Source organism: Phasianus colchicus, chromosome 3 (genome assembly GCF_987193195.1).
Source record: "Phasianus colchicus chromosome 3, bPhaCol1.hap1.1, whole genome shotgun sequence".
NCBI classification, from domain to species: domain Eukaryota; kingdom Metazoa; phylum Chordata; class Aves; order Galliformes; family Phasianidae; genus Phasianus; species Phasianus colchicus.
The window spans coordinates 21,608,195-21,680,283 of record NC_143438.1 but is presented as its reverse complement, the minus strand read 5'-3'; the positions used below and the strand labels follow the sequence as shown (position 1 = coordinate 21,680,283).

The following is a 72,089-nucleotide window of genomic DNA, read 5'->3' as shown; positions in this document are numbered from 1 at the left end:
TTTAAATTACTAATTAAGTTTCACTCTGTATGTATCTCATATGAAGCAATTACTGATTATTCATCTCTGAGATAAATACTTTGAAAGGAAACAGAAGAAGGCATATGATTTCCATCTTAAATGATATGCATTCAGAGCTGGCCCTGCTTTTATTTTTCAGCTCCTGGTAAGAGCGTGTAAGGGCAGGAATGATTTTTCAATAAAATAATTATTTGTATTAAATCTGCACCTATACTCAAAAAACATAAGTAACCTGGTTTTTGGTAAATTGCTTAACATTGCTTGGTGTTTTGTTTTGCTTTTTTTATTTTTGCTTTTTTTTCTTTCAAAAATTTTCAGAATGTTATCTCCGAATCTATGTAGGTTGCTCCAAAAGTAATGCCTCCTATTTATTTCCAAGGAAAGTAACACAGCTGCATGATGAAATGCTTTAAGGTAAATGAGACCAAAACTGTGGTATAAGTACTAATTAATTAGATCTTCAGAGAGTGACAGTGATGATTGAAAGTGGATTTTTTTCATCATTTTCATTATACAGTTCAATAAATTCTATTTCATTTTTGTTTGAATTGTATACAAAGCAGTTTTCAAGTTGAATGATCTGAATTTTGAGGGTGTGTTGGTGCTGCTTAACTTAGTACTGCAACACCTGAGCAAAGGCTCAACTTTGCTTTCATGCATAGAAACCTAGTATGTCACATCAGATATTTTTACAAACATATATGCAAACTGCCATCAAGAATTATGGTGCTTTAAATCTTAACAATGCTGGATCCAGAACACATGGTTTCATAAATACAGCCATGGAAATGAGAAGAAACTAAGAACATTACATCAGAACTCATCTCATCGTGTGATAGAGGCTATTGAGAGCAGTTATAGTGTGAAGGATCCAGAAAATTCTTGATCCAGCTTTGCTACTGACTGCAGTGATCTTGAAAAATTTACTACATTATTACGCTGCTAACATTGCCTGTTGTACTTCAGAGGGCACTGAGAATTTTCTCAGTTCAGCTGCATCATCTTTGACTGTGTTAAACTAATTGGAAATAAAATTCATTGTATTTTATTTCAACATAAGGATCAGAAGGCTTTCAGAATTTGTATGTAAATACTTTTACTTGCTATGGACACAAACGAAATGTTATCTCCTGCCTAAGGAGTAGTGCTCCTGATGGTGCTTTAAAAATTTATGCAGTTCTTGGGTTGATGCTTTCTTGTATCTTGACAAGATTGTGCCTCCAGCAAGGCAAGAGCATGTCTACTGGTAGAAAAAAAAAGAATGCACACACAAAATAAGGAGTTATTAATTTTTTAATAGTAGGGTCTTGCTGTGGAATTTATATTTACTTTTTTTCAAATATCATAGGAAAGCAAAGGATACAGTGCTTTCATACTCAGATAAATGTTAGATAATTGATTATTAGACAATTACTGTTACTGGTGAAAACAAATCTCCTGTCAGATGCAGACAAACTCAGAGGGGTCCACAGGTCAGCCATAAAACAAAGCATGAATCCCATTGCAAGCAACAGCAACAAACAGTTTCATTGGGCTACAAACCTACACCTCCTTTTTGCTCTGATGCGTAAATCTCTCCTCAGAAATTTTACTTTCAGTTTTATTTTTCCACTCATTCACCATCTGCTGCATTTTGTGTCTTGCCTATCCTTACTTCATTCCTTTCCCTAAATCTCTGTTCCTCCTAGCTCCCAGGTCTGGTATACCTGTGGACGAATCTTCTCTGCCTTTCAAATCTCCTGGTTGGGATGGGGTGCAATGCTGGATGTAGGGACAGTGCTCTTGCTGTTTGCCTCTGCCTGGACTCTGGACAGGATGAGACTTTTCTGCAGTTTCAGCAGTTTTCTAAAGCTCTAGTTAATGAACAGTAAGAGTTGTTGGATAACAGGTTTCATTCATTCTATTAGAATTCATTATTTCTCTTTGCTTAATTTTGAAGGAAATTCACTATGGTGTAAATTGAGAATTAAGTTTACATATAAACTTTTTTTTTTTTTCTTCCCTGGACAGAAATCTTTGACCCTGGTATTACTAATAAAATTTAAAAATATAAATAGTCTATCCAAAATGTGTTTATTTTAGATGTTGGCTCACAGCAGAAACCCTATCTGGTTCTAATCCTCCAGTGAGGAGTATACCTGAAGGTTTGAAAATGTTGCAGACTGTAGAAGTAAATTTGAGGATTTTATATTCTTTAGATCGTTTCTAAGAGAGTCTCATTTTAGTGACTGCCAGAACTTAAAAACTTCAGATCAGATAACGTTCTAATAGTTCAGATACTTTTGTCACACAAAAAATTTGAATCTCCTGAGCCTTCAAAGAGGAAGAAAAAAAGAAAAGAAAAGAAATATTAAGAATATTTTATTTTGTTTTATTTTTGTGGCATGGAACAATTATGCATAGAGCTCGAAGACTAAACTATTCCTAACTCATCTTTTAAGAGACTTCAATGTAGAATGACTTTTAGAATGATGAAGTGATTATCTCTCAGTTCTAATAAATAAATATGGGCATACACATACACAACTTGGAGAAAGAGCAAGGCAACCTACTGAGAGTTTCTCCCTTTTTTTTTCCTGTAATTGAATTTTGGGCAACATAGGAGGTTGTTCTAACTATATCTGAATAGCTCATTCCTGTGTGAATGAACAGCTTTCATTCTCTACTCCCTTAGGGCATTAGGTGATATACATAGGTTTCTCCCAAAGTAATGCCTCCTATTTATTTCCTGGAAATGACAACAGATACAAAGAGCACAATAACGCTATTTGATAGAGCAAATTCTCAGCTGCAAAGTACTATTTTTCAACATAGTTATCCCAATTAGCTCTGCATTTTCACCAGCAATGAGTAAGAGCCTGCATGCTGCACTTGTAAATATCTGCATGGGCACCTGGAACATGGTTTTTCTTTCATGTCTCTGTTGCCACTGCTGAAATGCCTCACCCACTGCCTCACTGTGCTCATATTTGCTGCTTAGTCTCCCTAAACATTCAGCAGTGAATGTCAATGGGTGCTGTTTTTTTCTGCATGGAGGAATTCAGTTCCACACCTTTCCTTAATCTATACTTCTATATCAGACGCCGTTCTGTCAGACTGCACCTCTGCTGCCATCTGTCACACGTCAAAAAACATGTAAGGAGATATTGGTAGGAAGGTCTAACCTCTGCTACCATACCACCACCCCACCATCTGCCTTTGATGGTGTGGACCAACATAATAAAACAGGAGGCATTGATTTAGGATCAGCCCTCATTATATTGAAAGACTTGAAAATTCTGATTCTGATCTTTTTATTTTCATTACTCATGATATGTAGCTCTACTTTTAGTCAAATAATGCTGAATTTGCAATGTTATAATCTATATTTACTTCAGTTCTGTGAATTCTTTGACAGATCTATATGTGTATATATGGGTGTATATATGAGTGTGTGGATTCCACCATGCCTCAATCAAAAAACAGCTTTTCAGTATTCTAGTGGTTCACATTAAGCAGTTATGACCAGTGTCCCTCCTTTGATATGTGCATACATGACAGTTTTCGAGATCTTACCCCTACTTGCCTAGCTTTGACGGGAAACATAAAAATAGGTGAACACCAAGCAGTTGCAGTTAAGAAGTGTATCAAGTAATATAATAATTAAAATCTTACAGTTTTTTAAGATTTATTTTTAAAATTAGGAAGTGAATTCATTCTACTGTGTTGTTTTACTTCTGTAATTATTCAAACTCTTGAATTTGGAATGAGAATAAAATCTTGAAAGTTAATGAAAATATACATGTTAGTGGTGAGTATGCTATGTACACACAAGAACAGTATAATACTAATTATAAGCAGCTATGCAAAAGCCTTCAACGTTATGATTATCTTCCACAGTCTCAACTGGCTTTAAAGCAGGCGGGTTTGATAATAACAGTATCATCTTCTTTGCTGAAATTGTCTATGATTTTTCTATCGGATTAATGCTACATTTATAGCATATCTGATTTATCAATTAGGTTTCAGGCAGCTAATTATGTGGGGGTTTTTTTGTTGGTTTTTTTTTTTTTTTTTTTTTTTTGTGATAGAATGTCACATGCTGTTAGTATACAGAGTGCTTTACAGATCCTATAATGTAAATCATCTATATGTCCTGCTAACATAACTGGCTAACTACCTGAGCCATTCATTCCCATTGTTCTGACAGTGTCCTTGTGTGTCTACATGCTTTCCATCTCTCTGTGGCTTGTTACAGATTATGTATATTAGCCTTCAGAAATTGTAGGACTCCTGTATGCTAACCTGCATTCAAATATGTTGTTGCATATTTGGTGAAAACTCATTTGAAGAGAATTCAGGCTCTCTTGACAACAGAGAGCTCATTTTTCTTTGCTCTCGGGTATATCTACAAGAAGGCACACTTTTTGTACGTAATCTTTTCAGCATATTTGCAGTTTTATTGTACATTCTGCAATAATACTTATGAAAAGAAATGCTCGTGTCCTAACAATCAGAAAATATAAACACAGTAGAAGAAAAAAGATGAAAATATTAAACTGGGCACTTTGTATTCAAACAAATAACTCTCCTAGAGAGGAGTATAACATCTAGAAATTACAGAGTGAATGTGAGTATTGGAGATACTCTACATCTCGTGTAGAGTAGCTCATATTTTACAGGCTTGGAGTTCGGTGTCTTTTTTGGACAGGTTTATCCGTGACCATGTGTGATATTTTTGACTAGTATGTTTGAGCAGATGTGAAAGTCATTCACTTTTTTAGTGACTCAGAATAGAATCAACTCAAAAAAATTTTTAGGGGTGACTGGTAAAACTTCAAAGTATCATATTTTTTCTGATGCACTTGGCTTCCTCTGAAAGGGTAATTTTGTCTTGGCTGATGTGGAGGTTCAGAAGCCCACTCAGGTATGAAATCTTGCAGGTTGAATGCTTCTATAGATTCTACTCTATACAAACTACTTTTTAACACTTGTCCACTTTTCTTATCAATCAAAATTTATGAGCAAAAATAGTCTTTTCATCCTTAAACAATACCATATAGGTTTAAGCTGAGCAAATACTAATATATCAGCAGAAATTGGCTATTTATGAAAGAAAATACTCAATAAATCTATCTTCAGTCTATCTTCTAATGATGGCTGAACTTCTAAATTACATTTAAGTGTTTATGTGTACCCAAAAATGTTTTATATATATATATATATATATTTTTTTTTTTTTCTTTTTTTCTGAGAAGTCTTATGGACATTTTTCAAGAGCTGAACTTTCTGATAACGTCTGTTGTGACTCACCTTTCTGTTGAGTGACCTGTATTTCTTGTTAGTACTTCCAAACTTGAATGTGCTGCAGAAGTAGGCTTTTGATAACAATATCTGAGTTTTAGGTTTATGAAGCAAAAGTTGGTGGAGTTTCACTATGCAGTAAGTAGTCATTTTGAACTTACTGTGGAATTCAGTAGCTGAGAAACCTTGCAAAAACTGCAAAAAAAAAAAAAAAAAAAAAAGGATGAACAAAATTATTCAACATAAATTGTGTTTGCCTGCCTTTGTTGTTATTTAGTATTAAGACACAGCTTCTTTCTCCAGGAAGTCTCTGATCCAGGACCTTTTAGGGGATACATTCATCTTTTAGGGGATACCTGCTTCCTTGTTATTCTCCCCTAGGTCTCAGCCTCAAGTCATTACTGATAAAAGGTTCTTAGTTTCTGTAAACCTTTCCTTGGTCTTGTAAAGCCACTCCGGGATTTATAAGGCATAATTTCTGCATTAAGACATTCTAAAGTAGAGCTACCAGCTGGAAATATTTTTATTCTTTTTGTAACTATTCAGATGTATTATTTCTTTCTCCCTATGGGAAAGCTGAATTAAAATTTCTTATGATAGCAAAAGTTATGACAGTTGTTTTATAGGGTAGGCTGATGGCTGGGGAGGAAATTCTGTCAGTGACTGGGTGACAGATTATCAAGGAATGATTTGGGTTTAGATCTGAAGGCTTATTTTTAAGCACCTCTTTTTTACTTCATTTTTTTATTACAATGAAGAGCCAATCACTTTGTTGTTTTCCTCTTATTGTGTTGTATGCTTTCTCCAATTCTGCTGCATATGAAGCAAGATCTTAAAGGACTATTTGGACAGATGGTGGTATTGACTCTGAGTTGTAATTCATATGCAGGCTCTGTCCAGAACTACATTTGCACCATATGTACTGTCTTATACATTCCCTTTGGAAATGATTTTAAGTGCAGAAGCAAACAAGATCTCAAAAAATGTCATTTTTCTCCCTCTGTGGTTGTACTAAGCGCATCTCTGCAAGGTGTTAATGAATGAGATGTCTCTCAAACTTAATACCACATCTCAGTAAGTGCAAAGCCAGCATTACCTGCTGAAGAAAAGTCTCCTAGGAGAACAAGTTATGCAAAGGATGAAAATTAACTTACTTTAGGAGATGAAATTGAAACAAGATTTCTAAATTTTAGCTGATATTTGGGGCCAGGTACACTTTACATGAGTTGCCTCCAAAAATCTGCTGGTCTCAAAAATATATTTGAAGAAATTTAAGCAGGAATATTTGCTTTTTTTTAACTGGAATGTGATGGTTGTGCTTATGATAATTCAGTGTGTACAAAGATACAACAGACAAATAGACAAGCTGTTCAAATAGTGCACTTATAATGTGTTTAGATTCAAACAGTAGAGCTTCAGGTTAACAGCAATTAATCAGGTAGGTCAAACAAGTTAAATCAAATATTTTGAATTCATGAACATGGTATGGTGTACAAGGTGTTCAGCAACTAATGTAACTGAAAAGAAATTTCCATTGTGGAAATTACACCATATCTGATTTCTGCAGGAGATTGTGTACTTTTAACAAAGCTTAACTTAAACAGCCAAGACCATCAGATAAGACCAGGCCTTAGTCATAGTTTTAATATAGCACCAGATATTTTAGAAGTAAGTTGTCATTTTTTAGATTTCTTACTCTTTATGGATTAAATCCTTCTCTATTGAAAGAGTATTAGGCAATTCATCCCTGACAATTTAGCATTCATTAGAACATTTCCCTGTTAGGAAGTGTCACATGATATAAATGAACTGTAGTGGTATTTCATCTCCTTTTTCACTACCTCTGGTAGTGGAGATATAACTACAACATCTCTGAGATGATTATTTGGAAACATTCTGTGGGAATTATATTGTTACAAAAAAGTTTTTTTTTTTTTTCATTTTATCAGTAAGAAAACAGCAGTGATTAATTTTTCCTGCTAGAAAAGTTGGAATAATGGCCCCGTAGATGTCTCCTGTAGAAATCCTCAGTTTTATTCTCTTCAGAAGCAGATCATACATTGGAGGGCAGGCAAGCTGGTAAAGATCCAGGTTGTTTGACTTTATGCAACCTATTTTCTATGTACAGAGAAGTGTCTTTTCTTTAGACTTCTTCTCATATACCAGAACACCTTGAGCTGCAAAATTTACCGAAGAGGTTTTCCCAGAATGCTGGTATTTCCTTGATAATCTTATTCATTTAACAAGGAAAAGACAATAATAAATGAAACAAGGGAATGTTGAGGAAAAAACAACAAACAACAATCAAAGCTTGATTTTCAGGAAAAAAAAAAAAAGAAAGTTTTAAATTTTATATTGTAACCTGGAATGAAGTGTCCTATTAAGCATTTTAGACAATCAGGTAGAGTTTGTAGAATGATAAATTCCATAAGGATAAGTGAGAGGACAGTAGAGTAACACTTGACATCTTAATAGCATAAAACGCATAGATTCCTATTTTTCCACATGCATTTTCTTTTAGTAGAGGTATTTTACTTGCCTTGCAGAGCAACATAAAGGAAAATATTTATTTCCTTCTTTTTGATATTGTATAGTTTAAAAATAATATTTGCAATGACTTTTATTACATTTTATATCACTGCAAAATATAAAAATTTAATTTTAGTGTGATAAAATAACAGGCCTATAAGGCATCATTGGGGTTTTATATAATAGGACTGGTTTCTGCTTCTCAGATGAAATGTTTCCTTCAGGTCTTGTTGAAGGATTTTTTTTTGTTTTATGCATAGCTAGTAAAATAGAAAATAATATTATTCAATATGTATGTGATAGTAAAAATATTCTGTGATAACTGACAAAAGTAGACTGTGTCATACTTTCTGTTTTTTGAGAATAGTGAGAAAGCTACAATTGCTATGTGCTATATACTCTTTACCAGAGACTTCATTCTGGGGCAGATCAGAATTTCAAGAAAATAACATGCTTCCTCTGAAAAGCACAGCTGGTAGACTTTCATCACATTCTTAATCTAGACTAGAGAGATTTACTGCCTTTCATTAATTAGCAGGATTGTTTTTGCTTTTAATTTATTTGTGGGTTTTGTTTGTTTTGTTTTTAGAGTTCTGTGTGTCTGCGCACTGGATTAGATGATCTCTGGCACAGCTGCCCAGAGAAGCTGTGGTACCCCATCTCTGGAGGTACTCAAGGCCAGGTTGCATGGGGTCCTGGCAGCCTGACCTGGTGAGTGGCAGCCCTGCCCAGTGCAGCAGGGGGTGGAACTAGGCAGTCTTTTAAGGTCCCTTACAACCTAAGCCTGTCTATAATTCTTTGATCTCCACAAAAATCAATAACCCCTGCTACTCCATGATTCTGTAATTGAGTTTTTTTTATTTGTTGGTGGGATTTTTACACCAAACTTGGTGCTGAGGACCCTATTTTACCCTACTACCATTACAGAATCTAGTTTTCTCTGTCACTGAGTTGATAAGCTTGAACTATTGCCATGCTACCTTGATCTTTAATTATTTTGTTAATATGGCTGGCATAACCCTGAATATGTGTCTTGGGAGAAGGAGGGTTAATGTTGTCTTTAAATTGTTAAAATTAACTGAAGAGAAAATATGTTCTTCTTAATCATTTAAACTGCCAAAATTTATATAGAAGACAACAGTAAAAAGATAAAAGAAAAAGACATTATTTTTCACCCAGTCAGACTTTGTTACGCAGTTTATTATAACTATGATGGTTTTTGCTAGCATTTGTCTACATGTATTTTGCCTGCAGATTTTTACAATGCCCTTTTTCCTTACTGAAGAGAAGGAGGAATTTCAGAAACTCTGATCTTTGAAGTGGTAAGGGCTAAAATAAATCACTACTTCGTTCTTTTACATAAGTTAGTTGTATATTTTTGCTAGAACTAATATTGTCTGATTTTATTAATCCAGTTGTAACACTTCAAAATGCTAACAATTTGAAGGATCAAGGAAAATTAAACCTTTTTATTAATGAAAATTTCTCAAGAGATAACTTTTATTCTACTGAATGATAATCACAGCAAAACATGTTCTGCAATTTGAGTTGCTCTTTAATTGTGAATGTAAATTTCCTCATCATGTGTACACTCTTGTAAAAGTGATTACAGAGGTTACAAACCTTTGATATTTGTTTTACACCCCATATTTCAGGAGTTGAGTTTTTTATTTTTTTTCTTTTTTTCTGTAATAAGCATATGAGAACTGGTAGGTCAGGGCCTGAACCAGTGATTGAGTACCTGGTGAAGGGGGTAGCCAGCCCTGGGAGACCAAGTGGAAACAATTCACTTCTACAACCTCCCTAGCCTTGTGTAAGGTCTAACAGCCACGGGGATGCTCTCTACTTGAAGACTACATCTTTTAGAGTGTTTGTTGAGCCCTGATCCTTGGAAAGGATCCCTTCTTTATTACCAGATTGAGGCAGCTTCCTTTCTTGGATTTTAAAGCAACTATATCTGCTGCTTTCTATTCTTACAATAACAGTGTAATTTCATCTTCTGGTCTGCTCTCTCTGAAAATGTCAAACAGGTTTTAGCTGGATGAATTTTTGTCAAAAGAAAATTTGCAGGTAGAAAACCAAGATACGTAATTTGTATTTTTTTGAACAGTGAGTTTCTATATAACATGCATTCTTCTTTCCTATTTTACAGTGAAATCTATCTGGAGTTCCATTAAGAGTATTGCAAGCATATTTCACGTAGTCAGCACTGCTGAGGCGTGTACTATAGTGTCATGCCCAGGTCTGAGCTCCCCAGAGTTGTAGTATATCCAAGAGAGTAGTGTCAAGTCCCAGATAATTAAGAGACTGCAGTACCTCACCTGTGAGGAAATGGCAAGAAATCTTGGACTAGAGAAGAAAAGGTTCAGGGGGATCTTATCAATTATATGCATACCTGCATGTATGATGGTGCAAAGAATGCAGAGCAAGGTGCTTTTCAGTGGTTCTTGGTGATAGGACAAGAGGCAGTGGGCACAAACTGGAATGCAGAAGATGCTATCTTAACATAAGGAAGCGCGTCTAGTGTGAGGATGACTGAACTGTAGTACAGATTACCTGAAGAGGTATAAATGTTTCCTTCCACATAGGCATTCTAAACGAATCTTAACATGGCCTTTGCCAATCTGCTCCAAGTGACTGAGATGCAGGCTTGAAAATGATGACATCCAGAGATTCCTAACAACATCAACTATTTTATGATTTAATGATTTTAATAGCTGAGAAACAGAACATTATAATTTTTCTTTTCAACGGTATCCAGCATTGCAAAAAATAAAAATAAAAATTGTGAAAAAAAAAAAAAACCTCTACCATTATTTGCTTTCCAATTCAATTTTTGAAAACTTGGGAGTGGTAAACTTTTGGGAATTGGAGGGAGGAGAGAAAGATTTTTCTTTGTCTCTTTTTTTTTTTTTTTCTTTAGTTCTTCTTCTACCGTGTGAGAAACTATTAAACTTTTGATCCATAAAGGAGGTGAAATGACCAAGAAAAAATAAAATTGTACTAGAAATTTGAAGGAATCCCTATGCTTCATTTATTGCAATGGCAAAGAACTAAAGAGTGCGGGAACTACAAAGAGACTTTAAATTATGTAGAAATACATCCATGGACAGAGAAGCTCTTTTGTAAGACATTCAATTCTTTCTCACTCTAATTCATCATTTACAATTAATCATTATAATAGTTTTAAATGTTGAAAGCCTTCATATCTTGTAGATGTGTGCTCCATGGTGTGTTCTAAAGATTTTTTTAGCCCCTGGTTTATGTGTTTCCACTTGTTCAACTAGAAGGTAACTATCCAAATCTTGATTTCCATATCCAAGGTCTGAGCATTAGTCCTTTATCTGAACAAATCTGGAGCACTTTAAATGTATATTTGATTTACTCTGCTTTTTTAGGTGTAGTTTTGATGAGGCACAAGATGTAGTTTATATCAGAGAAACTTGGACTGTATCAATAGAAGTAAGTAGGCTTATCTCAGATTTACTATCAAAATAAAGATATTTCAGATAAAAAATAATGTTTAATTTATTAACCTGGAAACCGAGGAAGAATTTGGAATATGTTGTATTTTGGTGAAGTATTTATTTGTTTAAAGCAGTATTTTGTTTTTGTTTTTTTTTTATTGCTACATGATTCTCTTCTAATAGCGAAGTTTCGGTGAAATTTCTGCTGCAGTTGTCTTACTGTGAGACCATTTTTACTGTTTCATCAACTTTGTCTGAATTGTATTGTCATCATTTTTTTTTTATAGGTGGGTGCTTTTCTGAAGAAGCTAAGAAGCAATCTCTAAATTACTGTTGAAAACCCAAGTAAGGATGTATAGGTCAGTCTGCACTCTCAGCTCTTTGTTTCTTCAAGTGTAAAACTATTGGCATCCTTTTTAAAAACCTTTAAAATGCTATGTAATCAAAAGACAGATTTGACCTTCATCTCTGGGTGACACAGTGAATGTGGAGATCGTGTAACTGGAAAGCTAATGAGGAAAGAGATGTCTAGGTAGACTCTCCCTGCAATTTCTGGTATCTCTGGGAACTTTTCATATTCTATGTGAAATGAATTAAGCTTACTCCATTCATACCTGTATATGGTTTTCAAGATCAAATATTAATAATTTAAACCTATCTTTGGTTAACAAAGAAATAAACATATAAAATAAACTTATGCTAGTATTTTTTTAAAAAATCCAAAAGAGAGAAAAGTGTCAAAAGTATCTATAGTACTATAAATTGTTGTCATTATTCCATAGAAAATTCCATAGAAACTAGCTTAGTGACCAGAGATTCACATATATATAGCTGGAAAGTATAGCACTACTCTGGATAATTACAGCATAACAGGAATTCAGGACAGAGTTAGAAAGATAATTCATTGTTGTATTTACAGTGTAGCTCAAAATAATGTTTAATGCTCATTCTACAGAAAAATGCATGCTTTTGAAATACATTTGAAAGATATTGGTCATATTTTTATTGAAAACAGTGGTATTGCAAATCAAAGTATCTTTACCAGTTTATAGAACAATGAACACCAGGTCTGCAGGAGAGTCTTTGTCTGTAAAATCGTTTTATCTGCTGGATAGGTTATCTACATAAAAGAAGACTTATACTAGTATCGCACCTAGAAGTTGGTGCTATCAGGAAGAGCATAGAAATTTTGAAATTGAGACCATTATAGGAGTACTGTATTTCTAACTACTTATCTGTAGTCTGTTGAAGTAAATTAAACACCTTCACTGACAAATGTATGGTATCAGACAGTCTCAGCAAATACAAAGTTGTAATAGCGACACGGGGAATAATTAAGTTGAGAATTATCAAGTACTGTACTGAGTGCTAAACAATGATTAGAAGCTAATGTAGAAAGTAGAGCTTAATATACATTCCTAGCTGTATTGCTATAAACAGCAATGATCTACAGAATTGTACTTTAAATGATGCCCTGAACTGTTTTATAGCATTAGCCAAATTAATTTTAAGTCAGAAACTTTCTAATTTCAAGTTGTATGGGAACCATCCTGAACCAGTGATTGAGCACTTGGTGAAGGGGAGTAGCCAGTCCTGAAAACACAGATGGAAACAATCCACCTGTGTGATTGGAAGGGGTGGACCCTGGATCCACTTCTCCCTAACCTTATTTAGGCGCTGGCAGCCGCAAGGGAAGCATCTCCACTTGAAGATTCTCTTCTTTAGAGTTTTTAGTGAGCTCTGATCCTTGGAATGGAGTGAGCAATTCCTTCTTTATTATTGGATTGTTACTGCTACCTTCCTTGGGTGATCCAAAACTGTTTTAAAGCAGTTATTTTACTGTTGCCTCTCCTTACGCAAGGGAAAGTACATGAATTAGCAGTAGTGATATGAGGGTCTAGTGAAGATAAATTGGATAGTTGGTCAGTATGAACCGGATTAGATTTAAGATTAAGTAGAGCTATAATTGGCTATTGAATGTAACATTAATTCAGATCTTTTTTAATACATAGGAGTTGATAAGAGTATATGGATTTTTAAGAGAATATGGTGAAATGTAGTTCCTTACTGAATGTAATGCTGTTTTTACAGTGCCATTATGTAGGCAATAATGATGAGCCATAAGGCTTCACAGTGCTCTATAAAGTAAACAATATTATCTGCAGTGAAGAGCTTGCTGTTTAGTTTGAAGGTGGGAGAGGAACGTTAGATACATTGTTCTACATGTTTAATGTGTAATTTTTATTATATATCTACATAAAATCACATAGAAATATGTGTTAAGTATAACGTATGACCCGCTTTGAGGGGAAGAAAGTTATATTCTTTTTCTTCCTCTCACTTAGGTTGCATTGTACGAGAGAAAAATAAACATTTTACATGGGTAGATAATGATAGAGGGATTTAGATCAGATGTTGAGGAAATTTTTCACTCAGAGGGTGATGAAGCACTAGAACAGGCTGCCTAGAGAAACTGTGTGTGCCCCATTCCTGGATGGCCAGGTTGGCCAGCCTGACCCAGTGGGTGGCAGCCCTGTCCATGGCACGGGGTTGGGGTTGAGGTAGGCTTTAAGATCCCTTCCAACCCATGCCATTCAGTGAATCTATACGTTGGTTACCAAAGATAGACAGGTACAAAATTCATGCTTCTCCAGCCACTAAATATGTAAGTATACGTAATATACTTGATTATTCTAGAGATCGTTTCTAACTTTAATAATTTTATATTTTTATGATTCTGTTCTACAAATGTACTACAACCACCCACTGTGTAGATGAGTAATATAACCCAAAAGAAAAAAAAAGTCTGTTTTGATTTAGGCTAATCTTCTAAGGGAAAAGTTCAAACTGTTCTTCTTCAAGGCATGATCATTTAGTAATGCTGAACAGGCACTTGGGGAGAGGGAAGACCGATTTTTGGATGTGAGATACTTTTGAAATCCTACCCTTCTGAATGGATATGCAGTTATGAAGCGTAGTCAGCACTTACGAAATTTGTATGTAGATGAGCACGAAAGATTTTTCACCTTTTTCCAGTCTTCTTCCAAGAATTAATGTTTCTTTGTAAGACTACACTTACTGTCAGATTTATAATGGCTTTAAATTGTATTTTTATTTAATTACTGGAGCCATCACATAAACTTGCAAATACATTAAGAGCATTGTGGGAGTTCTAATTAATGTACAAGAGTAACATACATTTTATATTCAGTGTAAATGGCATTGAATTTGTCAGGAGATAAAATGTTAATGCTATTGGCAGCGTACAGTCCGCAAAAGCTTCAGAAAGCCCACACTCTTTGTTATAAGAAGTATTATTTTAAGTTGAAGAAGGAGATGTGAAATATTATTTTTGATGCTCTTGGATAATGATTTCCTTGATTTCCAAGAGATTCTTCTTCCTTTGGCTTTTCACAGGCAAACCATGAAGTATCTTAATGCAAGACTGGATTGAGCCTTTAATGCCACCTGCCAGAGGAGATGGAGAATGATCCAGCTGGAAACCAGTTTGCAGCTTAGTCTGGATAGAGAAGGGAGAAAAAAAAATCAATACAAAATTATCAGACAGCGACTTTCGCCCTGCTGCCAAAACTGTTGAGGCAGAGAACTATACATAAAATTTATACACTGTCTTTTTTTGTGCAGTTGAACAGCACCTACAGAACTGCTTCAGAAGCCACAGCTTAGTGCAGGAACAACAACAGCAAAAAGATTAAAAGTAATTGTATTGCTTCATATTATTCTGCAATAGAATTTAACAAAATAAACCTCAGTTAGGGAGGAAGATTATTGTGCATATTGCATAACAAAATGAAGCTAGAATGCTATTAAGTCTGCAAATAATTTACCTGGAATTTCTGTTCCTTTGCATAGTTATTCTTTTCCTTTTAGAGAAAAAAAAAAAGTATGTGATCCATTACAAGTACAGTAAAGCAAAGATAATTTTTTCTGTACAAGAAGAGATTACCATTTTATACCTGCAAACTTCTACCACTTGTGGAGGCAAGCTGTGAGGAGCCACAGGTCACTTGTGTAATGAAATCTGAGCTCAGCAGGAAGAATATGTCATTCAGAAAAGCAAACTCTTACTTTGTCCTCAAGAATGGTAGGCGCTGTATTACAGCAGCATTTAGAACTGCAAAATTTGGAAGACATTATTTAATTCATTAGGGGCTGTAGGTGGATCAGCAGGACTGCACCACTTGCACGTTTACCAGGTGACTAGAACTTAGAACACATTGGTTGTAATTTGAACAATAAGTTCACTCTCTGATGTGTCCAAAGACTCAGAAACAAGCATTTGCTCAGTTACTGAGAGCACTTCCATTGGTGTTAGGACCGTTGATCATTAGTAGCCTGCATCCTGAATTGTTTCAGCTAATAAGGAACCGCAGGCCTAGATTTTATTTATATTTTTACTTTTTTCATTTATGCATAAAATCTTGCAATAGGTCTTTCTTCTGTTTTTCTAGGCAGTCAGTGAGATCCTACCACTCTGTCCAAGGCCAGGATGTGTCTTTTCACAGTAATATCTCTTCTAAAATGTCCTGTCCCTTTGAAACAAAAGTGTTTGGAACAAAAACTGAAGATAAAGTGGCCAACTTTATGTGAATACATTTGTGAATTTCTACTGCCTAAAAGGATAAAAGAGCAACAAATCAATTAGAGTTTTCTGGCACCATGACACCAAGCTGAGTGATGCAGTTGACTCAGTGGAATGAAAGGATGCCATTTGGAGGGACTCAGCAGACTCAAAAGGTGAGCCTGGGTGAATCTAATGAGGTTCAACACAGCAAAGTATAAGGTTTTGCACTTGGGCCAGAGGAATCCCAAGCATACATGCAGACCGGAAGGAGCAGTCCTTGAGAGTAGCCCTGCAGAGAAGAACTTGGGGGTCTTGACAGAGGAAGAACTTAACATGAGCCAGCAATGTGCTCTTGCAACTGGGAAAGCAAATGGTATCCTGGGATCCATCAGAAGAGGGGTAACCAGCAGGGACAGGGAGGTGATTGCCCCTCTTTATTCTGCCTTTGTGCGGCCTCATCTGGAGCACTGTGTGCAGGTCTGGAGACCCCAATACTGGAGCTGTTGGAGAGGGTCCAGAGGAGGGCCATGAGGATGATCAGAAGGCTGGAGCACCTCCCCTATGAAGACAGGCTGAAGGAGCTGGGCTTGTCCAGCTTGGAGAAAAGAAGGGTGCAAGGTGACCTCATTGCCTTTTAGTACCTGAAGGGAGCCTGCAAACAGGAGGGGAGTCAACTCTTTGAAAGGGTAGATAACTGCAGGACAAGGGGAAATGGTTTTAAGTTGAGGGAGGGAAGATTTAGGTTGGACGTCAGGGGGAAGTTCTTTACAGAGAGAGTGGTGAGGTGCTGGAACAGGCTGCCCAGAGAGGTTGTGGATGTCCCTGGAGGTGTTCAAGGCCAGATTAGATGGGACCCTGGGCAGGCTGGTCCAGTATTAAATGTGGAGGTTGGTGGCCCTGCGTGTGGCAGGGGGGTTGGAAGCTCATGATCCTTGAGGTCCCTTTCAACCCTGGCCATTCTGTGATTCTGCGGAACCATTAAAGTTACCACTTCAGCTGTTGAAATGAAGCAATGTGGAGAACCAAGGTGTTTTATGTGTTGACTTACTTGTTAAATGTAACATTAAGACATTACTGAATGCTCAGAAATAAAACACTTTGTCAAGAAGCTAATGCCATTCCACATTTGTGCAAAATATCACAAAGTTCACAATAGTATTCTAAATTAACCTGTTACCTTCTCCACTTAAAGTGGAGATCAAGTATAGATATGTAAATATGTTAAAATGTTCAGGTTAAGTAAGTACAAGACTTTAAACATTTGGAACTAGGTAATCGTTAGTAAGAGTGAAAGGGAACTTGCTGCCCTAAGAAGGTGAATACTAAATTCAGATCAGGTTGGCTAGGGTTTCATTCAATTGGACGTTGATGATATCTGGTTTCTTTCCTTATTTTTATAAAACTGAAAAGCAATTGGAATTCTGAAGACTTTATCACTTTAAATTGCAGTGTCCTCTGGTGTCATCAAACTTAACTAGCAAACTAAAACTTCGGAACATCACAAATGAAACTGAATGGTCCCTCTGTGAAATGGAGTTTGTTTTCACAGCTGTTTTCTTTTTAGAGCACTTCTAGGGAAAAAAAAATAAAAAAAATTAAAAAAAAAAAAGGAAATGAAAAAAAAAAAAAGGAAATGAAAAAAAAAAGAGAGAAAGGATAGGAAAAAAAAGAGAGAAAAAAACCCTCAAGAAGGCACAGAGAAATTAGGAGTTGCTATATGAAAACTACTTCATAAAAAGACCACCCCAGTTAACCGATATTGTCTGTTTGAAAAACAAAATATAACTATATGCATGCTTAATGTGAGCATAGGTAAAATGAATATACATAGGTAAAATAAATACACTAATTAAGGTGCAAACAGATCTTTTTTCTTTAGCAGTGCTAAATGTGACTAAATGTCTGCTTTGGTTAAGTACATGCAAATATAATATATCAGCTGGCATGTTGAAGTTACCCTGTAGGCTTAACCTCGAATAGCTAACAAGTTCTGCATTAAAAAAAAAAAAAAAAAAAAAAAAAGGGAGATGAATGAATTTAATTGTGACTCAGTCAAAGAACTGATTTGTTCATACAACAAAACTTTTATTTTTTTTTGTCTAAAAGGAAAATAAATACTTCAAAATCTTCTGATTTCTAGTTATTGAAGGCAACTTCATATTACAAATTGATAAGAAGTTCTGTTTTTCAGAGAGGTTAGTGTGGTAGTTATTTAGTTCAGAAGATAAAGAAGTGTTAGCTTATATTTCTGGAGACTGTTGCAGTCTTTCCAGTCTTGTGGACACACTACTAGTTAGAAAGCAAAATGTGGTAACCTTAGTTACAGCAACATAAGAGACATCCTGCACATGGTGAGGCGTTTGAAACTACATATATGATCATTATGGTCCTTTTCAACCCAGTCCATTCTATGATTCTGTATCATTGGTACTGATAGCATTATCTGGAGTTCAGTGATGTATTCATATTTTCTGTTGCTTTATTCTATAATCAGGAAAGGCACATGTATGTCTCACTGAAATAAATGACTGGCATAAGTGATTGCTTACATAGCGAAGGCACAATAATTAGGAAATTAAGCCCTTGCTGCCCTTTCAGCTGAGAAGGAAATGCTGGGTTCAGTTCTCCAGAGAAAGTACCTGGTTCTGGGAGTGTTCTGTTTTTCTTTTAAGTGCATGTGAGAACATCAGCACTAAACAGAAAACTGCCATTCAGTTTGGTGATAGGTCTTTTTAATACTTTATGCTTTATTATGCTTCTGATAGTTTCATTTGTAAGTAAGATTGGATAGTGCACACTTTATATGACTTAGAATTGTACTCGGTGAAGGGGGAAGTCTTGGCATGCAAATAATTTTTAAAGTATTTACTGGATGAAAGAAACAGGGAGATGAATTATAAGTAGAAGCTTGTTCAAAAAGCCTGGTTAGTTTTAGTTTTTGGTTGGAATAACTTAGTTTTGAAACTTGTGCTCAGAAGTCTTACCTGTAGTAATGTAGGATAATTAGAAGTCTTGCAAATTGTTTCTTATTTGCTTATATCAATAGTATTTGAGAAAGGGACTCTGTTTTTCAGAGGTGTCAAATAACATTAAAACTATCTAACAGGTAAAAATAAAGAACTGTGCAAATTGAGAAATGAAACTATTCTGGAGTTTGTGGGAGTTTCTCTTCAGTTTCTGAATGTTTATTAAATCCTTAAATAATTACCAAGATCTCTAAATGCAGGTTTAAATTCTGTATTCAGATATATACATTTGCCATGTAGTTTCAAAGTGATTTCCTTATCTAGAATTTGTTTTAAAACCAAGCCGTGTCATTAATGACTGAAACTATCTGCTGTCTGTGATCAGACGGTAGTGAAAGGACTTGAAAGTATGCATTTCCAGATCCTGCCTCTCACAGGGATTAAGTATAACTAAGCTGGCATGATCACCAGCTCTGTAAAGATGAATTCACTAATACCTCCACTGAATTTGCAAGGCTGAAAATATTGTACCATTCCTTATATCCTTAATCTCTTCTGTGAACACATGTATGACTTCTTGTCTACAAGACAAGACTGCAGTTTCTTTGGTCTACCCAATTTGACTGAATACAGAAGCAAAGCCAATTCAAGCTACATGCAGAAACAAAACAAAACAAAAAACTTCATTCAAACTCTCTTTTGCATGCAGCATGCTTTTATGTCATCTCAGCATCTGTAGCACAACAAGGAAAAATTGGCAGAGTGCATAGGAGTAATTTATAGCAGAAATGCTGACTCATAAGTTTAAGCTAGGTAAGATGTTCTGAAACTCATTTGTAATGATTTGTGAGTTTTTGTGTAAAGCTGGTGTCATTCCAGGTGATACAAATGGAATAATAGCTGTATAATATTATTGATGTAACAACCATTAAAAATGTATTGTATTGCAGTTCACTGTGAAATTGAATACCAACCAGTTAGTCTCAGAATGAATTGGAACTGCATATTCACTAAAATACGCTTTAAATTTATACGTAATTTCTTTTTGAACAGGATGATGGACGTAGCATTTATTTTTAAAACTTGAAAAATATTCATAAAAATTCCATTAAGTTGAATTTCAAAAAGTAGGTGAAATGATGTGGAGCTGAATCAGTAATTGAATATATGAAAGGAACTGTAATGAGCAGATTTAGATTTACAACCGTGAAAAGTTGTGTCTTTACTAAGCAAAGGGTCATTGTCTGTTTTTCTTGCTAACATAACCCATTTTTTGAGTTGAGAAAGTAACTTTACCAATCAATGTGCTGGACTGCTTTTTTGGTGACATCTCCTATGACCATACCAGTAAAGAGCACAGTTTTTTACATGCAGACATTTGTCTGCCAGTGTATACATTCATGTTAACAGTTATCCAAAACATGTGAAAACGTGCAGCAGTCTTGTGCATGTGTGCGCATCCATATACAAAGAACTTGTGGTTTTCAGTAACTAATTTTCAGACCAAAATCAAGTAAGCTATTTCATTTCTAGTATCTTTTTTTTTTTTTTTTAAATCCACTTTACAGGTATATTCTTTTATCATATGCAATCAGTAGGATTTTGATGAAAGATTAAAACAACAGTATTTCAGGAATTTCTTATAAGCAGTGTGTCTATTGCATTTATCTGACTATATATGTATCTATATTTGCCACTTCTGCATGAAACTTTCTGGCTTCTTTATATTAGAAAATCCTATTTCTAATTCATCAATTTCAAAAACATTAGATTTGATCAGTATTTCCTTTTCTTTCATAAGAAGATTATCTGTTTTATAGAGAGGAAAGCAAATAATAACTTGAGTAAAATCCTGTTACTAACAAGTGAAGTTAGTGACAGTTTTAATTGTAATGTTCAGAGCTTGTAGCACAGAACTCCACTTTTACTTGCAAAATCCTTTTATATATAAATATATTTTAAAAAATCACAAATTTGCTTATCTATGATAAAAGTCTAATAACTGACTATCTACAGTAAAAGGCAAGTAACTCAGCATGCCATTGGTATGCACAACAATGAGACAATGAGTTTTACGGTTTCTGTTATTCAGGAGAAATCCCCAAAATGTCTCTCGAATATATGTGGTAAAACGTGCATGTTTATTAAGTAATTAAACAGAAGTTTTGCTCCTTAGCAACTGCCATTTCTTAATTAGTAGATTAATTTAATGCAATTTCTGCTTGTGATGTGTCACTATTTGAAAGAGAAAATATGGAGCTTGTTATCGTAAATTATTTATAGAATGGCTTTTTTATAAATTTATGCTCAATTTTCTAAGTTTTTTTTTTTTTTTGTTGGTTATTTAATTTTTTAAAACTCTATTTACAAAATAGTGATCTTGGTTACTGTTTTTCATAGAATCAGTGTGATGATCAGATTGACAGGCCACTAGATAGTACTTTTTTCTAACTTACAAAATATTCACTTTATTACTGTATGTGTGCACAAAAAGCACTTCTTATTCTCGGTGTCTTTGACATGAGTAGCTGAGGCAGTAGGCAACTGTGCACTCAGCAGGTACAGGTGTTTGTTATTTTAAATGCAGTAAATTATGCAAATTCATAAATATGATAGTAATCCACAAAAGTCATTAACTCAAACTGAGACCTGGCTTATCTCCAGTAATTTGAGTGGAATTAAGCCAGTGCTAAATTTGGTCCATTAACTTCTGTATGGTTTCTGCTGTGTGTAAAGTTGTACATTCTGTATTCAAACATTTTATTACTGTGATTAATGGCCTCTCTCCTGTTGCATTAAGAATCCAATAGCGTGACAAGGAAATGGCTGGCATAATACAAAATGCATGTACTCATTAAAAATAACTGTTTTGACACAGTGGGTTGTTCTACCCAGTGTAGTAGGTCCTGTGTAGTACCACAGTCAAATGCTGATTCAAATCTATTACTTGCTGTACCAAAACATGTCAGAGGCTTCATGGGATCTCAGGCAATCCCTGTCTACTATCTGCACACTGCTAAAATAGTATCCTTCTTCTAAAAGATTACAATTCTCTTTATGATACAGCAATGTGACTGGATGGATCCAAAGATGCTTGAAGGGTTAAGAGACATTCTGGGTGCTACTTGGGTCAAAAGATATAAAAAAAAAAAAAATAATAATCTTCACTGAGTAAGGTAATATTTCAGTTGACTCAAACTTAAGGCTTCCATTTATTATTATAATAGATACTTATTTATACTATTACAGAAGGAGTTATATTTGTCTTGAGACAGAATAAACATCTAGATGGCCCTGCAGGAACATATTGAGTATTTTGCCTGCTGTCATTTCTGAAGGCTGTTGGTTTTCAGTGCTGCTAAGCTCCCCATGCCCTACCTTCAAAAAGTGAATGGCCTTTATTTAGTTTTTGAACTGGCTTATCTGTGTTGATGCAGATCCTGTATTTCTGAGCAGAGCAATGCATACCTGTACAGTTACTAGGGAGAGACGAAACACAAGATGCTGCATAGGGAACAAATTAAAGAGGCTTACTATAATGAGAAACAGAATATGTTCACAGGTTTTTAATTGGTGGCAGAGCAGTGCCATTTCCTTAGAGTAACCCTATTTTTCCACTGCAGCAAAATCCATTCACCATTTGTGTCTCAGTGGTAAAACACTGCTGCTCCTGTTTTATATAATTTTGCTCCTCTGTACATAACTGCAGAGGACCAGAACAAGAATAAATCAGACCTGCTGAGTAATTCCTGCATACACTCACTCTTGTGTGTTGTTTCTTTAGACACACTTTTACTGATAGGTGTTACTTTATTATAAAGTGACCCAACTAGTATTCCCATTTGTGATACTATAACAAAAGATAGCAATATATTGATTCTTTGCCTGTTTCCTGTATCTCAATATGTGAATATCTGTTCAACATAGTAACAAAAGTAATTTAACAATGCAGTTCATCACTGACTTCTACTAAAGTGGTCTGCTTCTTATCATTTGAAAGATGATAGAAGAGTAAGCCCCCAAATGATAAGAAGACTGTTTGTCATAGGTTGTGCAAAGGAGCTGACTCACGCTGAACTTACCTAGTAATTTATCAAAACATTCAAAAAGCCTATGATTTATTTTCCAGTGCCATTGTCTTAGCTACATTGAAACAAAATTCATAAAATGAGGAGATTTGACCTGACAAACTCAGCTATAATATGCTTCTTTTGTACACACTCCTTGTCAATCTTGCCCTTTCTGACTGATAAGTAAAATGTGAAAACACTGAATTTTTTAAGAGAGGAGACTTTTTTTAAGAAAGGAAAAACTGTCACAGAAGGCAAAGAAATAGGACATGGCAGTATAATGTCCATATCTGAAAGAGTTTGACTACTACTTAGCAAACTTTGAGAACATTCACACATCATTCAGCAATTTGTAAAACAAAAACCAATACATAATCCTCTGTAAGATCTAAAGTCTTCATTTTCAACTTACTTTTGTTGAAAGAGATGAATGAAGCATGGCCAGTTTCCGAAGCATTCTAGCTGAATGTGAAATAAAAACTATGTAAAATAAGTATTTAACACATCTGTCAATTTTCTAAATGTTTTTCTTTTTAGCAACCCAACTATAGATGGCATGAAAATCTTAACCTGAATCTTCCTGAATTTGATAGGTGGGTATTTTTATTTTGGATTCATCCTCTCCTTCATCTTTTCTGAAGGCAAAACATGTTCAAATAACCTTTTTTTCTAAAATGTCACCAGATACTGAGATTAGTCTAGCCTCATGTAGCAACTAGGCTCCATCTGTTGAGCATATGATCATCTCCATTAACAGAGTCATTTTGTTATTCTGGATTATGACAGAAATCTTGCTGAAAGTAAGAACATGAGGAATGCAAGCAGTTTATGCACAGGATGGACAGATACTCATATTTATGTCTGTAGATTTGCACATAGGTTCTGTAAAGAAATGCAGTCTGGTTTTGTTATGTTTGGATAACTCTCAAACCAACTGCATCGTTGGGCAATGTGCAGTTTATTCAGGACAATTAATTCTGTGATGTTAATGGAAGTGAAATAGCTGCTCTGCCACAACTGTGATTCTGCTGTGCTGTTTTATATGCTAAACTTGTATAACACCTGTCCTCTCAAACTATGTAAAAATCAGTATTGTTAGTTTTGCTTTTCTAAGGTATATATTTACTGACTGTTTAAATACTGTGTGTATATAATACTCTATTCTCCTTGTTTGGACTAGAAAGGCGGATCATCGCATAAGTTGTTTCCACTGAAAATAAACTGATGCTTTTCCACCAAGACATCTTATCTTGTACAGTGAAGACACATGGAAAAGGTACTGCTTTCCAGTTTACATTGTAATTGCATGTTTTGCTTGATGTCAGTAGCAGATGCATTATTGACAGAGGCTGGTTTTGCTGTAGAGCCATATGATTTCAAGAATTTCAGAGGGCTTCCTCATTCAAATAAGCATAAATATCTATCTACTTGTTTTTCTCTCTCATTTTAAGAGGTTGCATTGTCAGAAGACCTCATCCAAGTTATCTGACATTGGTGAAAATACACCTGTGGGACTAAGCCCTTCAGTTAGAGATTATTTTTCCTACAGATGAATTCCACATAAAAATAAGATAGAATAGATAAATTTTAAAGGCCACTTCAGTTTAGTATATCTCCATGTGTCTGATACTATACAAAAGCAGATTTCCTCTGTGAAATCGGTTTAATTGAGAAGATGGATTACATTGTCCAATGCACAGAAGCCTTAATATCTGCTGAGAGAGTGCAAATGCTTTGCCATCAAGAAATTCTTCTTCTGAAAAATGCAAATTGGCAGATGGAGAACATTCAGAACAGATGGAGATACAGGTATTCCATTCCATTCAAAACAACTTATATACTTCTTTGTAACAATACACCACTCTTGCACACAATATCATCTGTACATTTTCTCTGTGTGTGTTTCTTTTGATTTTTTTTCTAACCTGTAATCTGGTTGTTTCTGAGATTTTAATGAGAAAAAAATGTCAGGATCTCAACATTCTATGAAGTGCTGCAGGTGCCTAAGCTTAGGCTTGCTATTTTTGGATTATGAAATAACACTAGATAAGCAAGGCCTTACACAGGACAGGCAAATATGAGGGAGAATCCGTGGAAGATGCGAACCCTCCAGAAACATCAGCTAGAGCATCAGTTGGGCAAAATACAACGTGTTAAGGTAATTAATTCTGTTTTCAGTGGAAGTGAAAGAAAGAGTTTTACTTGGAAGCATTTGATTTTCAAGCTCAAAGAGGGTAGGTTTAAGTTAGATATAAGAAAAAAATCTTTTACAGTGAGGGTGGTGAGGCACTGGTACAAGTTACCTAGTGTTGTGGTTGATGCCCCATCCCTGGAGGCTTGATAAGGCCATAGTCAACATAATCTAGCTATGGTCTCCCTGTTCATTGCAGGGGAGCTGCACTAGACGGCTTTCCGAGGTCCCTTCAAACTCGAAGAATTCTATGATTCCATTTTCTATTATTTTGTTAGATATCATTTCTGATAAGAAATCCCGGATGCGAACGAGACATACTTTCAGACCTAACTTTACAGTAGCAAACTACATGAGTAATATTGGGCATTGTATGTGACATCAGCTTTACACTAATACAGTTACAAACCATATCACATCATGTTTCTCAGACTGGGTTTGTTTTCCTTTTTTTTTTCTTTTTTTTTCTTTTTTCTCCACCTGCATACTAGTGTTTTAAAACTTTGTAAAAGTTTTAGAATGATTTAGATTAATGAGCATACAAATGTCACCAGTAGTACTATAGCAGTATATGTACTAGTATAATATTAACAGCAAATCATTTTCAGATAGTATCTTCATTTTATCTTTATACAAATCTGTATGCATTTATCTTCACTGTTGTTTTGCTCTCTCTTCAGTGCTCATTTCCAAATTATTCACATGAATAATCATCACCAGCATCCCTTTCAGAGGAATGTGATAGTTTTCCGCAGAAGAAGAAAAAAATAGAGGAAAAAAAGGAAAAAACTAGCAATAGTATAATATGTTAGATGGCATTAGTGAGCATTCTGACAGAAAGTATTGATAGACTGATGCCAATTCTTTGATGCCAGTCCTTTCTCAGATGTGTAGCATTAGTCTTTCAGCATTTGATTAACATTCTTCGACAATTCATATTTCACAGAATCAAAGAATGGAATGGTTTGGGTTGGAAGAGATCTTTAAGATCGTCTAGTTCCAACCCCCAAGATGTAGACAGAGATACGTCCCACTAGACAAGGTTGCTCAAAGCGCCATCCAGCCTGGCCTTGAATGCCTCCAGGGAAGAGACATCCACAGCGTCCCTGGGCAACCTGTTCCAGGGTCTCACTGCTATCACAGCAAAGAATTTCTTCCTAGTATCTATCCTAAATCTACCCTCTTCTAGTTCAAAGCCATTTCCCTTCATCCAGTCCCTACGTGCCCTTCTAAAAAGTCCCTCTCCAGCTTTCCTGTAGTCCCCCTTCAGGTACTGGAAGGCTGCTATAAGTTCTCCTTGGAAGCTTCTCTTCTCCAGGCTGAAGAGCCTAAATTCTCCCAGCCTATCTTCATAGGGGGGGGTGCTCCAGCCCTCTGATAATCTATCTTGGTGGCCCTTTTCTGAACCCACTACGACAGCTGAATATCCTTCTTGCATTGGGGGCCCTAGAACTGGATGCAGTACTCCAGGTGCAGTCTCAAGAGAGCAGAGTAGAGGGGCAGAATCATCTCCCATGACCTGCTGGTCACACTTCTCTTGATGCAGCCCAGGATATGGTTGACCTCTTGGGCTGCATGTGCATAGTGCCGACTCATGTTGAGTCTTTCATCAACTGACACTCTCAAACCCTTCTCCTCCAGGCTGCTCTCAAGCTGTTGTCTGCCCAGCCTGTATTTGTGCCTGGTATTGCCCAAGCCCTGGTGACAAACGACAAATTTCCTTGTCATTTGCTCTAAAACAAAGAAACACAGGAATATGACATTGTCCTTTAAAACACAAATACAGTGTGGTGTCTGAAAGCCCTGAAGTTGCCTTGGGAGAATTACAGTAAAACACTAAGTATTAATGACAGCAGCCCTGAACAGATTCAGACCTTTGTAGAAATTAGATTTCCTCTCATAGAGGGCAGAAGTTCATAAATTCAGGCATCTGCTTGATCATCCTTTTCAGATATGGCAGAATGACTTTTCAGAGAAGCCTTCAGACCCTTAAAAATGAAAGGTATGGCCTCAAGGAGCATGATAAGGACTTAAATGGAATGCATGTGAATACATGAGTCATATCTTGATTTTGTGGCATGACTGTAAGGCTAGCATATTGAACAGACCTGAAGTTCTGCAACTGTTGCCCTGTCCATTGCTCTCTGTGGACATAATCAGTCCACATTAGAGGAAGCTAAAAGCAGAATAGATATAAATTAACTGTCTGGGAGAAAAGTGAATGTTCTCAGGAGCAGGTCACAAATACATTATAGATTGGCAGAAATCATGAACAGTAAGTTTGCTAAAATTTTCAGAAACACTTTTGAACAATGACTACTTTCCTGACTGAAAAAGTACATTAGAGGACAATGAAAACAATGCCTCAGCTTTAAGAAGCATGCATCATTGGTTTGGGTTATTGTGAAGAACAGTGATTTTATTTAAATAACTTGTGTCATAATATTTGGGTGTCAATCAATTTATTTGCTAAACTCAGCCCTGATTTACTGATTTTCAGTACCAAATGTTGTAATGTAATTACAGACACAGCAAAATGACTTTCTTTTTCTCCATTCGTCACATTGCATTACTTTTTATGACAAGCATTTGCATCTAGAATAGATTTCTTCAAGTATAGAAGTTATTCTGCATTCAGGGTTCAAGCAGAATATGTGATCCATGCTGCAACTGCTATTCTATATTTTGATGAGATTTTTAACAGCAAGCAGCAAAGCTGCACTTAGAAACATGATTATTACTAATAAAAAGTCTCGAAGAGATGAAGAACAGATTTAATAATCCATATCTGGTCATTCTTACAGGGGTGTGAAGAAGCATGCAAAACGTAATGAAATTAAAGGTGGGCAAAAATTAAATATGTGAGAGAAAATCAAATAAATAGAATTAACTTTACATAACTGAAGAAGTTAGTCATTGAACGTTATCAGTAGCAAAATAATTAATTTTTTGTTTGTTTTCTAAATTATCATCCTCATTTGATGTCCAAAACCACATTTCATTAATGATAACAAAAGAAAGAGATTTAAGATTGATTACGGGTGAATTATGATCAGATAAGATTTTCATTCAAGCCTGCTGATGGGGGTTTTGAAACAATTAGTAGATGTATTGTTCGTAAAAAAAAATATGGTTTTGCTTGAAAATAGATGGAGCAATTTAACGGGTTGTTCCTTTTTTTTATTATTATTATTTTTTTTTTTTTACTTTTTTTTGGTTCAGTGCTAACTATTAAGTACTATAAAACAGAGACTTGCTGTCTTTGGGCATAAAATGAAATTAATGCATTATGTTCTACAGGTAGAGGAATAAAGAATAATTGGAAGTTGTTAAAAAGAAACTATTTCAGCTGGTCATAATTAGCAGTTTATAACATCTATTCTAGTAACAATTGAAGAAGTTACTAAGCAGAAGAAAAATTGAATTTGTGACTACAATAGATAGAAAAGGTAGAAGAATAATGATCCCCTTAAATTCACTTTGATATCATTATTGTTGCAAATTAAGATTGAATTCACTCTTGCTGGCACACTACTTAAGCTCTACTGTGTATGTAGCTCGCTTACTGAGAGAACCTTTTTTTATAGTTTTAAGAACTTCATTCATTCTCATAAGAGAATGTAACAGTATAGTCTAGGAAAGCTTAACCTTAAATGTCTTCTTCAGTATGTGGGAAAAAAGGACAGTATTTGGCCCTAATTAAATACATGAAAAGAATATGTTTATGTCTTGAGTTGTAAAAAACAAACAAAAAAAAAAAAAACCAACCCCAGAATGGTAAAATTTCATAGTCTGATGTCATGGCCTAATGAGCACTGTTTGTTACTTATCAGGCTCTGTCTTAGAGTAAGTTGATAATAAGTTTTCTGTTAATAGAAAATTTACCATTTTCCATTTTCTCTTCAGGTAAAAAACAGAAACACAAAAATGTATCTCATCAGATGCCTTTGTGTATCATAATCTTGCTGTATGCCCATTTCTTTCTTTAAGTATTAGAGACATTTAGTTGTGTTTTTAGAGTACTTTTGGTCAGTGCTTATGCCAAATACTGAAACTTGAGTACAGGTTTATGTTTATGCATATATACCAGATCGGTAAATTTTTAAAAACATGACTTCCCTATACAAACATGATTTCCCAGACACATATGGTATTATTTTATTTTCCTTTATTTTGGAAAATAACTAATTATAAACCAAGGATCTGGGAATTTAAATTTTGGCAGGAATTTGAATATTGACTATGATTTTTTTTTTTCATGTACTACCACATATACGTCCTACAAATGTATTTCCTGAATCATATATAAAAATTGTAAGTGCTTACCACTGTCTCACTTATTTCTTGTCCCAGAACTATGTGATACCTAAGTGAAAATGAAGACAGTATTTGGAAGAAGTAATCTTAGAGACAGATTCCACCTCCTGATGTATTGATACGATTACCCGCTGTTATGTGAGTCATCCATTTGCCTCTGAAGGGATTTTGCTTCTACCAAACAATTTCATCTAGCGTTATGAGGGTGGAGCATTTCTAATATTTCAGGCTCTGCCTGCAAAACTCTAATTGAACTCGTAAGAAAAGGACTTGGAAAGAGGAACAGAGATGAACACAAAGCTGCTAGACGGAGCTAGGATTAATGAATGAGTTAGAAGTAAAACTGATAGATAAAGGGGTGCATGAACTTTTGTGAGGAAAGTTCCAAAACTGTGAACGAGTGGTTGACAGTGCAACAGTGACAAATGGGAAAAGAAGAAATATGAGAACATAAATAAATAAATAAATTTTAATGAACTGACTGCCTGATACATATTCGCTGCACCAGTAGGATGAAAATCTCATTTGCAGAAAGTCTGGAATAAAGAGTAATCGAATGTGATGAATTCATGAAAATTGATTGGCTTGACTGAATGGAGATCTGAAAACTGTACTATTTTAGAGGAATTATCTACAAGGAACATTTTAGACAATGACTTTCTGATGGATTTCCCACCAGGTTTTTCAGGGCCTCCCATACAAATCAGTAATCAACAGACAAAAGTGTTTCACAAGTTTTGATCAACCAAATGTGTGTCTTTTTGCTATATGTAGCTATACTGTATATGTATTAAGTATATATTTTTGTACATATAATTAATGTAAAATTTAATGTTAGCATCTGGGATACTAATACTTGGTGAATTTTCACAAAATTTAAAGATTCTCTTCACAAGTTTCTGTTTTTTTCTTTTTTCTTTTCCACAATTCAAGCATAGGTTGTGTTCATATTGGTAGAAGTTTAAGGACTCGATATAGCACACACATACGTTATATTCTTTCTATCCTTATCATCTGCACTGTACCCTCCCCTTGTCCTGGCTTCAGCTTAGACAGTATTAATATCACATCAAAGTTTTGGTTGTTGAGAGATGTGTGTGTGTGAGGCTGGGTTGGGCTGGGCCACTCAGCAGGGAAGAGCCACAGCCATGGTGGTGCAGAAACAGGGGACCTTGTGCATGGGTTGGACATGGCCTGGCATTTGGCATCATGCTCAGCAATACTGAACAGAATTGTCTGGGGGACTGCCATTGTTTAAGGACTATGTGGGCATCAGTCAGCTTGTGGTGACTAATTGCATTTTGCATTGATTATATTTTTTTAACGTTGTGGTTTGTTTTTGTCTGTTTGTTCTTATGTTCATAAATCACTGAATCATCAGGGTTGGAAAAGATTACTACGATATCTTGTTTTGTTTGAACTGTCTTTATCTTATCCTTGGAATTTTCTTATGTTGCCCTTCCAGTTGTTTTCTCCACAACCAACTGGCAGGGGCAGTGAGCAAGTGACTGTGATGCTTCACTCCTTACATGGGTTAAACTACAGTAAAATCTTTTGTGCCAGGTTTAGGGAGCTCCATAAATATCTTAAAAGTTAATAAAGAAAAGGGAATAAGCTTTAGCTTTGTCTTTGCTTCTAAACAGAAAATGTGATATTAAATGATATTACAGCTCTTGTTTTACTTAATAGACTCTTGCTTCTGTCCATGAAACTATATACCCTGGGAAAACAATTAGGAAAGAATTTTGATTCACCCAAAAGAAGTGTAAATGTGCCACATTGTAAGCCTAATGGAGTTCAGTGTCTTTTCTGCTGCTTACTCTACTTTACCTGATTGATGGTCAACTTTGACACAGGGTTTTGGCTGGGATTCTGTTTCAGATACAGTCCCGTATGTTTAGATATACAATTGCAGAAAACTGTGCTTAAGCTCTCACTGTAGTCCACTAACAATAGATAGTCAATACAGTCAGTAAAGTAAGGTGAACTATTCAAATGTAGCCATCTAATTTAGAGTGAGATTAAGAGTAGTCGGCAATCTCCTGCTGACTAGTTCTCTATTCATTTTAACCAGATCTTAGAAATCCAGACAGTCAAAATATGTACAGTAAGTACCTAAACTTGGATATTTAGATATAAAGCTGAATTCTGTTCAAGAAACTATTCCTGTGATTGCATGGGTGCATATTCTTATAGTGGGACACTTTTCAGTTTGTTGTACATTAATAATGATCTTAACCCTTCTGGTTGTTTCAGGCTGATGGGCAGCTGAGCTCCACCATACCACTCTCTCCTACTCTTCAGAGGAAGAGGGGAAGAAAATTTGATCAAAAAAGGCTCAAGGCATTCACCAGTTACTGTCTTCTTCAGATTCAGCCTCTGTCCCTGCTCAGGCATGAGGCTCCTCCTACGGAATGTTGTCCATGCAAAACAGATCCTGCATGTGCTTGCTGTAGGCTGCAGTTCTCCCCAGTGTCGCTCAACACAGCTGAGGAATTCTACCACTGTGGAAATCATGAAAGGCAAGAGGCAGAACAAGTAGTACTGAAACTCTATAACTGTCATTTAATGATTTAAGTGGTGGTGAAAGCAGAGAGACTTTGAAATAGTCAAAATAATACAAAAAATTAGAAAAGAGAGGAAACATGAATAAAGAATTTCCTAACTGTTCAAAATAAGAAATGATCTGTCTTGTGGGAGAAATTTTAATAATCTAAAAGCTATCATAGTGGGCTGAGGAGAAAATTCATGAATATTTTTCTGAAATAAATGATTAGGAGGTATAGAGAATTTATAAAAGGTGGATCATTCCATTTACAACAGTTCCAGAGCAGATGAAGCATTAAACTTTTGTTAAACTTTTCATAAAAATCTTGAGGAAAACAGGTAAATGAAGTAATTAGAAAATACATATATATATATATATAAAATCTGCAGGAAGTTTTATTGATTTCATTTTTTCTTGTCTTTATGATTTTATTGTCATTAAGATGAACGTTTTTCAGTTTTACCATTTTTATTTTATCTTTACAATACCAGTAAGTAGGTTTCATGTAAGTCTTACTAAAAAGCATGCATGCAGAATAATTTGTTAATCTTTTTCTACTAGTGTCATATTTAGATGCATCCTGCCTTCCAGGCACACAAATACTGAATATATTCTGATTTTTAACGATCATGAGAAAGTCAGAATCCACTGATTATAGTTGAGTTGCAATTCAAGAATGATTGGTTACAGAGAAAACTTTGAGAAAACTCAATAACTTTTTAACAGTAAGCCCAAGAATGCAGTCATCATAACTAGTTTTCAAAGGTATAGAAATGACTGGTTTTAGCTTTAATGTCTTTTTATAAAAATATCTTGTTAATTGACCCAATAATCACAAAACCTTGTCTGTGTCTTTCTGGAGGCCTAAACTCTTGATTTTCCCTAGATAAAATATTCTTCTGTAATTTCTATAATACAACATATGGTTTTATTATACATATGTGTAATTATATAACCAGTAATGGGCATTGAGCATAGTAAAATGAATTGAAACAAGTCCAGGAGTTTTGATCGTGCTTTTATATAAGAATGTGGGATCTCATTTTAGTTCACTTTCCACTTCTTTGAAGTAAACTAGAAAAAAAGCCCAACATGCCAATCAGTATGTACATAGAATTTATTTCAGACAGATAAGAATGTTTTATTTGTTTCTTGGTCATTGTTTTTCCTCATAAATTACTGAAAGTATAGAAATTGTACTGAGGTCCGCATTTCTCCATTGGCAGCTTAGAAGTTAATCCAGAGTCATGTCATTGTAATTTAGAGCAAAAAATGCTTCACTCTGCTCTCATAGATATTTTAAAAGGTCATAGTTATCCATTCACGTGTAAGAAATGTGGTCATTCAGATTTATGCCCATAAAGGCCTTTTTATTTCCATGTTCCCAGACCTGTCCAATACAGTAAAACACTCATAAATGTGAATTTATTAAGTAATAATTAATGTCTATATACTGTCATAGCTGTTGACCTTCAGTCTTACACTTAACATATTAAATGTGAATTGCTGTACAGTACGTTGAGCTTTATAGTGGTTCATTCCTTAGCTACAGCCATATAGGTGAGGAGGGGACCTTGATAATATCATCATAATAAATAGATTATTTGCAGATAAAGTAATTGCATCCTTACAGTGAATTCTTACTATTTCCGTATAAAATTTTATGCATATAGAAAATATAATGCAAGGCTTGTCCTAGTGGTGGATAAAAATGGCAAATAAAAATAAAATGTTTTTTTATTTAAAGTTCTTCCTGTTTAGGTCCCATTTGGGAACTGAATGCTTGCCATTACTGATCCAAACAGTAAATGTCTCCCATTTTTATTACTTTATATGCACTAACAACAAAGCCATCTCTTTTTCTTTAAAAAACTACATTTTTTAGCTAGCAATTTCATTTGAGATGCAGCTTCTTTCTCACAAAGTATTAGCATTTTCACAGGGGCTACAAACATTCATGTAATATTTCTGGACTTGGAGTGTGGTGGGATGATGCCCTGCTTTAGAGGAGAGGGCAGTACAGAGCAGGGCATGCTGACCTGGGGGCATTGCATGGCATGAATTTCACCTAAATTAGCTGTAATGTTGGCATAAAACTGAGTTTTTACCAACTTCTTAATTCAAGTAGATAATATGTGACCGGCATATTATCTCAAACACCAGAATGAACCTTAAATATTTTGTATGTGTTCTAACAAACAGAAAACCAAATGGTGCAAACACTGATCCTCAAGTGCAGTCATACACGGAAGTGTCTTAAACACTCTCACTGTGGTACTAGGAATGGCAACAGCAAATGAGAAAGTGATTGCAGAAGACAAATAGACTGATCATGAGGAAATATTCTCTAATCAGCTTGGGAAACTAACAAAATTTAAGGGAGACTCCAGGGAGAGAGAGTGTGGAAGAAGCCTAGAAAAAAGTAGAACCTGAGAAAATTTGGGGGAACCATGATAACTCCATTACCTGCCTGGGATTTGGGGCCATCTCTGCAAAGCTTATTGAGATCCAGGACACCAGAAAGACTAAAGGAACCCTAACTACACAAATCACTGTAGAGAGACTCACTGTAGAGTCTCACATCTGAGATGAGACCTTATAGACCAGCAATGAAAGGCTGAAAAGTGCTGTGTCAAACCACCCAACTTTCATTCTGGATCACAGCATCTCTGCTGCATAAGAGAAAAATCATTTAAGTCATAAAACTGTACGTATACCTTTGATTTAAATGTGTCGGTGTTCAAATCCATTCAATCTCCACAGTCTCATTTGGTCTTAAATTGCAACTCTTGGCTCCTAATTCCTCTCCCCTCATGAAGAACCCTCTCTGACAGCTCGTCTGTTTGAATTCAGTGGCAATGTTACTCTTTCTGACAGAAGTTTCAATTATACTGAACAAAGGAAGTTTCTGACATATATGGTGACTTTCTTTGATATTGTAGGTCGATTATTCCATCATACTAACCATTTACTGTATTTCTGTCTATGTCTCCTATTTGTGTGATCCTTTGTTTTACCCTTCACATTTTTAAGACTTTTTGTCTAAGTCTTGTACAGTTGCCATAATGCATGAATAATCTTCCCTTTTTTGCTATCCAGATGTTAATGTAATTACATAAGAGGACTTGCTGCTATAAATCTGTTTCATTTATAGTTTTATTATGTGTTTAGGTTTTGTTGAGAATTTTATAGAAGTGTATTCTACATGATTATGATAGTGGAGCTGAAATTTAATTCTCTATAATTATAATGATTGACATGTTATTATGCTAGTTTTACAGTGCAACCCATGATAGATCTATGGAAGAAGTATTGCCATATCTCCCACATCCATGTTAATAAGTATTCACCTTCCTGCTCACTTCAAGAGAGACAGTTAAATGAACATCATCTGATTCCTGTATTCACTTGGTTCTGTTGGAGCTGTTACTTTTTATGGAATTTTCAAAGTCTGTTATGGTAGAGGTCAACTTGAAGCCACAGTTGCAGATACCTTGGTGAGCATCTTATTACAAATGCTGACAAGATTATATTGGTCTGTATTTTGTTATCGTCCTTCACGCAAATAGACTATGTGTAAAATTTAGGTTTTCATATACAAGGTCTCCATCTCTTACCTATGGAAAGAGAAGAGGATTGAAAGTATTAAAGAACTTGCAAAATTTCCCTGTAAGGGTTTGAAGGTCCCAGGAATGGATCATCTTTTTGATTTTTTCTTTTATGGAGAAAAGGGAAAATAAATATTTTAAATAGTAACATAGGTTTATAGATCGGAAGATTCAGCTTCAGTCAGAAATATCAGTTAGGGAAGGAGTCACAGAATCATGGATACTTAATCCAAGCATTCTTTATAGCTGAAAAGTCAATTTTCAATGAACTTTGGCCACAGTTCTTTAATAGAAGAGTTTTTTCAGCTATTTAGAGGCAAACGTTTCAGTCACATTGTTAACACAAGAATTGTTTCAATTTTGCTCAAAGATCTCAAAGAAAATTCTCTTTTTTCTGAAACCAAGCACAGGAAAATACTAGCTCCCTACCCAAATTACCCCAAATCCTCAACAACATCAAATAAATAAAGGAATTGGAGAGAGAACTGGAAGTAGGAAGTCAGGGTTAGTAATCTTACTTATTATAATCAGAATTTCATTTGTTACCCACCAAAATACTTACTTATATTTCATATGATTTCTAGATTGCTAGTTTGAAACAAGTGAGAAAAACCTATGTTGTGGAATAGAGAGAAATATTTTATCGCACCTTGTTTTCTAGATTTTTTTTCCTTATGTTATTTTTGGAAGACAGTTCTGCAATGTGTTTAGAGATTAATGGCAGCTAATCATAAAACAAATATAAAAAATTGTAGGGTGGTTTTACCTCAGCATTCTTTTTTTCTTTTTTGTGCTGACATCCTTTGGAAACGTGCTGCTTAATTGGTATTGCAATTAATGTTTTTAGTAAAGTCATTTTTTACATCTCATGGATCTGACACTTGAACTAATAATGAGTGTTGCGTTGTGACTCTTTTTGAAATAAATGAAATGAAAGTGCATTTCTTCAAGGAAAGTGTACTCTGGGCTCTGAAATAGCTATGCTTCAAGGTCTATGAGTGCTTATTTAAATTCATTGTAAAACTTACTTTTCATAGCAAAGGGTTTTGAATTAGGCTGTTCTTAAAGTAAAAATAGACGTACATGTTTTAAAGAAAACATAACATGCTAGTATTAAAAAACAACAACTCAACTCCAGGTATGTGTTTTAAAATTTCTGAGTTGAACCACATGTACATTTGAGGTCCCATTTTGCAAGTCTTGTAAATACTTTATTTTTTGTGAATGGCAGAAATTTCCCTCCAAGGTCATTATATCTACATTTAAAAATTCTTCAAGTATTGTTGCGTCTTTAACATAACTGGTGGTATCTTACAGGAATTTCAGAAATCTTAAAATATGCTTAGAATTTTTCGTTATTTAGCTGAGAGGGTGCACAGACACTACTAACAGGTAGACGGTGAATACCATTGTGATAGTACCAGTTTGTATTAGTGATATATCATTTATTTTCAGGTTGCTTCGGTCTAGCTGCAATGCTTTTCTTAGAAGTGTCAGTCCTACTGACAGAAGTGGTTGTAAGATCTTTAACTAAGCAATATTTTTTCTATTAGAGAGTCACTGCACTTCTCTTTAGCCACTTTAGTAATATATGGACAATGTCTTCATTTTCTGTGAACTGAGGTACAGTTTTCATAGTGCAGATCATTCTTGCAATTTATCTTAAATTCTTGAGTTTTACATAATTTCTGTAAAAGTAAGGATATTCCAAATATGGGTATTATTTTACCCATTTTTCTTCTGCTTGTGACAAGAATAACTAATAGCATTGTCAAGCAAATTTCATCAAGTTTATGAAGTCTTCAAAAGTGCTGTGCTCCAGGTCCCCACAGCCCTGCCCTACCTCACCGTGGCCTACATCCATTTGGGTCTGTGCTCAGGACCACAGCCTGGTTACACCTCAATCTGGCAACAGGGAAGTCCCTCAGGCTGGGGCTGCCCTGCTCCTGGTGAGATGCTGGAGTGGGTCCTGACTGGCCAGTCCTGCCTGGTCCACCAAGTGGCAGCCCATGCTCCTTGCCCAAGGAATTCACTGGTCCCCACAGTGCCGCTAGTTTCACTCTGGAAATTCAAAGGTGTCCTTGGATACATAATCAAAGCTAGAAAAATTAGGATGAAAAAACTGGTGATGAAAAATTTACCTACTGTAATTCCTGTCACTGATTCTCAAACATAGAAGGGATCAGCTAAATTTCTGTATGTAATCTGTATTACTTGTATGGAAGTTTGCTTTTTCTGTAACATTATTTGAGTTATGGGTTAAATGTTCACCTGTCTTTTTGAACACTGTGAGTTTAAATCCAAGCATTCAACCAGTGTCATTGCATTCTCTCTTTGAGAAGCAGATATAACTATAATCTTTAATCTTCTTTATCATCTAACACCAGCCTGTGTCTGACACATTTCTGCAATTTTTTTCCCTGCAGGAAGTAGTGAGCTATTCAGCAAAATTTCTTGCTTTCTCAGCAAGGCACCACAGTCTCAGTAGACTTTCTTTTTCTTTTTCTTTTTCTTTTTTTTCCCCTTTTCTCTCATTTATTTATTTATTTACTTTCACTCAGGAAAAACTCTTTTAGTACTCTCTGTGGTTTCTTTTACAACAGAGATGCATCTACAGCTTTGTGCAGTTTTGTGACTGTCAGTATTTATATAATCGTGAGAACTACTAGCATTCCATGGGGTATCTAATTTCTGGCTTCTTTGGCTTGCTTTGCTAGAGCACTTCAGCCTACTATTGAACAAGCTGATATGAATGGCTCCACTGGAAGATTTTTACATGAATCAAAGCTGATATCAAAATGCAGTGTGACGTGAACAATTTCTGCTTTTATTTCTTCTTTGTTAGAAAAGGAGTAAAAAACAGAAGTGCTTTTAGTATGGTCATCTTCTTTCTCAACTGGTTCTCTGGTCAATACCACCTCATGAAGAGAGAAGGGATTTTTTTCACTTCAGATATCATTCCGAGTTTGAATTCTGGATATAATTGAGGTAACTAACTCTGAAAATCATCCATTTTCTATAAATTTCTTTTACAAATGATAAGGAATCTGCACTCACTGAAATAAAAATGAAATTAAGTCTTTGATTTAAAAAGAAAAGAGAATATTTTTACCCCTTTCTTATTATAGCATTATAAAAAATATTTCTAAGGCTTTTTAGAAATTAGATTAATTCTTATCACTTATTTGGCAGTACCTCCTAAGAATTAGTGCCACAAGAATTCAATGAATAGAGACTTAATTAATAGTTTATAAAAAGTAAGAAGATTGCTAAAACTGTAACAGCCCTTCATCAACAATGCTAGCAATAATCTTCAAGAAAATTATCTTTACTTGAAGTATCTAAATAAATGGTTTGTGACAGAAGCAAACTATTAAAATGTTGAAAAAAGTAGATTGAGAAATTGTGCATGTGCATATTGTGAATTGATTGATCTGTAATGCAATATGAAAGCAAAATTTTAATTTTTAAACTGAAAGACTTGTGATTATAAATCAACACATGGAGCGGGATGTCCATTGGTGTTATACAACAAAGTCTATTCAGCTAATCAAATTATCATGAAATACATCAGCTGGTTATATCAGCAGCATAACCATAAATGCATTTTTTATGGCAAATATAAAGATAGCTCATTAGGAAGAAAAAAATCTGGAACTCAAAGCGGTTGTATGCACACAAATGGTCTCTTCAGATAATTAATTGGCCTAAAAATTAGTATGAAAACCACCAGATTTTATTTGCCAGTATACATGTTAACACATTTTAAAAATTTTAGAGTACTAGCCAAATAGCTACAGAGCTTTCCCACAGAAATTCACAATTTATACTGAATGCCAACTTATAATCACACTTCATTACAGCCAGGAATTGAAACATGGTAGAGGAATGAGCTGAGACTTTAGTCTGTTCTCATTGGTGACATGAAATTTTGCTTGACAGCTGTATTTTATATTCTGTTGTACTCTTGTAAACTACATTTGCAAAGAAGGTTGGAAGGGAAAGGTTTTTAGAAGATAGACTGATGAAATTAGATGATCAGAGGAGGCCTCTGGCATGCTAGCATTATTTATAATAGCTGCTGTGTTTTCCTTCAAGTCTGAAATCGTGCTTGAGATATTCTCATTTTTATTGTTTTCCAAGCTTTATTAACTATTACATTTCTTGAAGTGCATACTTCATTTTTCTAGTATGCACATGTGAAACCTGCAAATTCTCTTTTCCTCTTTCTCGGTCTTATCCAGTGTCTTCTCACACAGTTGATTTGAGCTTCTTTGAAATTTAGGAACAAAAGGCCATTATGGATTAAAGTAGATTTTTCCTAATATGACTGATTATATCTGTACTACAAAAGGATTTGAGACTGCATTATAGCAGGTGTAAGTAATCTCACTTCAATTTACTTAGTATCAATGAAAGTCTATTAATACTTAATAAAATGTGGCTAAAATCCAACAGAGACACAACATTTATTTGATCAATAACTGATTGTTTAATTTCAACTCACAATGATGACCTGAAGCTATAGTGTATACGTACTGCTTCATTGCTCTAAATCCTCTTAGCAGGCTTTTACATCTATAAAAATGAGATCGCTGTGAATTATTTTGAAGCATATACACAAAAAGCAAAGATGTGGGGGCAAGTAATCTTTCAATTTTACTGCCTTATATTATGCATCAAGATATAGAAATAAAATATTTGGATAAATACATTGGGGCTGCTCCAAAAGTAATGTTTCCTATTTTCTTATATTGGGTCATAGTGTAGAGCCTGATGTTGGTGGCATAGCAGTCAAGTTTGAATCTTCCCAACAGTATTCCATTCAATGCTATTATTATTATTATTATTATTATTATTATTATTATTATTATTATTATTATTATTTTATTTTAAGGGGTGTTCTTGTAGGTTTTTTTTTGTTTCAGTTTGTATCGTAAACATCAATCAGCCCCTAGCTGAATAGTGGTTCCCCTTTTATTTACCAAAATCTGTGTAGTTAGAGTATTTGGGGGATATGAAAACAAATATTAATTTTCATTTATGTAGGCACCCCACATCACATCAACTCAAGAATCATGATTTATTCTCCTGAGTTTGAGTTATTAGAAAAACACAGAAACATAAATTCCCTACCTAGTCAATGAAGAAAGATGAAAAGCATGATTTTTTTTTTTTTTTTTTTTTTTTTTTTCATCAATCACCCTCAGGAAGTGCTTTGCTATTGAGTAACTTATTAGGATTTCAAGCCTGAGTATGTTGCTTATTTAAGAATTTAAGATTTTCAACAAATATTTGATTAAAAAGCCGTTGCACTGTTTATAATATATGAATGCCTGTTCCCCCTTGCATATAAACTATACATTGTTAGTAAAAATCTTTATCTGTAGGAATGATGATCCTTAGATATCAGCTCATATATTTATTATACATAAAATATATTCTTTTTAAATAACACAATTGCTCATCTCATGCCAAGTGATGCCCAGCCAGTCACCCATTGGCTGTTCCCCCAGCCAACTTCCTACAGCTTTACAGTTTTTTTTCGTATGATGTCATATGGTATGAAATAACTGTGGCCAGTTTAGGTCAAATATACTGGTTCTGTTCCCTTCCAGCAAATTGTGACCCTCCAGCCCATCTCATTTTCAGGACAGCATGAGAAGCTGAAAAGTCCTTGACTTTGTATGGCAGTGCTCAGCAACAACTAAAACATTGGTGTGTTATCATCATTGTTGTTCTCTAAAAGTAGAAATATAGCATTATACTAGACACTATGAAATTAAATCAACTCTATTCCAGCTGAAACCAGAGCAAGGAATATCTCTGAACTTTATCAGATCTACTCCAGTACAGATAAATGCCTTATCAACATATTTTGTCGTGAATTTCTACTTTAAAGTATTTTCATTTTTGCATATGCTTTTATTGGATTTTGAATTAATCTTGATTTTTCTTGACTTTTCATGTAAAAAGTTATTGTTGTACCCAATAAGGTAATTCTCTTTCTTTGTTTAATTGGTGGCTGCTGATAAAATAATAGATCAGCAGCAGCAGGAGATTGTTACAGATTCCTTCAGTAGTACAGCATATGAAATAAGTCAGTTGAAAACTTGAAAGGCCGCAGTGTAATCATGAAATGTCAGGAAAGGTCTGTGATCTTCCAAAGTGGCAGGAAAAAGAAAAAAGGAAGGAAGGGAGGGAGGGAGGGAGGGAGAGGGGAAATTAGAGATTGTTCTGTTTAGACTGTTCAGAAGACTTAAATTTATTAATTAATGGTACTTAATGAATATTTAGTTCTCAGTAAGTAATATAATACATAGTGTGTACGTTACTTTGTAAAGAATTGTCTTTAACATTTGCATTTAAAATTAGTTTTGAGTAGTGTGGATCATGCTGAGATCCTGAATTATACTTTTTCACAGCAGTCCTATCCTGTAAAAGTAAAGCAAATAAGTTAAAATCTTATATAACAGAGTAACAATGTCACCTCCTGCCTAGGAGGAATCAGTTATTTGAGAAAATTTGTTTAAAAGCACTATAAAAAAGAACATTACTCAGAGTAATGGGTATTTAATTTTATAAAATATTATTTTGTCTCAGTTCTTTCTTAAATTAGGTTTCCTGACAGATTGTGAGAATTCATGTAAGTGGATAACAAGGTATGTATGTTTTCTATGGCAAGAGAAATACTAACAACAATTTGATTCTTTCAGTAACACATAAATTGAAAATAATTCCTTTGGGATATGTAGTTATATTCCTTTAAAACTATACTAATATCAAAATCATGCAATTTTATTTAGTTATTTTTTAAATTTATTTTATTTATTTACTATATACTTCATACTTTCTACTTGCCATGTCTGGTTTTATATCATCAGAAAAGCAAAGAAAAGATCAGTGAGAGATACAGTGATAGACACGAGAATGGTAGAAGAGTAGAAGATAGATGTAGGAATGACAAAAAGCAAGCTTTTTTTTTTTTCTTTTTTTTTCTTTTTTTGTGAAAAGAGGCAGAGTAGGTGATGCAGACAATTAAAGAACTGTATTTAGTCTTTCTAGGTAAGTGAGTGTAAGCACAAACTGGTGTGTTTGCATAACAATGAAAGAGGTGTGTGTAAAAGAAGAGCAGAACAAGCTACTGATTTGACATGTGAAACTGTTGCAGGGATACAGAAGAAGCAAATTCCTCTGTATGGTGGAAATCCATTAGAGAATTTAGACTACCTTAACAAATTTGTACCCTTAAAGTGTATGCCTTTTGAGTCTGGTCGTATCCATGATGTGCATGGAGAGTCATTCATTTCCTTCCTTTCTACTGGAGTCATTTACATGTACAAATTTTCATTGTATATCCCTTCATATATGTTTATTGCTAGACTAAGCAGATTCCAGTTTCGATTTTCACCTCCAGCATGTAGTTTCTCAGACTCAGTCAACTTCCTACATTTTTACGGAAGTGTGGAAGTCTGTGTTGACTCATGTTAGCAACATTTCTAAAAGCAAAAGTCTTATCAGTATTAGAAACATTCTTTCATATGTTTTGGATAGCAATTTACATGTTAATTCCTCTCAATATAAGCTTTATTTTTCTCTTCTGGATAATATGCTATCTTGTGTTCAATTTATGAAACACTTTATGCTTCACATCCTTTTTGATGGAACTGCTGTCTGACCTGAGCCATTTCTCACCTTGTTCCTGACGTGTTATTTCTTCATAAATATGATACTTTTGTCCTTGAACTTGCTGAATCACAATCTGGAATCTTTCTCCAATTTTAATCTTATCCTTCAAAGTTCTTTAAATTCATTCCCACCTGGCATCCTCGCTAGGCATAAGTATCCTGTTCATAGCACGTCCAAGTCAGTAATGTGTGCATGGAATAATAGAAGAACAATGAAAAAGAGCTACAGAACATCTTCAGAATTCAGTAAATAAATGAAGAATAATTCAACACAAATAAGAAGTAGAACAGAACATATTTTTCTTTCAGAAACTGTTACAATTGGCAAATTTATTAGTCCTACTCTACTTAAATCCAAATAAGTTTCAAAAATATTTTAAAGAGAATTTGAAGATTCACTTGCATCCAAGTGTGGAGCCCCCAGTAGAAAAAAAGACAGGGAGCTGTTGGAGAGGGTCCAGAGGAGGGCCACGAAGATGATCAGGGGACTGGAGCACCTCCCCTACGAAGACAGGCTGCATGGGCTTGTTTCAGCCTGGAGAAAAGAAGGGTGCAGGGTGACCTCATCGCAGCCTTTCAGTACCTAACGGGAGCCTACAAACAGGAGGGGAGTCAACTCTTTGAAAGGGTAGATAACTGCAGGACAAGGGGAAATGGTTTTAAATTGAGGGAGGGGAGATTTAGGTTGGATGTTGGGGAAATTCTTTACAGAGAGAGTGGAGAGGTACTGGAACAGGCTGCCCAGAGAGGTTGTGGATTCCCCATCCCTGGAAGTGTTCAAGGCCAGATTGGATGGGGCCCTGGGCAGCCTGGTCTAGCATTAAATGAGGAGGTTGGTGGCCCTGCCTGTGGCAGGGGGTTTGGAGATTCATGATCCTTGAGGTCCCTTCCAACCCTGGCCATTCTGTGATTCTGTGATTATGTGAAGATGGGAGCCTTTGTATGAATAGAGGATTAGTACTAGATGAACTTCTGTCTTTGAGCAAAACACTTTTTTTTACTTGTCATTAATACAGAAATGTAATATACTGGAATCTATTTAGAGTTACTGGTGTAAGTGGACTATGTCTCTATTGCTAATAGATGTTTCTTTTACATATTAAATGTATAACTAACTTGTTTGGGAATCTTTGAGTCATTTCAGTAATTTTACTTTCTACTGTCATAATTAAAGTTGAATGCTTTTGTTGCATAGTTTTCTAAATTACTGTCATACATCTTATTCTCTGTCTTAAAATTGTTTTATATATATATGTCTGTATATATATATCTACAATGTTATGTAATACAATGAGAGTTAGTAGAAAAGTTTAAAGCATTGCTTCACACCTTTACTGGTATATCCTTCCTTTTAGCCAGTAAACCACCTGTGATCTTTCTTTGTAACATCAAGTCACTTTGTTTGAATCTACTAATCCAGCTATTGTTCAGAGAAGTAAATCACTATTTTCAGATGTTGCTTTCTGGTTTATGATTAAATCAAGGACAGGTACAGCTTTGATAGTGCCTTAGCAAAAACTCTGTGAGCTCAAATCAGGCACATGAAACAACAATCTCAGGACATCAAGGACCTTATATATCCATACACTTGTACTGGCAGCATATGTCCTCACCACAAGCATCTACACTGGCTAAATTGTATACCACAGAGAGGTGCAACAGTTTTTATGAGGAGCACAGTCAGAGCTCCAGGAATCTGACAAGCTGCTGCTGATGTACTAAGGTCATCTCAAGATTGATGTCGTCTTTGTTGTCAATCTTTCTCCAGCACTGCTATTCTTCTCTTTCTCTTGTTTTCACTGCCAGGTTTCAAGTGCCTGCCTCTTCTCACATTTTCTGTGACACCCCGCTGAGTTTTTGAAATACTTGACTTGTAAATTATTCCTTCTCATTAGAAGCTGTTCCTACCACCAACCTGCGAAACAGAGATACCAGAAGGCTGCAAATGAATAGAGATGTGCCAAAAAGCATGAATATCTGCTCCAGCAAATGGATACTTGGTACCATGGTAGGCATCACACGCTGAGAAAGGTGTCCACAGATCCTCTTAATATCATTTCTGGACTTCAGTTGTTTTAGATGTCTTTGATACACGACAGCAACCGTGTAACTTTTGAATATAGTAAGATTTCCTGTGAGCTTGACTTTCTGTTTCAGCACACAAACACATTGGTGAGATCACTTCTCATGCTTGGAGATAGGTCAAAACTGCTTGTGTGGACTGACACTACACTGATTCAAATTAGAAAAAAATTCATACATTGTGTCTCATTGTATACAAAGCAAAGGCAATGAAAGATGATATTTAAAAGCTGGAGACTAACCAAATAGCAAAGTCATATATCTTCTCTTGAAGCTAACCTCAACAAACAGTGTTTTTAATTATTTAGGCAAAATCTAGACCAGAAGCATAAGAAGGTCACATGGTAGTTTATTTTCTGTCCACACGGCTGTCTTTTGTAAGTTGATTTTTTTCTTTGTACAGAAGAATCTCTAAAGGAATAACCTCTCCTCTCCAAACTGCAGACTATTGCATGTATAATAATGTTAACTAGTTTTTCCTCTTCACTGATACTTTTCTTAAAAAAAAAAAAAAAAAAAAAAAAGGTAATCAATTCCACCTAAAATTAAAATTGGGAATAATTATCATAATAATAATCATAATAATCATTTAGTAAGTAATAACTATATATTATAAGACATGGATTTACAGTAAGTGAGTAACTTTATACCTTGAATCACAGAATTGTTTGAGTTGGAAAAGATCCTTATAGGCCATGTAGTCCAACTCCCCTGTAATGAACAGGGACACCTACAGATAGATCAGGTTGCTCAGAGCCTGGTCCAGTCTGGCCTTGAATATCTCCAGGGGCAGGGCTTTCATTACCTCTCCGGGCAGCGTGTTCCAATGCCTCACCATTCTTTCAGACTTAGATTGTTAGACTCTGCTGGGTCTCATGTCATAAAGACTCTAAAAATAAATATTTCAGATAATGTAGTATTTGATTACAGTTGTGCTTTATTTCCCCCTTCCTTTTCACAGAGTGTAAAGCCAGGGCAGAAGTAGTGTTGTTGACCTAAATTCTCTGCCTTATGGCAGAGAAATACTGCTGCATAAATCTGTTACTTTTTTTGTGTCTTTTGTGACCTTAAAGTTGTCCCATTCATGTCTACATCTGTCTGAAAGCTGTTTAAGGACATCGACAAGAAAGGTGCACAGCAACTAAGAACAAGGGATAAAAATAGAGATCAGCATTTTCTAATGAAACACCATAAAATCTACCTAGGATGTGTTTGTGCCAGTCTATTTTCTTAACTATGTATTTGTCAGTACAGAGCAGAATGTTCTTTCTTAATCCATGAAGTCTTTGTATGTGAAAAATAAATATTTTGTATACAGACATTAACAAATTTCACCTTGCCACAAGGAATATCATAGTTAAACATAAAACACTGCTGACTCACTTTTGGGGGTTTTATTAAAGCAGCTGGAAACTGTAGACAGATTGCAAAGCCACTGTGTAAACACAGGGTCCCAAAGCACATCATCTTTGCCTAGTGTCAATGACATCCAAGTGCAATTTGATGGTGGCTGGTCAAATTTCTGTTCTACTTAGATGACTGTTTGTTCCAGATCTCTCACTATATAGAGAGAGAGGATGCAAGCCAGTAAATTTTATTTGGCCTGAGGTCTAGGGCCTTGCTCTATGGCAAGGTAACAAGTGCAGTTTCATCATAACTTAGGAACATGTAAATAACTTCCAGACAGATGGATACTTAGTTATATGTTATCTCTAAAATACGTTCCATTAACTTTGAGAATATAGGAATATAACTCAAATGCTATAAAGTCAGAGTAGAAAAAAAAAAAAACAAAAACAAACAAACAAACAAACAAAAAAAACCATGAAAAGTAAAATAATAATATTTTTTTAAAACTTTGCCTTATAATCCTTAAGAAATGATTTCAAAGTATTTAGCAGAATATGAAAAATTTGGGCTATAACTTTATTTGGGGATAACAAGGAATTTAAGTAAGAATACAATGTATATCTTATCAATATACAAATACTTCACTGTTTCAGTACTAGATACAAATTCAGCTATTTTTATCTATGATGATGATAAATTTATACCAAAAAAACACATATTTTTTCTATTCATTCTCTTCCTAAAAGAGCCTTTGAAGAAATCTGTGTGTGAAAGATGCAAAAATGATGTCTATTCCTTTCCCAGAAAAATTTCTGTAGCCTTATGGAGAAGAAAAAATGCTTGGTGTTACCTCACTACTTCAGAGTCCGTGGTGCATTTTTGCTGTGTTACCGGCTTCCTGTATAATTTTGAATGTATCATATAATGCTGAGTCAAAAAACCTTTTAGCAACATCCTGTTTGGTAGAACAGGACTGACTCCTCATTCAATAAAAATAAGAACTGCAAAAGCCATTTAAATGTATCATTATGTAATGCTGTTCATCCCTTAAGCTGCAGCATACAGCTTAACAAGATCAACAGTTATGTTACAAGACTGTAAGTTTCAGCATAATGCTGTTATGAGTCTCTAGGCCTTAGTGTCACAAAAGCTGTCATGAAACTTTTAGGACCCAAATTCTAGATCTCTTACAGAGGTCTCAGTGACCAAATACCTGTGACCTGTGAAGAGATTATCAGTGGCACTCAGATTAAACACTAAAAGAGATTCTCATAGGCTGTGGTTTCTCCCACTGCTTCAACAAATATATGCATGCACAGCCCTGGCCAGTATGAAAAAAAAAAAAAAAAACTGATTTTATTTTAAGAGGCTCAAGAGCCTGCCAAGTTCTGATACAAAGACTGTGTATCAGAATCCCGGAAGTCTCCTACTGTAGCTTCCCAGTAACCATATAGCAAGCAATTTTGACTTGTCTTATTTAATAATATCTGACTTCATTAAGTACTTTTTTTTCTTCATCTTTTCTATGTGAGAAAACATAGTTGAATAACTATGTGAAATAACTAAGTGAAATTGAAATGTTGAAAAATGTGTTTACAATGCTGCAGAACAACTTTCTGACCTCAAAATCATTAATTTATCAGTACTTTAAATCAAAAACATCTCAGTATTTTTTCTTACCATCTTTTCTTAACAAGTCTTATCATTTATTTGTTGTTGTTAGATCAGAAATGATCTCTTACTGTTTCTTTGGTTTATTACAGTGGAATTTTTGTTGCAGGGAATAGTACTACATCATTTGCTTCAAAGCAAATTTTTTTTCTTAGTTACACAAAAATATTATTCCCAAACAAAACTTCAACTCCATAATAACTTTATTTATGCATAAAATATGCAAGCAGTAATATTTGTTCATGAGAAGTAATCACCAATGGTTGATTACACAGCAAATAAAAATTTAGCATTTTCAATAACCTGAAGTTGTTTATTATGAATACACATTATATTTAATCTGTATGACTGTTATTTCAGATATGTAAATAGGGAAGATTAATTTTACTGGGTAGAACAAAAAAGTAACAGTTTGTTCTTTCCTTGCTTTGAAACAAAGTGTTCTGAGCTTCTCCTGTTTGCTCTGACTTTTCCTAGTAATGTTCTTTGCTGCAGGGTTTTAGGTGGGTAGTTGAAGGACAGACTTAAAAGGTTGGAATAATGATTACTTCTGGAGGGTTTGAGAAAATACTCAACTTTCTGAAATGATTGAAGTTATTCTTCTGTGTCACATTCGAAGTAATTTTACAGGGCCAGTTTTGGAGTAGCCAACTGCAACTAAGCTTGTCCTGTGGCATATATAAAACCTTAGTTTTTGATTCATATATCCTGGTTTGCTAAGCTTGTATTTCGCTCTGGTGTGTATTTAGGTGAAGATGCAAACATAGAACCCCATTGCTCTACTATCAAAATTGGAGGAGATGGTGCATTCTGTAAAATTAGCAGGAATAAAGTGTAACTGAATTGTGAATATGCACTTTTGATATTCTCCTGATTGAAGCTGTAACGGTGGAGTTAATTAAAATTGTAAGCTGCAGGTACTCAGTGCCTCAACTAGCAGATAAAAATGCGATTAGCATCACATAAAGGCAAATTGGATTAATTCCTCTTGGGGTATGACATACCCAGCAGACACACGACATTCCTGAGTTTAGCACACTGATTGTTGCACTGTATGAGACATCCCTGCAATGAGGAAAGTTTTGACAAAGGACAACAAAGCCACAGGGAACGTCCTTCTAGATTTGACACTCAGAAAATGCTCATGGTGAGTAATTGTTTACAAATTCTTTTATGCCTTTGACAAAAAGGGTGATATTTTCCTCTGAATATAGAACTGTTACAGAAAAAAAAGAAAAAAAAAATGATGAGGAAAAGTGGACAGGGTATTACATTTTTTTGTAGAAGCTCTGTTTAACCCAGCATTGAAAAGAAATTTCAACAAGGTAGACACTGAGAGCAAATATCTAGTCTTATCAACTGATTACATTTTGATTTCTGTGGTGTTGGAAACATAGCTAACATAATTCAGGCTTCATCAGCACAGAATCTACTGGATGAATCCTTGCCTGTGGAAAGAAATGCACCAACTTGGATTGATAAGATATCTATCCCGCTATGATGTAGTGACCTAGTTAAGTGTATATCTGAACCTTTGTAGGGCCTCCAGTATTTCCAGTCTGTGGACTGCCTTATATCATCATAATCTTTCCGATTTCTAGGGCTTGAGATATCTGTCTTCTGCCTCTTAGCCGCACAAGATTTTGAGCTGGAAAAGCTGGCCTCTCACCTGGCCAGTGAGGGTGGTTGACACATCAGTCTAACTAGGTGTGGATCAATAGCAAATATCTGAAGCCAAATTCAAAATTGACTTAGTGTAACTCTATTGTAACTTAGCTAAAGTCCCAAGGTACTGTATTCAGACAGTAGTAGGACAGGATGAACATCTTTGCATTAGAGCTAGTAGAAAGACAAAATGAAAGAAAATAATAAGAAAGTGAAAGGAACATCTGAACATCTCTGTCTCACACATTGGAAGTATTTGGACATGCTATGCATCACTACCAGTCCTATTTAGGAACATGTACATTTCAAACACGTAGGATTTCTGTACCCATGGCTGATATAATTTGATAACATACAAGTGACTGAAGGAAAGTTTTATTTTTAGTTTAATATTTTTCTGCCTCTGACAAAGTGTTCTGAAATCGGATGTCAGCAAATGTCAAATATACTGACTTGCCTGATTTGTTATCATAAAAGCATTGTAACTCATACTGCCATCATTTTCCCACTGAGCATTTTTTTTTCTGGGATTCTTCTAGAAAATGTGAAAATTAATCAGTTGTATGACAGGTTAGTCTAATGGGTTTGATAGTATAGTCCTGTGTAGTATTATTGCTCTGTTGCTTTTCTGTCTGATGCTCAGTTTCTGTTTTATTTCTAGAATACGCTCAATTTCCACAGATAATTCCTGGTGGGTGAAACTCCCAGGAAATACGGTTAGTGTGCTAGCAAGGCTACTCTGTATCACCTTCGAGAGTTTGTGGAGATGAGGGGAGTCCCAAAGCATGAAGAAAGGCAAAACTGCACCCAACTTCCAAAAAAAAAAAAAAAAAAAAGGATCGTCTAGGGATCTGTAGGTCAGTCAACTCCTCTTCAGCTCTCTTCAGCTCTTAGGAAAATCACAGAGTAAAATCTACCTGGGGCTCACTTCTGGTACATGCAGATGAAGGAATTGACTGAGAAGAGTCAGAATGGAATTACTGAGGGTAAATCATGCATGATCTTGACTTTAAGCTATTAAGCTGTTATTATTATAGCTGTTAAGCTATGGCATCAGACTAATCACTGGGAGGAGACCTTCATTGGAAACATGTGAATGATCTGTGACATTTAAATTGGAAGTTTTGTTTATACTTTCTTTAGCCTAGTATCTTTGTATCTTTTTGAAGTTTAGCAGTCACATTCATGTGCTGTGATTTAGTGGGTATCAGTTAAGTTAGTGCTGCCATGTAAGATTTTCTAAAGAATGTAGGTGGGGTTGTATGCAGTTATATTTGTTGACTAAAAATTGAATTACAAAGCTTTCAGCAAGATGAAGTGTCTGAGACGTCCAACTTTGCAATATGTTCAGGCCTCCACTCTGCAGAAATTTTAAATGTAAATAAACTGCTTTGTAGGTACAGTGTGACATCACAGTGTGGTAAAAATGAAGCTTATGCAGCCAGCTCCATATATTATTGTAATAAAAAAGATAAGTTAACAAATACAACATTTTTTTTTTTTCATGATTTTTTTGTGATAGAAGAGAGTTATAATACGATAGTGTAAATGTAAGAAAATCAGCACTCCCTGACACCAAGACATTGCTGGATCAAGGAGTGGAGAACTACTTTGCTTTGCTGTGGTTGTGTATCTGTCTATCTGTCTGTCTTTCTTTTCCTGTTTTTATCTTTTCGATTTTTCTTCTATTCTTTCATTCTTTGTAGTAGCCATTGCCTAACATTGTCTTAGAACTTTTAGCATAGAAATGAAGCCTACCGTAAAGTACTCTTACCTATAGTACTTATAAATCTTTATTAGTAAAATTAGCCAATTTTACCAAGTAAAGTATTAACTGCTGTTAGAAAGTTCTCAATAAAATAATTTGTATTATTATTCTGAGTCTTGGATGGCACACTTTTATTTGCCCAGGAAAATTCCACCTCCTTCAAGAAAAATTCTATGTCTCAGAATAAAAAGGTTGGAGCACTATGATTGCTATCTCCTGCCAATGACATGAATCTCTTGAAAATCACTTTCCCAACAGCTGTGAAACCTTGAACCATTTTACCCAATTGTGATTAGTAGTTTGTGAGCAGAAGTGTTTGAACATGTCCTAACAGAACCACTTTTTGGTTTGGAACTGCTTCAAGGGAAAAGAGAAATTATACTGATACCATTAGAAAAGAAAAGGTCAGATATAACAATTTCATCATTTTGGAAGTTTTAGCAGCATTTTATCAGCATTTTATCAGCATTTTATCAATTTTTGCTTTTTTTTTTTTTTTCCTTTTGCATATTTTTTCCTGTCACTGTAATTTTAATGATTGAATCATTTAAAATGGTATCACATAATTGAAGATATATGTGAGGAAAAACTTTTATGCTTGGAAGAATTCCACTGCTTTCAACTGATAAAGGAATATTGATGAAGTTACACTGACAGTATTTATTGAATTTATGAGATTTCTTGTTTTGTTTTTACAAGTAATGTTAAAATTCACTCCAAAAACTGAAAATAGAAGTTTTTATTTCTGAGAGTAGCATCCCTCACTACCTAAAGAGTTTATTTTGAAGAACACATGAAAAGCTATTACAAAACAAACAGACAAATAAAAAAAACTTTCTAGAAGTATAGTTACTTAATTTTGAGATAGTAATGTTGGAATAAAATCAGCTACTATACAAATGATAGTAACAGAACTTCTATATTTTTCTGTAATATAAAGTTTACAATTCTCTAAGTTTTTATTTTAGTTTTCTCCAAGTGCCTTAGAAAGTTACTTATATATCAGTATAGAGAAGATACTCTGACAGTAGGATGGAATGGTGTGCCCTAATATTGCATATCAAAGAATTGAGAATTAGAACAATACTTACACCTGTAAAAACAAAAATAAATATGGTAAACCTTCAAAATTAAAATAATTTTAATAATAAAGTACAATTAAAGAAAAAGAACAATAATATAATTGAACAATAATATAATTGAAAACCTTGAAAAAGATTTTTTTCATGACAGTTATAGTCAAAGCAGAAATGTTATAAGGATGCAGCTTAAAAAAAATAAATTGTAGACACTTGGAATGGTGTAAAAATAGTTTAATGGTTCATGTAAATCACTGAAAAAAAACCAGCAGCACATACTTTAAATATTTCAGAATGAGTACTACCTGATCCATTTGTTGAACATTGGCTAACCTAGTGAGGTATAAGGTAAGCTTTATACTAAAGGATTTTCTGGGCAGGTCCAGAATGGCAGTGCTCACACCATTGCAACTGACTGAAGAATGAGCCAGGCCAAACAGCAGTCACAGTTGTTCCTTAGCTGCATAATTACAGAGAAACCTACATCCACTGTCCGAAGGACCTTTATATCAAGGCACACAGCATGCAAAATAAACAGGAGGAATTAGAGATCTGCGTGAGATTGCAGGGCTATAATCTCATAGAGACCACGGAGACATGGTGGGACAGTTCAGTAACTGGAATGCTGTCTTGGACAGCTATGTCCTTTTTAGAAAAGGCAGGCCAACAAAATAGGGTGGTAGAGTTGATCTTTATATGAGAGAGCCACTGGTGTATATGTAGGTGAACTTCATCTAGGGATGAATAATGAAATAGAGGAGAGATTGTGGGTGTGAATTAAGGGCAAGTTAACATGCATAACACCATTGTGGGTGTTTACTACAGGCCACTTGATCAGGAGGAGGAAGTTAATGAGACTTTCTACACACAAGTGACAGTTTACAATCCCAGGCACTGGTTCTTGTGGACGGACTTCTACCATAGCATCAGGTAACTTTCTGATGCAGGTGGTGGTGGAGCTAGTGAGAAGTGGTGTGCTGCTAGACCTTGTTCTTACAAATAAGGAAGGGCTGACTGGGGAAAAGAAGGCTGGGGGCACTGTGGGATGCAGTGACCATGAGACAGTGGAGTCCAGGATCTTATGTGGAAGAAACAAGTTGATAGTAGGATTGCAGTCCTGAACATCGGGAGAACCGACTTTGACCTCTTCAAGGACATTCTTGAAGGTATCCCATGGATAAGAGGTCCCAAGAGAGGTGGTCAACACTTAAACATCACTTCTTCTGAGCTAAAGATTGGTAGATCCCCATCAGTAAGAAATCACGGAAAGTAGGCAGGAGACTTGCACAGATGAGCAAGGAGCTCATGAAAAGCTCATAGGGAAGATCTATGGAATGTGAAAAGAGCCTGACCCCTGTAGAGGAATATAGGAACAACATTAGGGTACACAGGGATATGATGAGGAGGACCAAGGCCTACTTGAAATTAATTCTGACTAGAGAATTGAAAGACAAGGAAGACTTTTTAATGTATGCCAATAGCAAAAGGAATACTAAGAAAAATGTGGGCCAGCTGCTGAGTGAGGTGATAACAAGGGATGCTGAGAAGTCTGCTTTGCTTCAGTCTTTACTGCTAAAGCTGCTTGTCAGAAATTCCAGACCTTGGAGTTAGGAAAGAGAGTCTGGAGAAAGGAATATCTGGTCAGAGGTCATGTAGGTAAAATCAACACACACAAATTCATAGGCCCTGATAGGATGCACTCAGAAGTGCTGAGCGAGTTGTCAGGAGTGACTGCCAAGCCACTTTCTGTCATCTTTGGAAGGTCATGGAAAACATGAGTGGAGGTTCTACAAGGGCAAGTGCAGAGTCCTGCATGTGGGGAGGAATAACCATGTACTGTGAGGGTAACAGAGAACTGGAAGGAAAAGGCTGCCCAGGGGGGTTATGGAGTCTTCCTCTCTGGAGATATTCATGACTCACCTGGAATCTTTCCCGTAGATATACTATAGAGAACTTGCTTTAGCTGGGAGTTTGGAGTAGATGATCCCCAGAGATCTCTTCCAACCCTTATGATTCTGAGCAACACTCAGATATCCCACAGTATTAGCTTTACTGTTCTCCCCTGACGTGTTATTTTTTTTACAGTGGTATTCTGTGTCAGCTTCAATAGATTTATTCTGGTTTAATGGCTTGATAAATTGAAATCTGTCTCATTGTACTTTTTTATTGCAAATAAAGTTATTAAAGAAGCAGTGCCTCTTTACAAGTTACTCTAAGTGCTTATCTACTGTTTATTGCATACACCACTAACTGCTTAGCAATTTAAGTCTGAAATATGATGTTTACCTGAAAAAATACAGTAGGTATTTTGTGTACATAAGTTATTTTCTCATACAGTTATTGAACTGCTTACATAAGATCAATTTTGGCATCCGTACCATCTTTCAGCTTATACTTAACTAAACATCTCTTCTTCATATTGCTCTGAAGGATCTTCCTGTAATAGGAAAAAAAAGTATTTGTTATTAAGCATTTGTTATGTAGATGCAAAAAGACTGTTTTCAACTAGCCATGAATATGTTACTTTATAGTTCATAAACATTTCTCCAATGATATTTTGTAAATATTCTGATGAATGTCATTTTCTGTACTTTTATGGATCATGGTACATAATTGCTCATTGAAAACAGAGAGTATTTGTAGAGAATATATTGGAAATAAAGCAAGACTACTGACATATGCCAAAGGCAGTAATCTTTCTCAAATAATAACATTTTATTCTTTTACTTTTCTTTATTGGTTATAGTTGTTAAATGCTGTAGATGGACAGAGAAAATCCTGGGGGTAGCATTTTGTTTAATACTCAGGGGAATGAATACAAAGTGCCAAAGCTGGATTTGAAAATTGATGGGGATAAAAGCAGTAGTAGTAGTAGCTTCTTGTGTAGTAGCTTCTTGTGTTTTATGCATTGTAGTTGGAGGGGTATTGCTTTTGGTGGTTTCTTTTTTTTTATTCACTGATAGGAAGTGCACATAGGTAATTTGTCACTGTTATGTTCACATATTTGATCTAATAAATACTCTACTCATGGGAGACTTCGGATTGTGTAGACATTCATCTCAGTGTCTTCATTTTCTGTTCTTGGCATCATTGCATCAGTCAGATTCACAAACCAAAGGATCAGAAAGAACATCTGGAGGCCAACAAGATCATCCTGTGCCCTGAACAAGGATCACAGATACCTGAGTTATTTCTGTAAGGTGTCTATCCAATCTCTTTTTAAACTTACTCTAGCTGAAGACTCCACATTTTAGCAATCAGTATATTCGATCTGTTATACTAGTGGAAATGTCCTAATGGTATTACCTTCATTGAAATAAGCCATTACAACTCCTTCATTACATGTGCATTAAAAAATACTCTTCAGTCTCTGCAGCAGTCAGTTACACACTTAGAAACTGCTAAGTTTTTAAATATATCCATACCATTTTGCTTCTGATTTCTCCTCTTTAGGCAGAACAGGCATTTCCAAGTGTTTCCTATTGTAGAGGCCTGTGTAACAATGATATGCAGAGAGAATAACAACACAGGAAACAACAGCAGTGCAGTCCTGCTAGAAGAAATTATAGCACAGAAAGAAGTACTTCTAAGATGTAAGCATTGGATAAGTATAGTGCTGGAAAGAGGATTACCTAAAAGAGAAAATATGGCTTCACTCTAAAAGTTACACACAGCTTTAAGTCCTCTATGAAAAGAACACCATTGTTTAAGAATATCTTCTGAGAAGAGATCTCTATGCAGTACTGTTATGTAAGTTGCTAAGGCTGTTTTCCTCCAAGCTTTTATTTCATAGAGTATTGCTGGAACAGCATTCTTTTTAAAGAAAGTATGGTAAGTGATCTTGAACTCTTCATATTTTATCTACTTCAGGTTATCTAGAAAATACAGTAAAGCATAAGGAGCTCATTGTGATGAAAATGATTTGATGCCTCAATGCATAATTTGTCCACTTAGTTTAATGTTAGTCCACATTCTAAAAATGACATACTTAGAGTAAATTCCTGAAGCTAAAATGATTCTCAAAGGGTTGGCTTAGTCACTGACACTCCTGAAAGATTCTGTGAGAGAGAATTAACTATCATGCCAGAGGACTGAGGGTAAAATAAATTACACTATGATTACATACATTCATACACATAAACACATAGGAACACATACACAGATTCTTCTCATGCTTTCTAAGCCTGTTTTAAAGGGAAGCAGACACCTTAATATGCTATTTTTCAAAAGAGTAGAAATAGGAACTTTCCAGAAGAAGAAATGCTATAATTGACGTTGTCTTTCAGTGGGAATATTTTTATCAGAACTATCACAAAATGTATCTACTTCATCAACGTTGATCCCTAAATGTTCTATGGGAACATATGGGAACAACTGACCCAAAAAATTGAGAGTCATATTACTTAGTGATGTGCAACTATGGTGGAAGCAAATCCCTAGCTGAAGGAGACCACCACCTAGTTTTCCTGAGTGCTCTTTTACATAAGAGGGAATCTCTTGTCAGTAAGTCTAGCTACTTATAGATAATGCATTGAATTTAACAACTTAGAGAAATACAATGCTACTTTTTTTTGTTTGTTTGTTTGTTTGTTTTGTTTGTTTGTTTAAACATGCCATCAATGACATAGCACAGAGAAACAATTCCAGAGGTTATATTGACTATGTTAGCTTTTGTTGCCTTTTCCTGATAATCTTGATTTTACCTCCTTAACAAATTTCATAAATTTACAGAGATATTTGTATTCTGGCAAAGTAATAAAGAAAAAATATGGATGTCTGAAATTCCATAAAAAAGATTAATCTATGGCCACTATAATTTTATTCTCCCAGGTCCAATTATATGTAGCTACCTGTCTTATGAAAAAGTATTTTCTTTTTTTCAAGTGCCATTACTTCTAGAAATAATGTGGTAGGGAAGATGAATGGAATTTCTACATTTCCCATATGCTTTACATGCATAATGTTATAATTAGAAAGAATCTTTTAGAGAATTATTATTGTTTTGCCCTGTAGATCTCTAACTAAAATTTTTCTCATATGTCTGGTTTCTCTCTCTTCTATATTCTTTACTAAATTTAGCTCCCAGTGAAAAAAAAATAGTGATTAATAGATTAATAGTAACATGAATAAACCTCTAGATTATTTAAATGTAGAATGACCAATCAGAAAAAAATTTCCCCATAGGCTTCTAAAGAGTGAAAAAACTTCTTTTTTTTTTTTTTTTGCTAGTGATTTCATTTTTGATCCTATTCTCAAAAGTAGATCTATTTACCCACAGAATTTTTAAGAAGCACTATTCCAAGAATTACTCATTACTCTTCCTCACCAGTTATCCAGCTGTCACTTACCAGAAGGAAGCATCGTTAGAAGTTCTAGAGATACCAAGATGAATAAAAAGCAAGTCTCCAACATATGAAAAACACAACATCAAAAATAAATCAGTATGTAACACAGCCTTACAGACTAATGGAGAAATGCAAGGAGTAAAATATGTGCAAATGTGCAGAAATTACTACATGTATCCTTACATATGAAGGAAGAAAACATAAATCTCAACTTCCTATCTACTTGGTAAAGGACTCAGGATACCAACAACTGGTCATAAACGCTAATCTGACAGATTGCCTGAAGTTTAAGTGGATAAGCTTAACACCAGAAAAAAGTTAGTTACTAAAAAGTTTGTGTGTATTTCATTTTAACTGTATGTAAGGAAAAGTGCTAGTGTAGCTCCCACTGAGATGACAGTCATTCTTTGATAGGATGGTTAAATCTTTATATGGCATATTCCTCTTGCCAATAAATTTTTAAGTATAACAAATTGGTAGAAATTCAAGCAACCTTTTCTAGAACTTTGGATGCAACAGTGAAAATTACTGTTTTATACATTACATTTAAGTGTGCATTTACCAGTTCATGAAATTTCTTGGACAGTTGAATTCACTGATATTTAGTTTATGGTGTCATAACTTCTTTGTGGATACATGATCAAGCACATAAGTTGTCTGCACAGGTTGTGGAATTCCTGTCTTTTGCAATATTTAAAATATGACTGATTTCAGCCTTGAGAAACCTCATTTAGGCAACCCTGCTCTAAGTAGGTGCATGGACTAGATGATGTAATAGATGAAGTTACAGACTTCATCTGGTGGATAAAGTGCCTGACAAATTTGGTGACCTTCTACAATTAGAGCATTTTTGGATAAGGGAAAAGCAACTGGCGCTATCTACCTGGACTTGTGCAAAGTATTTGACATAGTTCCACACGATATCCTTGACTCCAAGGAGACGAGAATATGGGGTTCTGGGGTCAGTACTGGGTCTGGTCTTTTTCAGTATCTTCACTGACATCCTTGATGAGGGGATCCTCTCCACCCTCAGTAAGTATGCTGATGATACAAAGCTGGGAGGAATGGCTGACACACTAGAAGGCTGTGCTACCATTCAGCAAGACCTGGACAGACTGAGGAACCGGGCAGCAATAAACCAAATGAGGTTTAACAAGAGCAAGTGCAGAGTCTTACACCTGGGAAGGAATAACCACAAGTATCAGTACAGGCTGGGGCATGACCTGTTGGAGAGGAGCTCTGCGGAGAAGGACTTGAGGATCCTGGTGGGTGACAGGTTGATGATGAGCCATCAGTGTGCCTTTGTGGCCAATAAGGGATCCTGGGGTGCATTAAAAGGTCATGGGAGGTGATCTTCCCTCTCTACTCCGCCCTGGTCAGGCCTCACCTAGAGTACTGCATCCAGTTCTGGGCTCCCTGGTACAAGAAGGATAGTGATCTTCTGGGTACTGTCCAGTGGAGGGCCACAAAGATGTTAAAGGCCTGGAGCGTTTCACCTGTAAGGAAAGGCTAAGTGACCTAAGTCTGTTCAGCCTTGAGGAAAAAAAAGACACAGAAGTGATCTTATTAATGGTTATAAATATCTTAAGTGTGGGAGTCAAGGAGACATGGTCAACCTCTTTTCAGTGGTCTTTGGGCACAGGACAAGGGTACCAATATACAAAGGAACTTCTTCACAGTAAGAGTGGCGGAGCACTGGAACAGGCTGCCCAGGGAGATAGTGAATTCTCCTTCTCTGGAGATATTCAAGACCTGCTTGAATGCCTACCTATGCAGCCTGCTGCAGGGGGACAGCAAACAACACACAGTTCAACAATGAAATCCCAAACATAAATACAGGTTAGGTGACAAGAGGATAGAGAGCAGCTCTGCAGAAAAGGGCTTGGGAGTACTGGTATGGATATGGTGTGTATGAAAATAGTCCAGATGTCCTTAGAGATGTGCAGATGTGGGGCTGAAAAATGTGAGAAGTAAGAAAGATTTGAGAAAGAGTATTTCATTCTGTGCTTAAAAGACTATAATCCCCAAATTTAGAAACAAGGTAAATTGGATAATAAACAACAGTCTAGGTTTGCAGAAAAAAAATGAGAATACCTATTTCAGCTTCAGTGAAGTTGATATGTGATAAAAGAGAGGAAAGTCAACAAAAATGAATACATACCAGAGCTAGAAATTGTTGATGATTCACAAGTCAAGCAGAGGCACAACAAGAAAATGCTATAATTACAAAGCTAAGGACAAGAAAACATTTTCAATTAAATTATGAGGGAAACCTTAGCTTTTGTATTGTTTTCCAGAACCTTTGTACTACTATTGTTTTACTAAGAAAACTGTTAAAATGTAATGAAATCTGGAATACCAGCAGTGATATAGAGCTTATATCTAAATGGTAACTGCAATGAGTTTTACAGGTGGCTCTGAAGCAACATTAACTCTTAATATACCATTGAACATTTAGACATGCAGAAGAATACTGAGAGATTTCCATAAGTGGTGTTAAAAATGTAAAAGATGACACAGGTAGTAACCAGTCACTTTTCAATCTTAAAACGTAGACTTTAACACTACCAGTTTGTATTTCTTGATATGGGATGCCATGCAGAGAGGCCCTGATAGACTCGAGCAGTTGGCCTAAGTGAACCTCATGAAGTTCAACAAAGCCAAGTGCAAGGTCTTTCACCTGGATTGTGTCAACCCCCACTATCAATACAAACCAGGGGATGGAAGGCTTGAGCACAGCCCTACTGAAAAGGATTAGGGGAAACTGGGGGATAGCAAGCTGGACATGAGCCAGCAATGTGCCCTTCCAGTCCAGAAAGCCAACTGTATCCTGGGCTGCAACAAAAGAAGTGGTCAGCAGATTGAGGGGGGTGGCCCTGCCCCTCCACTCTGCACTGGAGAGACCTCTCCCCCAGAGTACTGCATTCAGATGTGGAGTCTTCAATACAAGAGAGACATAGACCTGTTGGAGTGTGTCCAGAGAAGGACATGGAATGGAACAGGCTGTGAGAGCTGGGGCTGTTCAACCTGGAGAAGAGAAGTCTGTGAGGAGCCCAGATAGTGGCCATTCAATATCTAAAGGGGAGCTACAGAAATGAAGGAGACAGACTCTTGAGCACAGTCTGTTGTGATAGCATAAGGGGATATGGTTTAAAACTAAAATAGGGGAGATTAGATTGGACATAAGAAAAAAATATATATGATAAGGGTAGAAAAGCACATGAACAGATTGCCCAAAGAGGTGATGGCTGCACCATTGTTGTGATTTAACTTGACAGGTATCTCAGCACCACTTAACTGTTCCCTTCCAGTGAGATGAGGGAGAGAATATAATAAAAACAAAACAAAACAAAACAAAACAAAACAAAGTAGAACTTAAGAGTTGAGATTAAAACTATTTTCTAAGACAGAAAAGGGAAAGGAAAATAATCATGACTATATATATATATGTATGTATATTACAAGTAGTGCAAAGGAATTTCTCACTATTCCCTGACTGATGCCCAGTTAGCCCTCCAAGCAGTGGAAGAGAGCAAGAACTCCCAGTCCCTTCAAAACTCCACTTACATGGTGTTACATGGTATATAATATCTCCCTTGCCAGTTTAAGTCAGCTGTCCTGCTCTCTCACAGCTCTTTGGTCCTTTGCTGTGAATGGCCTTGGCTTTGTACAACACTGCTTAGCAGTCACTATAAATAATGGTGTGTTACCATCATTGTTTTTCTTTTAGAAACAAAACATAGCATTGTATCATACACTCTGAAAAAGCAGTTCCATCACAGCTAAGAATAAGACATCCATCCCTGTAGACATTCAAGGCCAGATTGGACCAGGCTCTGAGCAACCTGGTCTAGCTGTAGGTATTCATGTTCACTGCAGGGAAGTTGGACTAGATGACCTTTAATCCCTTCCAACTTAAAGTATTCTGTGATTCTGATTCTATATCACAAATGAGATAGATTAGCAGGGAAATTTTGAAAGCTAAGATGGAAAGCATTCCTTTAGCAGCTTAGATACTTAATCGTTGTTGTGATATACCTGACAACAAAGGTAAAGTAACTTGAAATATGATATTTTCTAAATTGTCAGATGTTATTTTTGAAAGAACTAATTCAAATTCTTCAAGTTATCCCTCTACCAATTTCCCCCATCAATCTAAACTTTGAAAAACTTATTTCCAGTTCCATGTGCAATTTAATACTGATTCTGAACAATTCTAATTCATTATTGTACCTTGACAAATAATAATGTTGAAACATTTTTTTAGAAACTACTCTTTTCTCATAATGGTTTTATTAAAAAAAAAAAAAAAAGATACAGGAAGTCACTGCTGCGAAAAGCAACAGTGCAAAATTTTAAATCCAATTATTATGTGTAATTTGTAAACTTAACATTATTTTCATTTCACTGCTGGATTATATTGCACTGTATGTCATCAGTAAGTACTACAGGAAGAGTTCATCAAGAATCTGTTGTGTCTGGACATGAGATCATCAAATAATAATAAAATCCTTTAATTTTCAGTAACAGTATTGAGTCATTCCTTAGCCAAGGTAATTTTAATAGTTATGATAAAAGTACAGAAGGAATAATAAAACAAAATATACATTGCATACATTATATTGTAGAGCACAAAGAACTATAAGCTTATACAAATTCAGATTTAGAAGATTGGATAGATGATGTGCTCATGTACAGGGAGCAATATATATATATATAAACAATACATATATAATATATAATATTAATATATGTATTATATACATACATATATATAAAATATATATCATATATATAATATATAAAAAGACATAAACAGAGAACAAATAGATAGTGATAGACAAACATATCATACTCTCCTATAAGAATGTCTATAGTTTTGCTGTTAGCTTTCTGAGAACCCACCAAGAGATGAAGAGCAGAAACAGACCTGCTTGTTCGGATCACCTCTTCTTCTTTTAGAATGTCAGTGATTGTAAAGGGTGTGTTGGGAAGTTGTCCTCACTATCATTCTGCAGGAATCTTTACTTGTGTACTGGTTTGGTCAGATACAGTTAATTTCAGTCATCATAACACGTATGTTGCTGTTTTGGATTTGTGATGCAAACAGTGTTGAAAACACAGGAATGCTTCAGTTGTTGCAGAAGAGTACTTAAACAGAAACAAGGTCATCTCTGTTTCTCATGCTTGCCCAGTAACTGAGAGTACTCAGCCAAAACAGCTGATTGCAACTGACCAAAAGGATATCTCATATCATATAACATTGTATTTAGCAATATGTGAGAAAGATGCAGGAGGGAGGGGAGACACTTTAGAGTTATGGTGTCTGCCTTCTCATGTAAGTATTACGAAGCCCTGGTATCCTGGAAGTGGCTGAATATCTGCTTGCTTATGGAAAATAGTGAATGATTTCCTTACTTTTCTTTGCTTGTGAATGTAACTTTTTATTCACTGATTAAATTGTCTTTATCTCAACCCATGAGTTTTCTCATTTTTCCTTTGTTATTCTCTCCCCTATTCCACTGTGGTGATCATCTTATTGAATTTCTGTTAAAAGATTAAGTCTCTAAAAGCTTTTTCCAGGATTTTGTGTCTACTATAAGTACTTTTATTTCACTTCAGTTAATATAAGAAATTTGACTTTATACATTATATGACAAACAAACGTAGGGTTTTTTTTTTTTTTTTTTTTTTTTTAACTTTGCTTTTTCCACAGCAAATACAATGACAGATAGTATTGATAGATGGTTGGGACTAAGCGTATTCACAACTCTGCAGCAGATTGTCATTTTACTTAAAATGATATACATCTGCATTTATTTAACTTTCTCATTAAGATAAAAGTACACTGAATGGTCTTAGAGAGATATTAAGTAACTACTCAATTAAACTCAAATAATCTAGATCATTATAGATGACTATAAACATGTATTCCAACAATTTTTGAATGCTTTCTTCTGCAAGCACAATTTACTAAACTTCTCATGGGAATGCTTTCTTAACTGCCTTCTTAACAGCTGGCTTTGTTAAGTCCATGTCCTTCCTTGTCCTCTTCTCTTAGTATCTTTCTTTGTTTTATGTTCACAATATAACCGTACATAATGACATTAACCTTGCCTCTCAGTTCTTAATATTTTTGACAATGAACTACATACCAGGCCATCTTGCATCATTAACCACTTTCTATTTGTTCTGTGGTTGATCTCAGCCTTTACCATCCTCTCTCTAATCTGTCTTTCCCAAAACTTTTATTTCTTTTCTACAAGGAGCATCTGCAGTACTTTTTTTCTTTTTTTCTTTTTTCTTTTTTTTAAGCCAAGTGCCAGACTCTGAAAGGAAAACTAAAATAATGTAATGTAATGTGACATGTAGATTCTGATTTTATATAATTTAGAAGAAAAAGTCACAAACTCGAACTGATAAGATTTCATGTTTCTCAATGAAGAAGAAGCGATAGTGGAATGGAATCACTATGCACACTATGAAACTAGATTTGCAGAGACATGCGATCTCATATATTCAAATGTTTAAGGAGAGTTGTCCATTTCTTTAAGAAGGAGTACTAGAAGTACAAACAAGTATTCCCTTGCAGAAAGATAATGCACATAATAAAATATCAAGATTAACCTACAATATTCCATTGATAATAAAGACGTAAAAGAAGCATATAGCAAGTGAAATATATATCAGATGACTAAGAGTAAACAGAAAAATCCACCAGTAGCATTTAGAAACAAACTAAAAAAGACCAAAACACATTGAAATGCAGCTAATTAATATGTAGAATATTGACAAGAAAATTATAAAATATAATCACACAAGGAGTAGCAGGAAGTAAAAAGAAAAAAGGTGATCTGCTCTTCAGTAGAAAGGGAAGTCTACATCAAGAAGGGTAAACTAATTATTGCTGTTTTTGCATAGATTGCTGGTATACTTAATATTTGTATCATATATATCACATCTCACAATACGTTAGAAACATCATGTGTGCAGAAATAATCCACTGCAAAAAGGTACAGAATGGAAAGCAGCATGGGGAAGTGGTGGTTCCACAGAACAGGAAATAAGAGCTTTAAGCTCACAAGACAGATAGGCAAGGAAGCATTTAGATATATAAAAGATAGCTACAGTAAAGAAAGGTAAGATTAAAAATTAAAAAGAAAAAATAATTTAAAAAAAGTTAAACCATTAAGAAAAACTGTTATCAAGTAAGAATGAATGATTGGAAGATGTATTTTAAGAGATCTGTTGATTCACCAGTAATGATGCCAGAAGGCTTTAAGAACAAGCTAGATATCCCTTTGCAATTAATGACATAAATAAATATGCTGGATGCTAACCCAGGATGAACTACTGCAGGCCTGTAATTCTTTATCTTTAAATTATTGTGGTACTAAATATATGAGGAATTTTTCATTAATGTTCACTAACTACTTGAGATGTTATGGGCAGACTATATAATTAATCTTTCCTCTGACCTTGAATTCATGCATGGTTGACTATATATAGTATATATTAATATAGTATAGTATATGTTAGACTATACATAAATATATATTAATAGCTCAGATATGATGAAATTGGACCATTTTCCCTAACACTTTTATTTCTAGAGTTACCTAGTTTACACATAGTAACAAAATTGAAGTGGTAGGTATTTCCTCATTGCTACATCCACTTTTTCCAGAAAATAGTTTGCATACTGAATGTAACACCTTCAGTTTCTTGTTCCAACATGAATCATGGGAATGAAAGAAAAAGCATTTGTGTGTTTCTAAAGGAAAAAAAGAAAAAAGAAAAAAGAAAAAAAAAAAAAAAACAAAAAAACTATTTAGCTACAGCTAGTGACAAACATTCCTGAACAATGAAAAGTGTGAAGATCTCTTACTGCAGAAAGGTTTTCAGAAATTGCACGAGATTTTGGTTTTATCTTGTGTGTGGAGAAGAATAAAATAGCAATGTGTCATGGTCCTTTTTAACACACAGGCATTTAAGATTCTTGATCTTAATATAAAGATATGTTTTCTTTCCTAATAGTTTACAGAGTGGATGTCTCAAGAGCAAAGCTTTTCTTTCCTCATGTCTCTTTTAAAACAATAAAACTTGATTCATGTTATTTTCAAATGCGGAACTGAATTGCACAACATAAGCAGAATTCTTTTAGAAAAGATTCTATCATTTGGATCAACTTCAAGTTCGCTTTTCTATTAGTAATTCATACATTTTACTACAAGCAATTGTTTGTGGATTCTATCTGCATACAAGAAAGACAAATTTTCCTTAAAGCTATTCCATTTCTCATTTTGCATTTCATTTTTATATTGTCACTACTGCACCTTATATGCAACTGTTTTTTCTTGTGATTGTTCTCACTATGTAAAATTTGACTATAGCAAGTATTTTTGATGAGCTCAAGGAGGAAGAAAGAATGAAGATTTGTATCTAAGGGAATGTGAAATAATATTTTTATATCAACCAAATTTGAAAGTTTGTTTTTTACTGTTTGAAAAGAGTAAGCCCAAGGCACACATTTTTTATTTATAAAATTTATTTTGTAGGGACACATTCAGCATGATTTTTCTTCTGTCACCAAGTCTCCTGGTGTTCAACTCCCTTCAAACTATAAGGTTGCCTGTGCATGTTGTATTCTCTAGACTTGGAAATATCAGAGTACATTTGGTATCCAATAGGAGTAAGCTAGAACATCAACTGTTTCATTATTTAATTGTACCTTACTTGTCTTTGCTCAATTACTTCTCATTTCTACAACCTTCTCTTCACATCTCTAAAGCTGACAGATATTAATCTATGGCTTTTTAAAATCTGTATTTTAAATGGGGGGAAAAAATGTAGCTATCAATTCCTGCTTTCTAAATCTCTTAAAATGCAAGAGTGGAAACTGCTACAGAGATAATATAGCATTTTGTCTGGCTACAGACAAGGAATATGTCTAGAAGATCTTCTGCCCATCATGCTGAGGTATCCATGACGCAATTAGGTTACAGTGATGTAAAACAAAGAGTTCTTCTGTTGTGCTTTTTCAGTGGATGCAGATATGGGGAGGACTTCTGTAGAACTTCACAGAAGGTTTGTTGGTTCTGTGCTTTAGGTATCAAATAAAGATTATCTTGTCTGGACCCCACAGAAATACAGATTCAAAATTAAACTTAAAAAGTGCTAAATTACATTAAAAACATTATAAATGCAGAATGACTATCATTTGACAGGTTAGTATTAGGCACAACTGTCAACCATTGACTTGAACCTGTGTCTAATTGAAACTAACCTGGAGACTTGCACCATGCTGCAACCATAGACTCAACTAAAGTGGGCTACAGTAGATCTTTGGTTGAGGCTCCAGCAGTATGATGACATCAGCTCTTGAGGGTTAAAATTACTCTAATACTTATACTTAACAAATTTACTAATCAAATGTACTATAAGTATTAAGGCCTAGTATCAGTTGCATTTCAGCTTCAGTCAGGGAACTAAATTGAAGTTGAAAATATGGAATCTAACATACAGGTATTTCATAAGTCGCAATTTCTTTTCTCTCCCTTCTTTTATCTCTTTCTCCACCCTGTAGAAGATGGCCCTATTTTATCTCTTGCTTCTTCTTCACTCCCTTATACTCATTTCTATTCTGACTTATTATGTCACATCACAAACACCCATGGGAAAGAGGTAGAGAAGAAAAAGAATAGGAAAAGACTGCATAGGTATTACCACTTTCTGTTCTACATCTTAGAAGATGGTCTTAAAATGCAGTTTTATGATATGAACTGGTGGTTCATATCATTTAATTCACTTTGTAACTAGTAGGAATTGGAATGCTTGTTCTCTTCAAATAGATACTTTATTGGAGTCCCTCATATATAATTACTTGATTAACAAGTGTCCATCTCTTTTGTTTTGTAGGAACAATTTCAAATCATTTTATCTAATTCAATTTCACCCCACCTTTTTTTTTTCCCCTTCCCCCCCCCCCCCCCCCCCGTTTCATCAGTTCTGCCATTTCTGATTTCTTTTATATGGTTAGGAATTTTTCAATTTCACATCTGTGCTATGTTTAATAATGTCTCTAATTTAATAAAACTCACTCTCCCTTGAGCTGTTAGCTGTCCAGTTCTAGTATGAATAGAAAATGTGACTTTTCTAGAAGGTCTTACTAAAGAAATACCAATGACACATTAGCAAAAACTGTTATATAATTTCATATAATGACCTTAGCTATGGTCCAGCAGTAGCCTGTGCTTGTCACCTTCCGTCCTGTGATAATCGCACATTCCTGTAGCACTGATGATCTTTTTTGACATTGACATTGAATAATCTGTGTATCTTTCTAATGAAATAATTTCTTGACACAGGAATTAAGTGTATATTTCTGAAGTAATAGGATATTCATGTCATCTTTCCTAGCCATGAAATTCCACTGTTACTGCTGCTAGAAAAGAAGAGCAATGAACACCCGTATATCTGGAAACTTAACATATATGCTTTTATTTCCACAACAGGGAATCTGGCAGTTGATCATGCTCGATGTGCTCGATTCATCTTGAGTAGTATCCAGAGGCTCTGCAGTAGTTTAAACTCTCCAGCTACATTTCCTGTTTCTTCACACTGCCATGACCAATTCAAACTGAGCAGTGAAGATTTCAAAGGACAGAGAAGTATCGAGTACAAACTCACTTCTAGAAAGTTTTCTCCTCAGTGATGCACATAACTGGGAGTAGGGAAATGGGACTCCAAAATGGTTGCCTTTGGCAAAGGATACAAGATGTAGCGGAGTTAGAAAAGCAGGGAAATATCTAGTTTTGGAGTTCTTTAGGGTGAATTTGTGAATACAAAATTGTTGGAATAAATAAGCTTTTTATACAGCCATTATTAATTCCTGTCCTGTAATTAGTTACGTCTGAAGTAGAATATTTTAATTAAAATATATTAGTTCCTGGCCCTCTCTGACCCTTAAAGATGCTGAGTTCTGGAGAGAATTTTGTGAAAGTACCTTTCCTTTTACAATTTCCTAAATTTATGCTGGTAGGGAGGAAATATGTAGTGGCAATTTTATGAAAACAATATTAATTTTGCATTATAACAGCTAAGTATGCATTTGTTTTTCTAGCAATTCTGGAATTGGTTAAAGGAAATAAAGCCTTGATGTGTGCAATATTTTTTTTCCAGGAAAAACATGTATAAAAGTAAAAAAGCAAAAAGTGATATGTGTATCACCTGTTAGTTTAAAAAATAAAATCATTATTGACTATAATTGCATTTCCTCCTCTATTCACACTTTGGTTTTAACCCTCAGCTTTTTTTTTAAGTAGGTGTATGTAGGAACAAAATAAGGCTGTACTTAATTCTATATGCCTACCAGCAGCAGGAAATATTTTGTTTAACAGACCTGCTAATTATCTGCAAAAATTTAGTTAATGCACTTGAAATACAAATTCCCTGAAGTGACCTGCTGTGGTTTAAACCAGTTATAAGCTCATTAGCATTTGTCCTTACTCTCATAAACTGAAGGCAATAGGTAAGGAGAAGAAAAAAATAAGAGAAAAAAAAAAAAAAAAACCAGTAAAAATAGACGTGTTTCAGCCATGTGTTGGACTGTCTCTGTCAAACTGTTAAAAATTCTGTGTCTTCTCCCCCCTTCCTTCCTGCCTGCCTCTTCAGTAAATATGGTAACTGACGATTATTTCTGTGGGAAGTCTAGTGATGGCAGAAATTAGTTACAAAATCACCTAGGCCTCACGCACTAACAGGAAAATGAATAGTATCCAATTATCATTATTTCCAAAAGAATAGCTGAAAAAAAAGAAATTCTGTCAAAAATGTGCTAGTTTTTCACTGCATATACACCTGCGCTTTTAATAGATATCTTCAAATTTTGTGCCTTTAGTGAGTAAGAAATAATGAAGATATTGGCTTTTACATCTTTGGATATAACAGAGACAAAAAAGAAGCCCAAATATAGAATAATAGTGTTAAGTGTCAGTAATAGTTCACAATGATGAAGGACATTGAAATTGTCTTTTAGGTAAGCAACATATGGATACTCTTTGATCTGTTTTTCATGTGCCTACAATGAATATTTTTAATGTGATGCAATGCACATCACATGCATTGTATACAACAGATTTGTAGTAAGCATCATATAATTAATATGATTCAAATATCATAGAACATCCAGCAAAATAGTGGAAAATAATTTTAAGAGAGCGACAGAGAAAAAAAGGAAACAATGATCTTCTCTTCCTATTCTCAGACAAACAGCAGATCTCCAAAAGGACATTAAATTCTGTATGCACCAGAATAAGTCTAAATCTTATTTGCTAGCCTACACAACATACTTCTCAGGGGGAAAAAAAGAAAAAAGAAAAAAAAGAAAAAAAAGTTTTTTACTTTCAGTTTAAAGAAAAAGAGAATGTGGAGGAGAAGGAAAAGTGGAGAAAAAGGAGAATTAGAAAGAGGAGGTGGTAAAGGATGCAGAGGATGCAGTTTTGCTAGTCAAAGTATAAACTGTAAAGAAAGCTGCAGGAATCTATTTTCCTATAAGGATAAAACCTGTGGACTAGTGCTGGTCAGTGAATGGAGTGGTAAAGAGTAGATCAAATTACATATTTTAAAATAATGTCAATTTGAAATATATTGGTAGAAATGGTGGTTGCATTTCATGAACATTAGAAAGAGCTAAATCAATGTCAAAATTTTTATCACAATAATATTTATTTTAGCTTAATAGTCTTACTTCAGATCAATTTTTATTTTATTTCAATTTCATATATTTGCAGCAATTACATGTCTGCTCAGACCTGTCTTATTTGCTTGAGCCAAAAAGATGTCAATAGACAACATTTGACAGAAACGATTTCAGTACTTATAGCACTTAGCCAAAGAGCTTACTGACCCAATCTAAATAACAGTTGTTCACTTTTTGTTTTCAAAATTCAATTTTTTGTAGTTGATACTTCACAAAAATATAAATTTGAGTTTCTTGTAAACCTGCAGTCTTCTGCACCAGCTTCAGCATTTTCTAACTAAAAATACTGCACAGCATACTACATGAAGAGATAGTTTGTCAAGTGGTATGATACCTAGAAATATATAGAAATGAAGATAAAATTCCATATAACTTATTTCTTAAATTTACTTGATCTATCTAGCAAATTTTAAAATGTTTTTGTTAGATCGTTTGTGTTTTAAATCCCTTCCCTTCCCCTCTTCACAAACATACACAGGCTTTATTAATGAATAAAAAAATATAGTTTTTTAAAGCTAGAAAATAGAGAAAAAAATTCACATCTGTCACAGAAGACTTCAGGTGACATCTCATAATTGAAAACAGAGTGGCTACTTTTACAAAAGTCTGCAAATAAAGGTCCAGCTCCACTGAGTTTTGGCAGCTATCTCAATTTTTATCTTCAAAACCACAATAAGGTTCATATTTTGTTTATATTTGGAAAACAAATACAATTAAAAACACCATTTTATGCACTTTTCCATTTGAAATCAAAAATAGAAGACTTTGTTGCACAATCATTTCTGTAAGCCTTGAAAAGAAGCAAAAATTGGATGTCACTAGGTTTCCAGATGCAATGACTTTAACACATCCTGAGTCACAATCTCTCTATTTTCAATTGTATTTTCTTAGATATTGTTTTGAGTGAGAATGATTCTGCTTTTGTTGGTTTCTTTAAGTCCACTGAATTCAAATCACACACGTCTGACAGAGGTCAAAGGGATGGGCATAAAACTTCTCTAAATAGACAAAAATAAAATAACATGTGGACAAATACTGTGCATCTCCCCTAATCTGAGATCATTTCTGAAATGAAATCAAATCCAGTCATTTAAAG

The 72,089-nt window shown here is 35.0% G+C and overlaps 2 long non-coding RNA genes across 3 annotated transcripts; both read left to right on the top strand.

Annotated features, from left to right (window-relative positions):
- The first annotated feature begins 15,200 nt into the window (after positions 1-15,200).
- LOC149918449 (uncharacterized) lies at positions 15,201-23,534 on the top strand. 2 transcript variants are annotated; one of them, XR_016465465.1, is made up of 3 exons: positions 15,201-15,405; positions 15,773-16,058; positions 23,459-23,534. It is a non-coding gene; the product is annotated as an uncharacterized LOC149918449 (long non-coding RNA). The 2 variants fall into 2 exon arrangements; XR_016465464.1 differs by having other exon boundaries at positions 15,201-15,517.
- A 571-nt stretch (positions 23,535-24,105) lies between these two features.
- On the top strand, positions 24,106-32,304 carry LOC149918448 (uncharacterized). Its single transcript, XR_016465463.1, has 4 exons — positions 24,106-24,197; positions 27,917-27,954; positions 29,466-29,567; positions 31,686-32,304. It is a non-coding gene; the product is annotated as an uncharacterized LOC149918448 (long non-coding RNA).
- Positions 32,305-72,089: the final 39,785 nt, after the last annotated feature.